The 72,089-nt window shown below is 37.0% G+C and overlaps 5 protein-coding genes across 6 annotated transcripts in view; all 5 read right to left on the reverse strand.

Moving 5' to 3' along the window:
- Positions 1-15,257: 15,257 nt before the first annotated feature.
- Positions 15,258-29,102, reverse strand: LOC113356268 (histone-lysine N-methyltransferase ASHH2-like). Of its 2 annotated transcripts, XM_026599358.1 has the most exons (19): positions 29,048-29,091; positions 28,874-28,946; positions 26,100-28,758; positions 25,778-25,994; positions 25,278-25,444; positions 25,103-25,182; positions 24,602-24,733; positions 24,406-24,522; positions 23,044-23,136; positions 22,640-22,717; positions 21,407-21,463; positions 20,548-21,319; positions 20,413-20,468; positions 20,102-20,181; positions 19,921-20,003; positions 19,748-19,827; positions 18,049-18,128; positions 17,094-17,139; positions 15,258-16,800 (listed from the first exon to the last, which is right to left on the reverse strand). In XM_026599358.1, the coding sequence occupies exons 3-19, from the start codon at positions 28,663-28,665 to the stop codon at positions 15,565-15,567; spliced, it is 5,940 nt and encodes a 1,979-aa protein (XP_026455143.1). In that variant the 5' UTR covers positions 28,666-28,758; positions 28,874-28,946; positions 29,048-29,091; the 3' UTR covers positions 15,258-15,564. The 2 variants fall into 2 exon arrangements, with proteins under 2 accessions (XP_026455143.1, XP_026455144.1); XM_026599359.1 differs by having other exon boundaries at positions 26,100-28,946; positions 29,048-29,102.
- Positions 29,103-53,259: 24,157 nt separating this feature from the next.
- LOC113359482 lies at positions 53,260-53,838 on the reverse strand. Its single transcript, XM_026603104.1, has one exon. It carries the CDS (start codon positions 53,836-53,838, stop codon positions 53,260-53,262), a length of 579 nt encoding a protein of 192 aa, XP_026458889.1.
- Positions 53,839-54,252: 414 nt separating this feature from the next.
- Positions 54,253-56,869, reverse strand: LOC113359483. Its single transcript, XM_026603105.1, has 3 exons — positions 56,329-56,869; positions 55,672-56,034; positions 54,253-55,328 (listed from the first exon to the last, which is right to left on the reverse strand). The coding sequence occupies exons 1-3, from the start codon at positions 56,867-56,869 to the stop codon at positions 54,253-54,255; spliced, it is 1,980 nt and encodes a 659-aa protein (XP_026458890.1).
- A 1,146-nt stretch (positions 56,870-58,015) lies between these two features.
- LOC113359484 lies at positions 58,016-58,975 on the reverse strand. Its single transcript, XM_026603106.1, has one exon. The coding sequence runs from the start codon at positions 58,973-58,975 to the stop codon at positions 58,016-58,018; it is 960 nt and encodes a 319-aa protein (XP_026458891.1).
- Positions 58,976-71,522: 12,547 nt separating this feature from the next.
- Positions 71,523-72,089, reverse strand: part of LOC113359486 (B3 domain-containing protein Os05g0481400-like) — a 1,166-nt gene continuing 599 nt past the window's right edge. Inside the window, exons 4-6 of the mRNA XM_026603107.1 lie at positions 72,023-72,087; positions 71,780-71,924; positions 71,523-71,660 (exon numbers count right to left, since the gene is read on the reverse strand). Coding sequence (XP_026458892.1) covers positions 71,523-71,660; positions 71,780-71,924; positions 72,023-72,087 — 348 coding nt within the window. The remainder of the gene's footprint in view (positions 71,661-71,779; positions 71,925-72,022; positions 72,088-72,089) is intronic.

The following is a 72,089-nucleotide window of genomic DNA, read 5'->3' on the forward strand; positions in this document are numbered from 1 at the left end:
TGCAGAGACGGGTTTTCTTTTATAGCACCAAACTAAGCCTTCCAAATCTCAGTTGTGTTGTCACGTCCAAATCTGCCTAGCCCACACTCACGCCTACAACCCAGGCCTCAAACTAAGCCCAACAACTTGTTAAACTTGTCAGTCTTGTGGAACTGACAAGCCATTCAGCCTTTCTACCTTCACCAGGAACCGGCAAAATTCACTCTCCTTCCCTGCATATCTGCCATACAAGTATTCAACCATTCATACAATCACTCAGCATCACCGCCATCTTCTGCAATCCGATCCAACTTCCATTCTCTTATCAGCAGCATCTCAATGTCACCACCACAATCACCTCCTGTTCAATATCCTCTTCTCTATCTTGGCTTCTTGCTGTCCACCTGAACCTTTGCCATTTCAGTCCATTCTCTGTCACTGCAAAACCACTTCAGCTGCAAACATCCACTGCAATACTCTCAACCATCTAGTTCCAGTTCAAGCCAGCTGCATCTTCTTGTTGTCAATACTTCATTCCACCTGACACAGCAGACTCCACTTCTTTGTACCAAACTGCAAACTGCAAACATCAGTTCAATCTCACAAATCAAACTTATGAAAATCATATGCAGCTGCAGCTTCCTCCATCTCTGAGTTGAACCAGATTCTTCAATTCTTGCTTCTCATTCTCAGCTCACTGCCGCAAGCTCATTGCAGGCTAACTGCAACTTCAGCAGCTGCCCTTGGTCATTCTCTTCACATATTTACCCATTATTCAGCTGCACAGCCACAACCCATCTCAGTAGCATCTCCAGCTATACTAACACCTGTACTTCATAGTTCAGTCAGCTGCAACTGCCATCATATTCCAGCTTCTTTCCTGCAAACTCACACAACCCGGTTCTCCTTGTCTTTCACAGCCATGTCAATTCCTTGCCTGCATTGCATTGCAGCACATTCCCATGCCACCTCAATCTCAAGCCAGTCTCTGCATTGCACCAGTTTCACTACCACCAATTATAGCAGTAACCAGATGCAACTCCAGTAAGAGCAAATATCTCCCCGTTTCAGTCCATCCATACTATTCGCCTGCAACAGCTTCATGACCACAATCATTTGCAAGTCAGGTTCAATACCAGACTCAACTGCAACTTCTTCTTGCCTTCAAAATCTCTATTTGTTTCTCGAATTCGATCAGACCCCTCCTGTGTCTTCTGATTCTTCACAGATTCCTTAATTCGAACCCAACATTTAGCTTTTGATCTTTCACCAGCTCCAACCAACAAAGACTCAATTGAACATCACCATTATAACAACTCAATTCTTCACCACCAGAGACCACCTTGTGTTCTTGAATCAGCTGTAACAACATCTGTTATTCTCTATTTCAGCAAACCCTTTTCTTAACCATTTCCAGCAAACCCATCTCCATCAGAACTTCAATAGAGACCACCATTTTCAATTCACAAACCCCTGGCAGCAACACGAATTGTGAGTAATTCGAGTGAACCCAATTATCAAAACCCATCCAACAACAGATCCATTTAGCAGCACCATCAATTCCACCATCTTCTGTTACTAATTCAGCAACATCAGATCCCCTTTCTTATCATTAATTCTTCAGATTAAGACTCAAACACCTCCATAGTTTCGATCAATTACTACCACCAGCTTCTTCCCTGTTTAATTACAGACCCATTAGCTCACAGAAACCCTAGCTAATTTAATCATCAATTCCTCCTTTGTTGTTCAGACCACCAGATTCAACCATCAAAACCCTTAATTCCGGCCATGAACCGACAGCAGCAACCAACACGATCCACCTCAGATCTTCTCTGTCTCTCGATTTCCTCTCAATCTGTCATCACTCGATACAGATGAGAATGGTTTCAGACAACCATTTCCGCCTCTCTTTCTTCACCTCTAACTCTCAGGTGGTTTGTAATGAAGAAAGAAGACTATTCTCAGTTTCAAGATCGAGTAGATGATAAGATTTATCATGACATCCGGAATTGGACAAGAGCCACCCTAGGTGATAGCATTCTCCATTAAACTGTCGGTTCTCCGGGACTGACAGTTCAGATCCCGCCATAATTCATTTGCTCCTAACTTTCTCGTACAACGTCCGAGTAACCTCATTCTTTCGCCGGTGGCTTTATATTTCCATTATGTACAATATGATGGGAAGAAATCCATGGTTTTAACGAGTATCGTTTCTTTTTGCTTCAATGACTCCAAAGTACCTGATTAGCTCAAAAGTAATCATAAGATATGTAATTTACAAGAAAACTCGCAAAGAAAGCATAACCAATAGATAAATATCACGGTGTTTTAGACACCTATCATTAATCTAGCATCACATGCTACCTTTTGTGGGTCCCACGATCCACACATTCGAGACATTAAACATGTCACAAACTGGGGGATACTTACTGGGGTATTGGACTGGCGGTTTACAGCGTGCAGCGCACAACGCGCCATCACAAGAACGTGTCATGAAGACATGGACGGTTAGTAATGATGGGAGAAGTGGGCAAGACTGATCGTGTGACACTAACACACGCAACTCCACTACTCCATCACTCACTTTCTCCACTTCCCATGAGAGACGTGGGTTAGGCTCAATGACTTGTATAAATAGGTTCTCCTCCCTATTTCCAAGACAGAACAAGACAACAAAAACCAAGTGTTGATACAACTGTATCCAAACACCAGAACTGATAGCTTACATTCTGCAAACCAGTTCAGCTTTCTGATACAAGTCATACACAACCAACACCTCCACAATCTCAACACCTTCTTCGCTTCCCTCCCTAAGATCAACCTCATCTCCTTCACTTTGTGACCGAAGCAAGTCTGGAACGACCATTTCTTGGTTTAGGCCGGAGTTGTACAGATAGATTTCTCGAATCACAAGCACTCCCGTGTTGTGCATTTGTTTAGGGTTTAGATTCATTTCTCATCCACACACCCCAAATTACCAAAACCAGCAGAAATAGTTTTCACCCATAAACACCTAGAATCCCACTTCTAACCTTTCTCAGATTTTAGGTAACTACATTTTGGCAACCACAGTGGGAGGTTGTCCACTCAGACACGGTTCCAAATCAATTCCAGATCACAGTTATCAATCTTAATCACGGTCACTATCAAGATGGGAAGCTTTATTAATTCTAATGGGAAACAATCTATGGAAACCGGATCTGAGCAAGACAGGGAGAAACGAGGCCCTCGTCCTCGGCTTCTTGGTCAACCCCTTAATCAAGAGGAAGACAAGATCCAGGAGGCGCCTCCCCAACTGCAAGATGGTACAACGTCCACGACAGATACTCTTGAGATGGTAAACGTTGGAACTGTGGAATATCCTAGACCTTTACCTATCAGTGCATCCCTATCATCAGAAGAACGTTTACTATTGGTAGTTGTACTTAAAGAATACCAGGATATTTTCACTTGGACTTATAAAGAGATGCCAGGGCTATACGAAAATTGGGTAATGCATCATCTTTATATAATTCCTGGATCCAAGCCAGTAAAGCAGTAGCCTAGACACTTCAGACATGAAGTAGAAGAACAGGTAAAAATTGAAGTACAAAAACAGTTCACGGCCGGGTTTATCAGACCTATTCAACATCCTACCTGGTTGGAGAATGTTGTACCAGTTAAGAAGAAAAATGGGCAAATCAGGTGTTGTGTAGATTTCCGAGATTTATAAAGTGTTGCCCGAAAGATGATTTTCCATTACCAAATATTGACATGCTGGTATATCCCACCAGCGGCCATGCCATGTTCTCTTTTATGGACAGCTACAACGGATATAATCAAATAAAAATGTTCCAGGGTGATGCCGAAAAAACTGTATTCCGCACTCCCATCGGGAATTTTTATTACGCCGTCATGCCCTTTTGGACTTAAAAACGCAGGAGCCACTTACCAAAGAGCAATGACAGTGATCTTTCACGATATGATGCATAAACAAATAGAAGACTATGTCGACGATGTGGTTGTCAAATCAAAGACCAGGGCGTCCCACTTTGAAATTCTCCGACAGGTTTTTGAAAGATGTAGGAGGTACAATCTTGGGATGAACCCCTTAAAATGCGCTTTCGATGTCTCCTCCGGAAAGTTTTTAGAGTTTCAGGTGACATAGGAAGGGATTAAAGTGGATCCCAGTAAAGCTCAAGCGATAGCCACTATGACCCCGCCACAAACGGTGAGAGAACTTAAAAGTTTCATGGGGAAAGTTTCGTACATTCGGCGATTCGTTCTAGGATTGGCCCACTTCGTATCTTCCTTTGTTCCTCTGCTTAAAAAAGATGCTCAATTTAAATGGACTTCCTCCCAACACCTTCGAACAGATTCAGCGATTGTTACTCTCACCTAACGTCATGAAAGCTCCACTGCAGGGACGGCCATTACTTCTATACACGGCTTCGAGTGATACAAAAATTGGTGCATTGCTCGCTCAGGAGGATGATTAGGGGACCGAGCACCCAGTTTATTACATCAGTTGTACGTTGAAATAAGCGGAGTTGAGATACCCAAAGGTAGAAAAGGCGTGTCTATCCCTTGTATTCGCTATCCAAAAGGTCAGACACTATTTGTTGGCAAAAAAAGTCACACTTATTGCCAAAATAGATCCCATAAGATTTTTATTGGCGAAACCTGTCCTCTTTGGAAGAACGGTTTGGTGGTTATTACAGATGCCTGAATTCGACATAGATTGCATTAATCCAAAAGCAATAAAAGGGAAAGCCGTAGCTGATCTCCTAGCATCTTTTCCAGGACATGATACTACCTCGTTACATGAAGACGTACCCGGAGAATTCACAGAGATCTCTTTAGTAAAAGATGACGAGTGGCTTCTCTACTTTGATGGGTTAACCACCCCTAGCACTAGCACAGGAGGAGCTGGTATCGTTTTGGTATCCCCTACTAGGGAGATGTTTTCTCACTCATTCAAGATTGACTTTATATTTACCAATTACTCGGCCGAATATGAAGCGTTTATGATAGGGTTATAATTAGCTGGAGCTTCACGTCTCGAAGTCATAGGTGATTCTAAGTTACAGATAAACTAGATGAATGGGTTGTACTAGTAAAAGGAGATTACGTTGGCGCCATATAGAGCCGAAACACAAAAACTCCTAGAACATCCTTTCGAGATAAACTGGTCTTGTCGGCCCATCATATGGACACACAGTTGATTCCTAGCACATCTCTGCAAGATATGCGAGTCAAAGACAAGTGAGCCAAAGTCTCTCAGAGGAATTAATCGGGGGTACAAATCCTTTTCTCTTGCTCCAGGACGAGTCCCATCTGACCGCAGAGATATTCGGATCTGTTAAGAAAATATTCGTAGATATTTTGATCCGTCTACAAAATTTCAGAGAGATTCAAATCTCTCTGCAAAATCTGGGAGAGATTCAAATATCTCTTCAAAATCTCGGAGAGATTCAAATCTCTCTGCAAAATCTCGGAAAGATTCAAATCTTTCGGGAAATCTCATACAAGGTTGAATATTCCCTATAGTAGGCACGAGCCTCGTGTAGGAATCGAGTCTCCTTTTCAGACTCTCCACATGAATTCTGAGGCATCCCATGCCTTTTCACGTGACTCATCCTAGTCATTCTTACAAATCGGAGAATATATATCTATCTTGGACAACTCGTCTAAAGAGAATATTTCTCTCCCTCAACACATCATCACAAAGGCTGAATCATCTTCAAACAAATGGGGGGATAACAATCAGGTTTTTTTTTGGTGGTCTACAGCACGTGTGAGAAATACCCGGCCTATTTCTCACCGCAGAAGAGAGTAAAGGTGGTGGAATAATGAGATAAACTCAACCTAGTTTATCTCTATTCCTGAAGAGACGCGAGAATTGCTTCGTACGACACGGAAAGAAATCCTTGTCTTCACCGACCTGAGATTAGAGAATCCAGCTATAAATATGTCATCTATTTCTCCAAGCTACGATCATCTTTCTCATAACTTCTCAGAGCAATTCTTCTTCAAACCCTAGAATTCTCTGATCTCCCTCTCTTCATCTGCTTCCCTCCCTAAGACCAGCCCTAAATCTCTTCCCTGTGACTGAAGCAGCCTTTGAACGGCCATTGTGCTTGGTTTAGGCAGAGATTGTTCGTGCTCAACCTCCCGTAACTCACTTTCAGAAACCCCAGAATCCCACTTATAACCTCTCTCAGATTTTAGGTAACTACAGTACACTCGCACCATTTTCTTCGGGCTTACTCGGTGGTGGCCCAGATGCCCGAACAGTGAATATTTATTACTAATTCGTGGAACTCAGCTGAGAATAATCCACGAAACAGAGTAATGAAATAGACTGATTATCTATTACTAATTCATGGAATTCAGTCGGGAATAAGCCATGAAACGAAGTAATGAGATAAAATAGATTATTTTTTTAGGAATTCGATTGATGAATGTTGTGCTAGAATTTAATCCATGAATTGCTCTATACTAGCATGCAATGTCTAGGAGCGAGTTTATTCAAGAATGAAGTATGAGATGATGAAAGCATCATATTCATTCTGAATATTGATTGTGCATAGTCGGGGAACAATGTGGAATCCCGAAGACGTTAGTGCTCTATACTAGCATGCAATATGTCTAGGAGCCGTCCAATTGTTAAGATATTCTATACATATTCTCTCTACATAGTCACGGAATAATGTGGCATCCCGAAGACGTTAACGCTCTATACTAGCATGCAATATGTCTAGGATCCATCCAATCATTTCGATTCTATATAGAGGTGTTGATGAAATATGCGAAGTGTCGAAAAGATCATCCGGGGAGCCTTTACGAATAACATATTCATACAAGGCTCTGAGAGGGTGTACTCTCAGGCAGAGATTGTGAAAGCTTTCACGAATCCTAATATATGAGTTTCACATCCATTCCTGAAGCAGTGTCAGAAACATGCAAGATCATGATTTTACGATTTTAGCCTTTGTTGAAAATCCACTATCAACAAAGAGTTTCGGACCTTCTCAGGTAAATCCATTCGCATACTAGGTAGCAAACAAGAGTTCCGGACCTGAATCATCACAATACAATTCGCAAACTAGGTATGCATACCATGTTGTACCCAAACTTGGGTAATTGTTCTAAATTCTCATTTCAATGATTGAAACATCTTTGGAAGACGATAATGGTAATCTCACACATACCATTAGATTCAAGTACTTTTCAAGCGATCAAATGATCAATACGAAACTTCCCGAGCTAACATCAAATGACTGTCTCACACAAATCATATAAGATATTCAAGGTAATTTTCACATGATCATCTTTTGACTTAATATTTAGTTTCCAACAAATAAATTGTTTCCAACTAAACTCGTCAAGAATATGTTGAACATAGCTAAAGCAAAAGGCTTCTAACACATATTTCGAGAAATAGATAAGCAAGATAAACTCGGCTAGAAATATCAAATGTGTATAATGTAAAAGTTTATATAACTATACGACTTAGTCTCATTAAAAGATAAAATAGAATAGACTTCTGAGTGATAGATAAGTTTTAGTCTCCACATACCCTTTGTTGATGAAGTTCCTCCAAGCTCCTCAGTAGATCTTCTTCTTCAATTGGTGAACGCCGTGAAGTCTAAAGATCAACTACACATTCTATCCTAATACGAGACATAACTATAAGTAGATTAGAAATCAAATATATAGTTTTGATCAGCTAAACTTGACAAACAAGCTTGAGATAGCAACGCTTGCGAGTTCGACCGAGCAGTGTTCTAACAAATAGCCTAGCAGAGAACCTACTCATTCCCTACCTCCAATACAATAAATGGCATCGTTTGACTCCGCGAAATAATTGGAAATCACCAAAGCATGGTACGCGGAAAGTTGAGTTCTAGCTCACTCCTCGTCCGAGTCCTTTTGGGCGAAGATATATAAAAAATTTAGACAAGATTATAGGAACCCGAAAATAAGAAGTATTCAACATATCGAGGATAGGCACGAAGTCATCCTAGGTGCGGTAGTTTCCTTTATGAAAATCAAACACCAGATTTTGAATGTTACCCACATTAGCTTGTACCCTCAACAAGTTGTAAGTATTTTTATGGTTTATTCTATCCAATTTAATTTTGCCAATTTGTAACTAACAAAGTAAGTTTGTGTTTTGTTTTTGTAGCACGAAGCCGCGAAAGCGCGCTACTTAGAGGAAAAGCGGGAAGCATTCACATTTGATGAAAACTATCACTTTATGGTATCCAAAGTTTCGGAGTACCACCAGCACTAAATGGTCGGTGAATCGGACTCGGATTCCTCGGAAGAATATTGATAGTTTTAGGAGTATTTGTGTAGGTTTTATGGGTAGATCTTTATGTAAACCCTCACGAAACTATAACTCGTCCACTAAGGTCGCATAGAGGTTCAAAGGTTTGATGCACGTGCTTAGTGCATCCGTGATTCCTACGGAAAAGAGTAAATTTAAAATAAATTAGTTTCCGACATAATATTTGAAAGTCTTTCCATGCCGTTATTGGTTCAAGTGTGGCATTTATATATAAAACTATGTCGTCGAACAGTGAAAAACGTAATGGTTTTCTGTATAAAAATAAATCATGTCCCGGCATAGATTGATTTTCCGGCATGCTCGATATATTTATTACAATGACGACATTAATGAAAATGTGAGGGATTTCTGTATAAAATGAATCAGGTCCCGACATAGATGTCGAATAACAATCAACTTCGGTACTTTTGTCGGCGTTACAAATAAATTTGATATCAATGTCGTCTATAGTATAGTGACATCCTTGCCGCCGGTGCAACAACAATGCCGGCATATTAATTTTGAAAAAGATTTGTTGGGTCCTCATCTATCTATATTAAGAGAGGTACCCATTCTACTTGTTATCTGAAAAAGAAAAATTGTAATCACCACCCCTCTATTCTCCAATGGAAAATCCATCAACGACTACCGAGTTCGTTGTTGCTATGGAAGAAGAAAAACTTAAAATGAACAAACTATCCACTCCAATAAGAAATTCATCCTCATCCACCACAAACTCAATTGCCCTTATGCAAGAAAAACTTGTAAGGAAGAAAGAAACCACCAAGTCAGTTGTCGCAATGGAAGAAGGGATACTTAAAAGGAATAGAAAAGAAGAAGAAGAGACAACAAAATATCACAAAGAAACTAAAGAAATATATGAACGTGTAAGACAAGAGAAAATAGAAGCAGGTGTTGAGGAGGAAACCGAATGGATTAAAAATTTCTACATGGTGTCGGATCTCCCGGAAAAACACCGCCCTTTAAGCCTTTTTGGAATCCTTTTATTAATGGTCCTTACATGCCCAGGTTTATCGATGGTAAGTGCAAGAAACACAAAATGAATTACGGATGTGAGTTTCTGGAGAATCGAACCACTGCCCTTAGAAAATTATGTCACAAATACAACGAGGTTCTCGTAAAATACAGAGGGAACATGTTTGCACGCAGGCAACATATACCAAATTGTAAGGAGATCCTTTTAGGCATTTCAAACCTGCTTTGTTCATTGTATCTCGTTCCAAGAAATGATATTTGTTACAATTAGCTTAGGAGCTTTCATGTTATGCATTTAATATTTTAGAGTTGTTTTAGTTTCCCGATTAACATGCAAGTTAAGACTATCGTTATGGTAAAATTCCGGAGTCGGTGTTGTTTGAGATTTCAGTTTGGGTTAGTTGCATTATGTTTGTATTTGATATATTTCTGGCGTGGTTAGTTACCCCGCGACAATACCGATACCACTGTCGGCATTCACATTTGACCAAAAAGACAACGCCGGCATTATGTACATAATTTCAACTGAATCATTAGACTATTGCTGTAGAATATAAATATAAAACAATGCCGGAATTATGACGGTTTGCCAGGAATTGATTGCCGCTGGCGTAGAATATGAATATAAAACAACGTGGGAATTATGACGTTTACCAAGAATTGATTGCCGAAGTTTGTTCCAATAGCTGATTTAGTTATGGGTTTTATTTCTAGTGTAGCTTTGAAAATGTTGCACCACAGGCCCATAACTTTTCAGTTCTCTTTTCTTAAGAACCATAATATTGGGCATACCAAAATCTTCCAAGGCATACTAAATGAAGACAAAAAAGGTTGTGAAATAGCAAAATCAGATAACCCCTTAACCCAAAATTTTTTTAATGGAAAATCTGCCCTTTACGTATTAGTGTTAATAATCTTGATTAGTGATTAAATATTTTGTTTAGTGATTAAAATAATTTTCAGAATTATAAGAGTTGTTTAGATGAAAAATTTGAGTAAAAAAAAATCAAAGTTTTGGTTTGGTTAAGAAGGAGAGAAAGAGAAGGAGAAAGTGAGAAAATTCTAATTCTTGATTCAATGGAGGATGAGGAGGGTCATATATCATCTAAAAAACCTAGGAACATACACATCAACTACACCAATGATTCCCAAATGGCTGATTTCTTAGATTATGAGAATGATTTTACACCCACTCAAACTCAAGCTCAAACTCAAACACAAACTCAAGATGATGATTTTTATGAGCCAAATCCTGATGATGAAGACATTGATGAGGAACCCAATGCTTCTAATACACATGTACACTTATATCCTATACTTAATCTCACTTCTATGGCTCTCAATTATCAAAAGTTAGGTTTTCTGAATCATGGTTCGGCGAAACAGGTTGAGGTTCGGCTCACATTTATGAGCCGAATCTACCAATTGATGAACGGTTCGGCTTACTGAATCTGTTTACTGCATGCGCCGAACCTATAATTTCCAATTCCAACCCTTTTGCTAGACACTAGTTCGGCTTATATGAAAGTTTCATAGTAAGCCGAACAACATCCTGAATTGCCCGGAATAGAATCATTACTAATTCGGCTTACATATCCAAAATCGTATGTGCCGAACATAATTTTCTAATTTCTGGGTTGAAATATTGTTACTGGTTCGGCACATATGGAGAATATCGTATCAGCCGAAACCTCTTATGTTCAAGGTTCGGCACATAATATGATTATCGGCTGAGCCGAACATGAATTTGTTAATTTTTGGGTTAAAATATTGTTCGTGGTTCGGCACATATTGAGGATATCGTATAAGCCGAAACCTGTAAATGTTTATAGTTCGGCACATAAGGTGATTGTCGAATGCGCCGAACCTGAAGGACAAATGATTCGGCGCGTAACTAACATTAGAGGATAAGCCGAACTCTATAAATTCGGCGCATAACTGTTAAGCTATTCATTAAAACATGAAATTGAAGGTGTCCATAACTCAATCCCAGCACCATTAAAAACAAAGTTCAGGAACTAAAAGCAAAGGTGTTTGCAACACCATAAAAGTGTACTTAAAACTTAAGAAAAAGTGTACCATAAAAGTGTACATAAAAGGGCATTTAACCACGACCCCTCTTCTTATTTGCACGACCACCTCTTCTTCTACCTTGGTCTTCATCTTCCGACGCATCATTACCGGGTTGGACGGTAGCACCACCTTGGCTTGTACCTTCACCAACTTGTCGAGACCTCTTAGTGGTAGGCCTTTGTTCGGGTTCCTCGGGTCCTTGTCCTTTGTTGATGATTGCATCCCACTTGTTGATGATTGCATCCCACTTGTTGATGAGGTATTTTTGTTCTTCTACGGTCATTGGTGTTTTGCAACCAAGTTTGCCCTTCATTTTTTTCAACATCTCCCTACCCGCGGCAACCTATTTTTTCATTTGTCAACAACTTATAACCATGAGGTTGAAGACATTTTTACCATAACTAATATATGAAAATAGTATAAATTGAAGTCATTCTTACCATAATCTTGAAATCCTTGACTACACCTTCGGAAGTAGACTTGTTGGTGATCTTGATTGGCCTCGCCTTCCCCTTATCAGCTATCTTTTGCCTTTTTTTATTGATAATGAAGGGATGAGAAATTTGGTTATACCAATCCATATAGCCCGGATCCTCTTCACATGGATCATCAAGTAAAGGTGTTAACTTGGACGCATCTAATGTGTGATTGTCTAAATTATTCCAAAACTCAACGGTGGGATCAGGATCATAATTTGGTTCCCAAGATGAAGTGGTGCTTTTAGTTCCCTTACCACTCTTTGGTAACAACCTGAATTTCTCGTCAAACAAAGGAACCTTTTGGACGCATCCTAATTGACGGAGTACTCGCCTAGGATCGTATATAACATAACCACCGAGATACCACAATGGCCCATGATACATACCTACCGGCATATCCTCATCTTCAACAACTTCATCTTCTTCATCTTCCTTCTCATATGGTTGAAAAGTGACATCATCAACACCAAGACAGTCTAACGTCTCTCTCAAACTTGCCACCAACTTCTTTTTGTTCCTTTTCTTGGAGTCCTCGTATGCGTACCGGGCTGCAGTTGGCTCAGTATCAACATAATCGACATCTTTCTCAAATACTTTGGCCAAGTTCAAAATTGGGAAATGGTCATATATCCACACCTACATCCAAAGAACCACATTAAAAAATCAAAGGAATTGAATTGATAGAAACAAGTTTTACTTGGAAACATCAAAGTAAGACTAAAGTTTGCAAACTCAGAGAACTGTTCGGCTTATATGGATCAAGTACTATAAGCCGAACCAAGTAAGTAAAAACTTCGGTTTAAAAGATTTTATGGTTATAAGCCGAACCATACTCTGAACTCCCAAAAGTTACCTGGAGCAAAGTGAAGTTCCCTCCGATGTTTGTACTTGTCAACCTAGACGCGGTGGCAAGTTGGTCCAGCAGGTAAGCGAGCGTAGCCGTTCCCCAAGCAAACTTGTTACAAGTTTCAAGATTCTTTACCAATTTGAGATAATTAGCATTTACCTTGTTTCCGTTAGTGTCGGGAAAGATGTCTCTACCAAGAGTATAAAGCAAGTAGGCAGTTCCGGTTTGCTTCACTTTGACGGGATCCATTATCAACAAACCTTGTGTGACTCTTTCCTTTGTGTTCTCAAACTCCCTTTTCAAGTTAGTCAACTTGATCTTCTTATTCTTCTTATTTCTGCCACCTGGTATGCAAACGGTATCGACATCTTTAACTGATCGACAAAACTCCAACTCAGTTTTCATTGAACCCCAACCAAGGCATTCCAGGTACAAATTGTATAGCTCATCCCAACTCATGTCATAAAAACCAGCATCCACACTTACACCCCTTGCTTTAAGGCCTGTAATCTTACTAGCCTCATCAGGAGTGATTGCCATCTCTCCAAAAGGTAATTGAAATGTGTAAGTTTCTGGACAAAAGCGCTCGGTAAATGCAGAGGCCAACACACTATCATATTCCTTATGTCCATAATTGATGATAGTCCATAAAGCACTGCGTTGTACGTAAACAATCACCTCAGGAACCTCTTCATCAAGACTCCATTCCGCTGCCCTCTGGTGTCTCAATACTCGGACTGCACGGTTGTGATCAGGAGTCTCGTAAATTTTCTTCGCCCAAGAATCGGCATAACCAATCAACACATTTCCTCCATCTTCCGGAAGACCATGAGGCAAACCATCTGATCGAGGTGTAATTACATCATGTTCATCAGGAATGTGTAAACAAGTGATCCGTCGATCATCATCGTTCTTCTCTTTCTCAGGTTCTGCCACCTTCTTGTCTTTCTTGGGTTTTCCTTAGGGTTGTGTTTCTTTATGAACTTCTTGATTATCATCAACTTCTTCATCTTCAGCTATTCCTTCTTCTTGTCTTTCAATTCTTACTTGTTCAGCTTCTTCTTCTAAAACTCCTCCTCTACCTCCCGCTCCCAATTTTTTCTTACCTCCTCCTCTAGGATCGGGAGTTTTAGAAGTAGAAGGTGTTACCTCCATCTTCTTCCTCTTTGTAGCTGCATTGGTCCTGACACAAGTATGAAAGTTATAAGACTAATTCGAACAACAAAGAGATTTGGAAAGCCAAAAACTTGTAAGAAAATAAGATGGCTCGGCTTACCCTAAATAACACATATGAGCCGAATCATGTCTTGAAATTTTTATTAGCTTACACAGAGAGTGGATCGGCTCATACCACAAACCAATTATAAGCCGATCCTAAATATTCGTCTCACAACCGATACCGTCGAATAAGCCGAATCTATGATTATGAACTCAAACATGTATTCGGCGCAACATGATATCATATAAATAAGCCGATCCTACACACTAGTAAAATTTATGAAATTTTAACAATGATATTCGGCGCAACCCTAATACTATCGAATAAGCCGAATCTAGACTTATGAATCGAAACCTTTATCCGGCGCAAAACTAATACAACCATACAAGCTGATCCTAAGCACATGCGAAAATTCTGAAATTCAAACAACAATTATTCGGCACAAAACTAACACCATCGAATAAGCCGATCCTAAATATAAGTCTCTGTGTCACTAAGTTCGGCTCAAAACGGATTTCAGATATACGCCGAGCCGTTCATATGCACTTTCAGAGTTCAGTTTCAAGAACAGCTCGGCGCACATCTAAGATTTGTTTTGCGCCGAACCATACCCTGTAACCGCCGTAGAAACATGATTTTGACGAATTAAATCAATCAAACCAATCAAAAACATCAAATACGAGATGGGTTTGTAAAACTAACCTTCTTATTCTCATTTCTGGAGTTGGTTCTTCTTCAATCTCTTCTTCCGGTTGATTTTGTGGTTGATTTTGAGTTTCTTCTTCACTCTCTAAATCTTCTTCTTCTTCAATGGGTTGTTCAATCGCTCGATTAGAACGAGATACTGGCTTACGGCGAACCATTATATAGATGAGTTTAATCGTCGACTAAATTTTCACAAATCGACGATTAAATTTCGGCGATGATACGATGAAAAAAAAAAGAAGGTGGGTTCGGCTGTGGAGGATGAGGAGGAAGAAGAAGGGGTTGAAACTGATTTTAGGTTTATGATTATAGATTTTTGTATTAGGGTTAGGGATAGATTAGTAGTAATTTAAAGGATTTAAGGGCATATAGGTAATTGAAACACCCCATAAGGTACCCCTTATAAGGTCACCCAAGTTAGAACTAGTTCTTTGTATGCCTTGAAAGTTTTTGGTATGCCCAATATCATGGTTCTTTCTTAATTGCTATGGTTTTTTTAATTAGTTTATTCAATGTTTTAGTATATAAACTTGCTGAAATTTTTATTAGCTGTTGAAAATATAATTAGTTTTTAATAAAATTAATTTGGACACCTGAATCCCATATTTTGTAAACAAGAAACATGCACCGGTCAAGAACTAGTTCTATTCAACAATATAACGATTTTGTATTCAACAATATAACGATTTATTTCCACAAAGCTCAGTATCTTTACTTCTCCTAAAAGAAAAGGAGAAGGAAAAGTACAACATGGGATGAAACACCTTTTGAAGGGGTGAATTACTGGACTGATTAGCCAAGGGTACATTCAATAGAATCATACTCTTAGTTTCAGCCAGTAGTTTTTGAACTTTAGAAAAATAATAAAAAGAAGAAAAAATGGGGGAAAAAATAAAAAGAATTGACAACACATATTAAAGATTAGAAAGGGAGAGCCTCAACCCTGTAATCATTCATACCCGTATTGTGGACGTTCTTGAAACACTGTAGAAGCGTTATTTTTATTTTCACTCTCACCCCTATCACCGTGCAAATTTTCTACATTGCCTAAATCTAAATTCTGTACTCCATTTCTTGGACTGTTATTGCTGCTTTCTTTCCAACCCATCCCGTTATTCCTCCTGGAACAACTCCATGGTGGACCATTTCTGTGATTACTGTTCCATTTTCGTTGCCTAAAATATCTCTGTCCCAAATTCCCACTGCCTGCAGACGAATACCTCATTGGCTCATCAACCATCCGTTTACAGTTGTTACCCCTTCCCCAGGTAGCTGATCCCTCTGGAGGCCTTGCCCTTCCAGACGTGCTTGTCATATTTATATCTTCTTGATGCCAATTGCCTTCACGCAGCACTTCTTCCTTGCATCCTCCTTCATTATGTTTCATAGTTGATGATGGTGAAGTAAGAGAATTGCTTTCTTCACGAGGAAATCGAGGTAATGGCGGAAATGGATGGAAGGGTATGGACGGTGCAGTTACCCAACTATCCAAAACCCCTGCCTCGGTTGTACCCAACTGCTCCACAAATGATAGAGGGATCCCGTATGACACGGTCAAGTGTGACATATACCGACTCTGTATGCACCCAGTAACCAGTTCACAATAACCACAATCTGTGTTAGTTTCTCGGAGGAAACTACTCGGAGAGGCTGTTGAAGATACAAGCGTAGGGCTGCTGCTAAAGGGAGCTGGAAAACCAGGAGGTGCGTCATCATAGATTTCCTGCACCAAGTCACCTTGAGAAAGATTAGATTGATAGCAGCCATTAGGAATATTTCTCTCTCCAGCAAGCTCCATATCAGTGTGGTGCGCATTTAATTCCATCTTTTGTTTCCCTTTCAGGTTCTCATCCACCTCTGTTCGTTCTGGAACTTTGGCATTCACCTCTGGTTGATCCCACCGGCTTTTACGCTTGCGTATATTTGCTCCATTATTTCTGCAGCCATCTGTTGCAGGATCAGAACTCCCAATATGCAAGTGGGAGTTTATGTCTTCCATGGGTTTTACACCATCATTATCATGCCATCGTTTACGGGATACCGATGTTCGATTGAAGCTTGAACCATTGTGTAATTCTAAATTGCCATTTTCCTTGTTTGGGTAACCATATCTTCTGTTTGGGCGAGGAGTACATGTTGGACGAGGAATCCATGCATCTCTGAAGTTCCTCGCAATTTGATGGACCTGTATGGATGCACAACAAACTGGGTAAAGCTCGTACTATCATACTGAAACATCAAGAGTTGGGTTCTTGGCGCTAAAAATAACTATCAAACGAGTAACCTATGAAATTCAACAGCAACTGCCAGATACCACAGGTAAGTACGTATAAAGCACAGGGCAGAACAGAAACACCAGTTCAATAAAATCTCAAAATCAAGTTAAGACATTAAGTACACAAACAAAAGACTCAAGAAAAGTGAAACAATTCTCAATTACCAACAAAGGTAAACAAACTATAGAGAATAAATAAGTACCTGTACGTCGCTGTGTCTTGTCAACTCCAATATAGACTCCCTAAAGCTGCACATTGAAGAAAATATAAATCAATCTTCTTAAAGTTTCATGGAGCTTCTCTAACTTCCAAATGTAACTTGCATAACTCTGGGATAACACCAAGTAATCAACCTGGCTACAGTAGGAGGCAATGTAATATAGGACATCAAATGCCAAATTAACAAAAAAAGAACACGTCGAAGGAACAGACATATTTACTATGTATGTCAATCAGATGAAAACATGTTCCAGAAATTATGCAAGGCTGCTGTTCATTAGTGATAGAAACGCCTTGAATCTCAAACACGGAGATTTACAAGTCAACATTTTCAAATTTCAAAACATCTGAATTTAATCTTACTAATGGGCCTAATGGCAAGTGATAACAGTGGACACCTCTCTAACTGCTGACAGTACCATACTGAAAACCATTCCTGAGATGAGGTTCACTACTTAAAATCAGCATGTTACACCTTCAGTAAAAAGCAAAACCATACATATTAAATACACTACAAGATATAATGGAAAACCAAGTGAGCACACTGATCTGTAGATCCGTTGCGCCAGAAGCAATGACTGGTCTTACAATATCTATTTGCAAAGTCGGGTCATTTTTCCACGATAAAAGCACAGAGAGAGAAAACAAGTAGATAATACTCGCTAATCATGATTTTGTTCACTCTACCAGTAAACTAAGAATGTACTAAACAACCCTTAAGAAAAACATTAGCAATTCATTTTAAAGTAACGAGGACTTTGTAATCTCAGTTGCTGAGTAGACAAACGTAATAAGTATGTGAATATCATCCTGTTACGCAACAGTAACGCCTCCATCCTCATATTTCATATCTGCTGCCGATAATGATAAACCTTCAAGAATAGAAAAGAGTATTGCCACCAGAAACAAAACAAGAGCAAACGAAACAGTATTCTAACCTTTCAATTTCAGCACGAGGAGGAACTCTATTAATCTGTTCTATGGTAAGGATCTTCTTCACAGCTAGATACTCTAAGGCCTGCACATTAGACAGGTAAGCTAAGAAATCACAGGCACATATAAGTTGTAACTCAAGGACATCAGTAATACAAACAAGGTCCCCACAAGAATTCATCATAAATGTACATCTTAGACACAGTTAGAATATTTAAAACGACCACATGCAGTAGAGAAGCAAAATAATTTATATTAACATTTTAGTAGGATTCTATCTATGGCATCTCAAAAAAGAACATAGGGACCCCATTTTCTAAGATACGGACGCTACATCTTCAAGACGAACATGCCAACATTTAATCTACTCACATCCCATGATCCCTGCAAGTCTCACATAGGACTGATGATATGCACCTAGCAACTAGGAATGATCTTTGGTATGACTCATTTCAGAAGTCAGCATCTCATTCCACCCACACATCTTACCATCCTATCCTGACCCTTTTAGAAACATATATACCCAATTATATAATCAAACACATGGGTGAATCTTTCACTCTGGACTTCAGCTACTATCAGTTTATGTGAAATGCATATATCATGCACTAATGGAGGGTATATGTCTTTTCCTCGAAAATAGAACACCTTAGACTTCGGTTATCATTCACAATTCTGTAACTGAACTGCAGTGATCGGAGTCAAAAATCCTATCCTGGCTAGTGCGCCAAGGGAGCAAGCCGGTGTAAAAGTTATATCCGATAGTCTTACACAATCTGGTAGATTCACAAGCCCCATCGTGTTGCTTTAAAACTTTTAATGCCTGATAAACATTTTTCTTGGATCCAGACCTAGAAGGTTAGGGTTAGGGTTTAGTTGGGCCACGAGATTAGATTTAGGGAGGCAAACGTCTTCATCTCTTTATTTTGATTAATCAAGGAACCCTATATAAAGGTGGTATCTGGACTTATGGCAATGCAGACTTTGAAAAACTGACATCTTTAGTTTAGTCATATGTGGCATAAAAGGGTATTCACCACATTTACTATGCAATAAAAGCAGCTCGCCTGCTACCAAAAGAAAATTTTAAAGTCTCCGCTTTTTGTTATTTGTCTCTCCCATCTTCCTCGCCATATTCAGCATTTTCTTTCCTCACATATGCATGTTTGTATTAATATCAGTAATATTATGAATGTGTAAGTCATATGGGTGTGCAAAATACACGAGAATTGGCCTGCTGGCTCAGAGGGAAAAATAAAAAAATGAAATGTACTTAAATGTCATGCTCTTTTTTTTCTGGGCTTATGAACGGTGCACGGCAACAGGGACACTGTTGGTAATGATGTGGTGCCGTACTCGCATGTATAACCAACAGGTTAGAGAACTTTATATTACGCCCTACTGAATAATTTGTTACTTAACACCTAGTGACTGAAATTCTGTATTAACACCTAGTGACTGAAATTTCCTAATCTGATATATTAGTACAAGACAAATCAATGTTCCTGTCAAAGAAATGAAGCTTTTGCAGGTTCATCTAATGATTTGAAACACATCACACCACAAGCATGAAGTTAATCCCCAGCCTGTATCATCACTAGCAAGCAATGGATGGGAGCTACTAAGCCCAAGGTGGGTAAGCGTATTTGCGTTTTTTAGAACCCTGTGAGCCACAATAACCAGAGAAGTTCACTGTAAACTAACCTTAAGAAGCTTCCGGATAATGGGAGTTTTATTGAAGTTTCTTCTGTTATGCTTCATCACGTTGTGCAGCATCTGCAGTCCTGCAGGGTGAAAAAGAATTATAATAATGATGCTGCATCACTTCATAGAACAAATCCCAAAAATAGCATCCTAGAAGGGGGAGGAAGCAGTACCGTTTTTGCTAATTATATCAGCCAAAACCATCCTTGACTTTGTTTTCAAGAGAGCATCAAGAATTATCGACAGATCTCTTGTGCTACAAAGGGGATAAAATAGCAACCGTTAACCCAGCCCAAAACCAATAACATAGTTGAAACTGAGACCCGCAATAATCAGGTAGCAACATCTAAATACCTTTGAACTGCCTCTCCATTAACATTGTCTCCAGAAGCTGCAGTGACAAGCAAAAGCTTCAAGTATCCTTTAGTTGCATCCTGTAAGTAATAAGGACAACCACGTAAAAAACACATCAGAGACATAGGTAGAAGCAGATTGATTTAAGGATATTTGCTTGGATATTTATTCTAGTTCCTTCTTGCGTTAAAGTCTTTTACATTTTGATTTTAAGGATATTTGCTTGGTATAATTATTACGTATATATGCTCAACAGGCGAGAAACACACTAGAATAAAGTTATATCCAACATAAAAAAATACACAGCTTACTTTTCGTTTGCTAATACCCCCATCAGAATCTAGCAACTCATTGAGTTTATCTTCAACTGCAACATCAGGTAGCTAGTGAGATCTGTGAAAAAGGTTGACATATAAAACATTTGGCAATAAAAGAAAACTGCTCACCTCCTTCTGGGCGATTACTAGAAGTAGCTTCTAACAACTTCTTGGGTTTATTGGCCACGAACCGAGCTTTGCTGCTGGTTACAGCAGAAGAATTGGACTTAACCTTTTTGACTGAAACTGATGGACGAGATGATTTCACGACCGGCTGTGGTTTTGAAATATTTGACTTCTCTTCAAGACGCTCAGAAATGTGCTTTTTGTTAGCTGGATCAGAATCTGATAGGGATTTGCTAATAAGCTTTGTGGTTACAGAGGTTTCCAACGGTTGAGTAATAGGCGCACTGCTTGTAGCATCCTGTGTTTTTAATGATGGAAAACCTAACGAGGACTTGAACATAGTGTCCTGTGTTTGTAATAATACCCCTGGACCATGAGGTGGAAATTCTCTGGCAGTACCTTCAGCAGTTATAGACACCAATGGTTCGAAAGAAGATACAGAAACGCTTCCCTTCTCCGGAGACTGTTCCGCCTGTTTAATAGAGGATGTACACACTGTATCAGAAGCATTCACGGTACACTCTCCGTGTTCTACTATAGCTCCATCAGCCAAGCTAGAATCAGAATTTTCATCCACAAAGTCCGCATAATAACTATCTTCAGTTACCATCGACGGTTCAGGATATTCTTCATCTGAATCACCTTGAACGACAACTTCTGTATTCGATGGATCACCGCCAATATAGCCTCGGCACACCGAAGAACCACATTTACATCTTTTGGCAGCAGCTCCAAACACCCGAACATAGTTGTAATCAAAGGTTACCTCCTCACCCTGGTACCAACAAAATTAGCAACTGTCCATTAGATGCTAATCCAGAAGCAAAATACTTGATGAATCAATGAGAAATAACTAGGATACCTTCTTGAGATCCCTTAGAGCGAAGAGTCCAACACAAACTTCTCCATTCACCATCCACTATTTCAACAAGATACTAAAAGAATTAGAACTCGGCCGCCATCGACAGAAACAAGAACAAAAGACTTGCACTAAAACTCGGGAACAATCCTATTTGAATAGCAACCTATTTTGGTCATACATGCAATTCTGACAAGTTAAGAAGTTCATATGTCTATATACACAGGCACCTCATAAGTCAATAAGTTCGTGAGATTGTAATGGCAACTAAGCAGAAATTTTACTATAATTTTCATAAACCCCAATTATTCTACGGCATCAAAGATAAAATAAACCAAAAATGATGGACAGACAGACAGACAGACAGACAGACAAAAAGATGGAAAGAAGGAACGTAAAACGAAGGAAACAAAAATTGATAAATAAACAACATACTTTAAGAAGAGAGAAGTCGTTTGAAAACTGCACCCATACAGGGTACAGCATTTTTTGCTTTTGATTACTTCTGAGTTGTATCCAAACATATCTAATCATCCGTAATAGCTCTACCCAGATATGTAACAGTGGACAGGAGGTGGATATCAATTTAACCTAATTTGCTATTCTTCTGCCACTCATTCACTCAAACTCGTTTTGTCTAATATTGCTATTTTTTTTTCGATTCAGTCTCTTTTTTGTTAGTTTGTACCACATCTAAAACACCAGCATGACCTAGTCCAATTAAAAGAAACACGAACTAATCCTTCAGAACTGAGCACTTCATATAAACTATATTAGATCATAATTAATGATGCACTGATCCAGATGTTCATGTGATCAGTTACAAGCTAGCAGAAAGGATCTTCAGATTATCAGGCAATAACTGATGTTACTGTTTTTTTATTTCTTTTCCTTTGCTTTCAATGTGTTTCCTTGTATGGAACGAGAAACAAGCAAATGGGCTTGGGTTGATAAAACCAGCTCAATTGAGAACTCCTTCCAATTTTTTCCTCCCAGTAAACAGATCCAAAACACAACTGATAAACAATATTGACAACTACAAGACCTAAAGCATTTCAACCATTCAAAATTTTGAACCACGCCTGTCAAACATGGAGCATCCTAAACAACACCCTCAAACTAAAACTAAAGTTAAAATCAAATTGGGGATATTTTTGAAAAAAAAAAAACAGAAGCAATCAGCCCATTCTACACCATTAGCTCATATTGCTACGACAAGTCAACTAGCAGATTCACCTTTTCCGTACGGCAATTAGGATCACAACTGTGGTTGATGAAACGGCCCAAATTTCCTTTTCCACATGCATCTATTACCTGAAAATGATGAGACCAACAAGTTCATGGATTAGACAGAATCAAACAGATGATGTATGAAATGTGGGTCAATGCAACAACAACAACCACGACCATATGGCCTATGAAATTATAGAAATGCGCATCGCAATGCTACCTTTGTGAGCATGGGTACACTGAATTATAGACTAGCAAAGAGATATGTGAACAATGCACAAGAAATAAACCCAGAAAAACTTGTCATAATAAGATAAAGAAGCTCATTTGATGTGCCACCAAATGAGTAACAAAACAGTCCAGCATACTTATAATGGAGCAGACATAATTTAAATGTGCAGAATGCTAACCTCACTGCCATTCAATGTCATGAAGTAGAAATGCTTTTGACCTCGAGAGGCATACTCTTTCTGTCGCACTTCGTAGCTATGCACATCAAGCACCTGTATGACAAACATGACCCTGGCAATCAACTTTACTGAAGTTCAAAATATAGATTTGTATGATGATCCCTGGATCTATGAACCAGATCAGCTTTCAGGTGTTGGATCTCCCCAGATATTATTTAACAAAGTTATTTGCCTATTTTAGAATAACATATAAACATCCGAAAGCCTAACCAAATAAGTGTTCATTTATTATATTCTTAATGGCTGTTATAGACGAATTAGATTGCTCCGACTGAATTCGAATGTTCCTTCCATCAGAAAATAGGTACATGGGTTTTCATTTTGCATATGTTGTTTGGATCTACTATGTGTAGTGTTTCCGCCAAAAGGCTCCAAAAATAAATACCGAACAAAAACAACAGACAAGGAGGTCTACCACTTAATAATGTACATCATACAGGGAGAAGTGGTGAGATGTCAGATGTGTTCCCTGTATCCGTTCAGATACCACAACAGAGGTGGGACCAGTGCTCCATGTACCATTGGGAGGACTCCATTACCAAGACTTATTCATCTCTCTATGGTGGAAGAGTTGAGTTAGTAAGGATACAATATACACCATACACAGTAGTCAGTACCATCCTTGCAGATATTAAATCGCTCTAATGCTTCCTATCTAATAGCCATGAAATTTCAAAGTTTTCTAATCCATCCAACTTAAGATGCATGTTACACCAACATTTTCCGGTGCTATATATTTTATATGATATGATATTTTCATAAGAGATTGCTTAAAAGAGATCATTGAATTGATCTCAGTTAAAAACTTTCGGCAACGAATTTTATGCAGACAAACTCCGTCTTACATAGGCCTAAAAGGCAAACACAAAGCCAGTAAAAACAGCAATGCCACTACAATAATCAGCAAGATGTAGAGGGACACTATTTTAAATGCAACCAATATATACCATACAGGTAACTGCCTTAGCAGACAAATGACTAGTTGGTGCATCTCCTCGTATATCTAATAAAGTATCAAAAATACATTTCTATTTCTTGAAGCAGTTTTAGTGAGTAATTTAGCATATACCATCCAGCTTGATAAACAGGTAATGGATGTGAAAATTAGCTCAGTTTAGAAGCAAAACACAGCCCAAATAGAGTGCAATTCCTCCTCTACAATGAATTCTGGGAGATTTCTTTCCGTTAATAGTTAAGCTCACCAAGGAGCAGTCTCTTAATCTGCTCTTAAGGATTATCAAGACTCTGTTACGTATGCCTCCTTTTGGAATGAGAAAAACAAAAGAGTGTATTGCAGTTTACCTCTCCAACATATTCAATTAGAAATGCCCCTTCAGGTACATTTTGCTGCAACTGCAGCCCAAATCCCTTTTTTCCACAACGAAACCACTGAAATTTTGCATATTTGCGTTTCTGGAACTGCAGACAAGCATATGTATATAAGATGCTGTATTTACTACAGATATACATGGGAATAAGTAGCAACTGCTGAACTTACTTGCTGATTTGAACAAAGATCGCCACAAGGGCAGGTCCCATGAACACATTCAATATTAAGCAGCCGATTCAGGCACTCATCTCCGCAACCAAGCTGGCCATCTTGAGGTGGCTTGCAGTGACACACCATTATCTGTTGGAAATTAATAGATCCAGTATTAGGTATAGCAGCTGAAAGACTGAAACTCAACAGCTTGTTAGAGTTCAACCAACACTTCTGGATAAAAGCATGGGCAAACTCGGTCATTTTAACAGGTACAGTACTCTTCCTTGACATTCTAAAGTCTAGATAGTCAGATGTGAGATCTCCAAATAGAGGCTAATACTACTATTTATAATGGGATGACAAAATAAAAAGTACATAAAGTTCTATAAAATTACGAAGCTATCCAAGACACATTTAGTTGTTATAGTGTAGACTAGATAAGCATTGGAGATAGATTGTAAATTACATTGACGAAAGAAATCCAAAAATAATACATAAGAAATCAGTAGTTCAAACCTCATCAATGACTTGGGTTTTACGTTTACGATGTAAGAAAGAGTTGGTCTTAATAAGCGTCCAGGAAGCTGGTTTGGAATCTAGAATAGCAGCAGAGAAGTCTGTCAAGATCAAAGACCATACAGATCCATAGTCACCCAATAGATTCCTCAAAATCTTAAGTAGACATGTATACCTGATATCTTCTTGGCTTCAACTCCCTTACGAGTTGATTGTGCATTACAAACATCTTCCTCACAAGATGCATCTGATATGTCCAACTCCGCATTTATTTCTGCATTTGTCTTCTCTTGAGGAATTGAACAGTCTGCAAATGCCTTGTCCATGTTCTCCTTGCACGTCCTTAATTTGAAAGGAAAGTTAAGAATCAGAACTATCAAACTGTACAGATTCTCGGGGATCACACCTATCTTACAGGCAGTGAAGATTGTAGGACCAACTACAAATGATTATTAAGCTTCTAATGTTATTTCCAATATCCTAAAATGCGTATAATTCTAAACTACAATAAATAAGCAAGCATCTGTTTTATTATTGTCTAGTTACATTTGTCTATCTTGGTCCTATTCCATAATAGTCTAACAAACTTAAACAAGATAAACATAATTTGTGTGCATACTACTTATCAAGAGATAACACATTTTAGAAAATGACACAGTGCCATGGCATGCCTACCATTGGCAGTTTGTTTCCTCTATGGAATCGGCAAGTACAGCTGGTATACAACGCCACTTATGACAATCGTCGCAAAGAACCCATGCATTTCTAGAAGGTAATAACTGCTGGTCAAAAGCATTTGACACCGATGACTCGGAAAAGTCTTCAGGTGCAATTTTGTAGTCAATTTTAGGTTTTTCTTGAGCATCAGATGGGGCCCCCATAATATTACTACCTGCAAAACCTTGTGTGAGGTTTGGTTACTGACTGCAAAGGTATGAAATAATACATATGAATTAACCATTTGAAAACAAAAGCTACAGGTTAAGCAGAAACTAACTGTTCAATTCAGGTAACCCTTGCAATTCTGAATGATTTCCCATCTTTGGAAAGATATCAGCACCTTCATCAGTTTCTAGTTGAATTTCTCCTTTAGACATAGCCAGGGCCAAAGTATCCTCCTTCTTGCTTTTCCCCTTGTTAACAGACTTCCGGGAATCTCCTTTCTGCTTTGGAGGAGTGCTTCCAACCGCTCGCCTTGCTGAATCAGGGGCACGTGATCTGCGCTTGCTAAGTCCAGAAATGGATTTAGGACATTTTGGAAGCTTCAAACCAGCAGGTTTACTAGTCGGAAACAACCCCCCAGATGTTTCAAAGCTCTGAAGAATAGTTTCCACTTTAAACCTTTCTCCAAGTTCATCAGGTCCTGAGACAATAGATGATCCCCCGGGACATGCCTCAATGCAAACAGAGTCATGAAGCATGCTTTCTCTTGTACCAGCAGTATCCTCCTGGACTAAGTTAATCACTTCTGAATCAGGTGATGTTCCGGGATCTGTGTACCTACAATCAACAGCCTCTACCAAGGTCTCCATCTTATTTTGTGAGGAAACCCAAGAACAATTACTCAATGTGCTTCTAACGGAAATATCATGTGCCCCAGTGCTCTCTACAGAAGCACCTCGAAAAGTGACAGAGTTTTCCAGGTCTGCACGACAGGTTGTAAACGTAGTGTCGTGAACATTTTCTGCAGTATACTTATCCCCATGGTGAAGAAAATCCTGAACCGACGAACCTTGAAAAGTGACTAAATTTTCCAGGTCAGCACCAGTGTCATGAACAATTTCTGCCATCTTGCATTCGACATCATTCACCAATTCTGAAATTTCTCCAGAAAATACTGGTTTGGAGGAAATCTCACCAGCAACAATTGGCACAGACTCCAAAGATTCAATAACATCAGGGGGGACAACATTCGGACTTGTTTGACCTCGATCTTCCTCCTCAATTTTAACCTTCAAACGAATACGACCAGTTGTAACACAGGATTTTGCTTTCCTTGGAGTGCGAGAATTCCCACCAGCACGAGAGTTCTTTCGCCTTTTACCTCCTTGTCCATTATTTCTTTTATTGGACCTTTGTTTCTCCACTTGATTGAACTGCGGCTCAGGTTCAGGCTCATGCTTAACAAGACCATCATGTTCCGTAAAAACATCCATAATATTTCCCAGTGTTCCCCAAATTGAGGAGCGTGCCTGTTTAGACGGACAACTTCTTTTCCCTCTGGAGATCTCCGAGGAAATAGCAATGGGTTTAGCTGGAACAATGCTATTGACGAGTGTTCTTAACCGTGCAGTTTTTCTTCTTGGAATCATGTCACTGGATTTACTTTGCTGTGTCCTTATTTGCGGAGATAAATGTACAATGTCTGTAAATGTGGATGTGGAAGCAAAATCTGCTTCAACAGTATCTTTTATTTCATTGAATGTCTGCACAGTAGAGTCAATTAAACTACAAGCCGAAGCATCAGCCAAACTATCTATTTCCTGATGATTTTGTGTCACCGAACAATTAAATGAGCTAATACTCACGACACTTAAGTGCTGAGATAACAGTAAAGATGCCGAATCTTCAATGGCACACTCAGAAGCCAAGTTGGGAGGCCCTTCAATTAAATTACAAGAGTTATTCTCCTGTGTATCTGGTAAGTGGGTCATCTCATTGCTCTCAGCAGGTAAAGCATTATGTCTTTCTTCCACATTCTCCTTGCAAACTTTATCCGCTTCATCTGAAGGTACAAAAATCTCGTCATCCTTGTACTCACTTTGCTGGGTGCGATTACTCTGTGGACTTTCACTTGTGTTAAAGTTGCCTTCTTCTGTATGTGATACTTGGGTTGTTAGCGCGATTGAGGACCCAGGCAAAATATAATGCTTCTCTTCCGACTCACCTGAAGGTACAAACATCTTAGGATCCTCCTGTTCACATCGCTGGGTGCATTTACTCGGTGAAGTGTTCGAGGGTGACTTCAGAAAGCACATTTCTTTGTCTTGTGCCGTGCTAATTATGCCACCCTCATGTTGAAACACTTTCCTTCGCATTAACAATTGCTGCGTGCCCACCAAACAACATAACTGACCCACCTGAGAACTTTCCTCGTGACAAAGCTCACTTACACAAGCTTCATCCTGTAATATTTTCACTGATAAAGAGAGATCATTGTTCCAGGACCGATTTTCTTGCCCATCCCTACTAACCGACACAACATCTTGAACAACGGAGGAGTTCACATTGGTAACTGCATTACTACATCCAGGAGAAAGGAACACAGCAGGTCGATCCTCTATATCTAGAAATGAATTAGATATGAGACAAGCTTCTTCAGAACACATTCCCTCTCCAAAACCCATGTCATCTCCATCTCCATCTCCAGTATCATCATAACCTAAATCTAATGATTCCGTAACCCGTTCAGAAAGATGTTCAACAATATCACTCTCACACCCCTTACTAACATTTCCAACTTCCTCTGGCGCTGTTGTTTCCACTCCAAACAAACAATTGGAAACCGATGACAACCCAGACAAAGGCTCATCATCCATATCACGAAGACCATTACGACCCATTTCAAATTTAAAGACAGACCTTCTAATCCTCTTAGGTTTTTTAACAATTAACCCAAATTTGCACCTCCATGGAACGAACTAATTATATTCACACTGTGTAACAGATAATTTTAACATTAGTATTAACTGAATTCCAATTATCAACCGACCCCTTTCAATTATAAGAGAGGGGGATGAGAGAGATAAAAACTGGAAATCATATCCATACCGTTTTGTGTTGACTATCTGTGGAAATTGGTTGATGATTACGAACCCTAAATCACCTCTCTTCTTCACCGTCTCTGCAAAAAAAGACAAATTTGGAATGAATAATCGAAACCCTAATTTGAAGAAAAGGATTAAAAACGAATATGATGATTGAAGGGATAATCCAAATACATACACATGCGAGAGAGAGGAAAAGGAGAGAAACAAGCGCAGAGAGAGAAAGAGCGAAGAAAATCGGTGTCTGACTTAGAGGGTCAAATAAGAGCAGGCCATAGCATAGCCTGGCCTGGCTAGACATTAGTTTCGGGCTTGGAGCCTGTCGGATCTGGCCTAATTTAGCCCGAGCAGGTATGGTGCCTGCCATAAAGACCCATATCCACTAGAGGGGCTGTTTGTTTGAAGACACAAGAGGAGTTTTCATGTAAACCAAGTAGGATCCACCTATTTTCATAAGAGCTTCTCCAATGGTGGTTGTGGATCTTTCATATGTGGCATCATTTTTAAGACATCCTCTAGGTATAAGATCCTAAATGTTAGGAGAAATAAATTTTGTCTCCAACCCATAATATGTTGTATCATCCTTTTACTTATTTGTAGGTATATAATTGGTTAAAATTGTTTTTTTTTCTTGTTTTTAATGATTTTTACTAACAAAAATGTGACTAGGATGGAAAGACATCCTCTAAGTGAATGTCTAAAACTAGAGGTTGACCTAGAGGATGTCTAACTTTTTTTGTGGTTACCTAGTATTTTGGTAACTATGGAACCGACTCAAAACTCCCAGGAACTACGGAATTTCCTTTAAAGAGTTCGAGTTATTTGTCCTAGTGCACAAGTATATAAGAGACTACCCCCTAGGGAGAGGCTCATTAGTTTGCTAAGAAGAAGAAAAATAAAAAATCAACAAAACTGAAAAGAGCAAAAAAACAAACAAACAAACAAACAAATCGAAAGATTCAATCTATTACCACTGATGTCGATGTCAAGACTCCCAGAAGATATTATTATTGATATCCTTACAAGGTTACCGGTGAAATCCATCATCAAATTGAAGTGTGTTTGCAAATTAGGGTTTAAACTTTCTGATGACATATAGTTTTGTAAGAAGCATCATGATCGTGTTCTCCAAAAAAAAAGCAATCCAATTAAGATTATTGATGGTATTGGAAATTTCCTTTATTCAAGAAAGGCTTATAATTTAGGGGTACTATCTGGGGCTGATAAACTCGATTATCCATTCTACAATGCTAAGTATCAAAAATATAATGTTGGGCTCGGTGTTTTGGGTTCTTGTAATGGCCTATTCTGCAAACATACTAGGCTCATATTTGTTTTTGGAATCCATCTACTAGAGAGCACAAGACTATATCAAATGTGGAATTGTTCGACGACAATTCATGGTGTAACTACATATTCGGCTATGACCTCAAGACACAGGATTACAAGTTTTGATATTTGAATGCTTCATAGATAAAACACAGATCAAGGTTTACTCGTTGGCATCAAATTCGTGGGATACTATCCCGAGGAACATGTCGTACACACTTTCTCGTGGAGCACGACCAACAACGTTATACTTCATCGAAGCTCTTCACTGGTTAATGGACGAATCTAAATTTTTTTGTTTTTTCTAATCTTGAAGATGAGTTAATTCGTGAAATTCCAGGATCAAAACAAGGAATAATCTTTTTGATGATAACAGCTATGAAAATTTTGTGGACGTGTTGGGAGGGTGTCTTTGCATCACATCTATCCAACTCGGGGATCGTGACGATGTATGGGTCATGAAGGATTATGGAGTGAGAGAATCTTGGACTAAAGAAATCATTGTTCCGCAACGAGCAATAAATTTTATCTACTTTAATCTAATAGAGTATCTGGGAAATGGAGACGAAGTTCTCCTAAGTGTTCGTTTGCCGTGTAAGTTTACCAATACTTTAGTTAGCTATAACCCAAAGCGTAAAAAGGCAACAACTCTGAAGTTTCATGACAGTGATCCGGAATGGTACCATGCCTATACTTATGAGGAGAGTTTATTCTCAGTGCTCCATGATCATAATTTAGTTAGTATTCTTCACAATTTGAATCGTGATCAAGTCGAATAAGAAAAAGCATTGTCAAGACATGACCACAAGAGAAGAAGGATTACAAGATGAAGAGTGCATGTATATAATCAATCGATTGCCTAGATGATGTCGGTTCCTAGTAACTAGCCTTTTCTGAGAATTTGAGGTTGTTGTTGCAAATAAACATAATTTAAGAACTCATTTCGATCTTTTTTAATTCAACATCAACTGATGTTGTTGTTAATTTTTGGTTGCACATGTAGGATCAGAATCTCGCAACGACAATATTTCAGCGAAATTATCAACAACACAATACAACAGCGTCACAGAACAATTTCAGGAATAATATAATAAATGACGTCAGCTAAGATCACGAGAAAGATGTGATAGTCCTGCGAAAATTAGAGAGCTTGCGAATTTTATATTTGTAAGGTTGCGAGAATGTCGCAGATCATACCCGAAAATAAAGGACAGATTAGCTGTCATCCACTATGTATTTCCTTATAAATAGTCGTTCAAGTTGTAAAGAAAGGGGAGAAATCTTTTTTGAGTAAGAAACAAGTGAATAGGAGAGACAAATTCTATAGCATATATCATTCTTGATTTCTTTATCTTTTCTTGTAAGAACATTCAAAGATTGATCAACAAAATTAAGAGTGTAAACCTAAAAATGAGTTGATTAATAATGAAATCATATGAGGGGTGTAGTGTAGGATTTCCTGCAACTACATAATGGCGCTAGAAACAGGGACCTTGAAGATCGAAAGTTGAAGATTGTTATTGAGAATATTCAAATCAAGAAAGTAATTAAATAAATCAGTGAACCAGTTAAAAGAAAGATGAATAGAATTAATGAAGATGACAAAAGATTGGAGTGTAATATGATAACAAAAACGATGGTTAATGAATTCCATGAAAACATCAAAGGAAGAATACATAAACGAAATTTTGAAGGAAGGAAAGTTATGGCGGTAGAAAAGACATCACCCTTAAAAGATTGGGAAAAGCAAAAAATTACATTCATGGCGGCAGAAATACCAAAATAAAATTTGAACCACACATCTCCATTGGTTATCACAGTGCCTATTACGCGAAAATGTGGAATCCGCAGCGGGAAACCGTAGATATTCCTCACATCTCCATTGTATCTATTACGCCCAGATATTCCTCAAATGGTGGAATCCGCAGCGGGAAACGATAGGGTATCATCTTTAGATGGGTATAAAGGGTATAACCAAATCCCTCTCGCTGAAGAAGATCAAGAACATACTGCTTTCTTTGCCCCTAGATGTTTATATTCTTACACGAAAATGCCATTTGGTTTGCGAAATGCGGGAGCGACATACCAAAGAATGATAGAGAAGGTGTTCGCAAAATGGATACACAAAACATTAGAAGTATACGTGGATGACATGTTAGTAAAGAGTAAAGAAGCTAAAGACCATGTACAAGACCTGAGGGAGATTTTTGAACAAATGCGGCAGTATAACATTAAATTGAATCCTGAGAAGTGTACTATTGGAGTTGCATCGAGAAAATTTTTAGGCTACATTGTATCAAAGGAAGGAATACAGGTTGATCCAGAAAAAGTGCAAGCAGTTCGTGACATGCCAACACCAGCAACAATAAAAGATGTACAGAAGTTGAATGGGCTTCTAGCTTCGCTGGGGAGATTCATTTCGCGATCATCAGACAAATGCAAATATTTTTTCGATATACTCAAGAAGGGTGCGAAATTTAAATGGACTGATGAATGTGAAAAAGCTTTTCAAGGGATCAAAGAACATCTTATGAATACAACTATTTTACAAAAAGCAGAATCAGGAGAAGAATTATTGATCTATCTTGCGACGACGTCGCATGCATTAAGTGTTGTGTTATTGCGAGTAGACGCAGGAGTGGAGAAACCCATTTATTGCATTAGAAAAACTTTTAATATTGCCGAGAAGAATTACTCAAAGATTGAAAAGTTAATCTTAGCATTAGTTTATGCATCATTTAAGCTCCGCATATACTTTCAAACACACAAGATAAAGGTATTAACAAAAGTACCAATTGAATCAGTGATGAAGAATTCTAAAATATCAGGAAGAGTGGAGAGATGGAATGCACAATTAGGCCACTTTGATATTAAATATGAAATTTTGTCTTCACCAAAATCACAAGTTGTTGCATATTTCTTGGCAGAATTTCCTTTAGAAGAAGATGAAGCAGTAGAAGAAATGATGGATGTAGAAAAAGAGCATGGAGATCCAAAAGATTTATTAACAGAACCAAATAGATGGGAGATATTGGTAGATGGATCATCAAATGGAGAAGGAAATGGATTTGGAATTATTTTAATTTCGCCAGAAGGAATAAAGATGACTTTTTCATTCAGATTTGAACTTGCATCCACTAATAATGAAACAGAATATGAAGTTGTGATACATGCCTTAAAATTCGCAATAGAAATGAAACTAGAAAATTCCAGGATCACTAGTGATTCACAGCTAGTTATTCGCCAAATAAAGGGAGAGTATACTACAAACGAACCATCCTTGAAAAAATACAAGAAGCTGGTTGAAGAATTGTCAGCGAAAATCCCAAAAATAAAATGGAGGCACATTTCAAGAAAGGATAACAGACTCGCATACGCTTTTGCTTTCATCTCAAGCATGATGACAGATCCAACTGCGAGATGCATAAAAATACAAACACTTCTGTCACCATCAATCAATAAAGAAGAAGAAGACGTGGATGTAATGATAATAGACAATTAAGAAGAAGAACAAATGAACAATATCACAGACTGGAGAATGGAACTTCATGCATATTTGGCGAAAAGGGAAACACCAATAAATAGATTGGAAACACACAAGTTAAAAATCCGTGCAACGAATTATGAATTAAGTGATGGGTTGCTATATCGAAAATCCTTAAATGGACCATCAATCAGATTTTTGACACGGGAGGAAGGAGAAAAGGTGCTAAAAATGTTACATAGTAGGGATGCTGGCAATCATAGTGGAGGAAGATCTTTGGCACATAGAGCAAAAATGCAAGGTTATTACTGGCCATACATGCATGAAGATGCAAAACAAATATCAAGACGTTGCGAAGATTGTCAGCGGCATGGAAAAAAAATACATGCACCTGGAGCACCATTATCATCTTCAACCAGTGTGTGGCCTTTTGGAAAGTGGGGCTTAGATATTGTGGGGTCATTTTTACAAGGATCTGGACAAAGAAGATACTTAATAGTCGCAACAGATTATCTCACAAAATGGACAGAAGTGAAGGAAGTACAGCATATTCGCGACAAAGATATCTTTACATTCATATTCGAAAATATCATTTGCAGATTCGGAATTCCTGCACAGTTGGTATCTGATAATGAGAAACAATTTGAAGGACAGAATATAGAAATGCTACTTAATGCATTCAAGATAAAATGTGGAAAGTCTACTCCTTTGTATCCACAAGCTAATGGGCAAGTAGAAGCAACAAACAAAACAATTGCAGATATATTAAAGAAGAAATTGGAAGGACATCACAGAGCATGGTGCGAACAAGTACATAATGCAGTATGGGCTTATAATACAAGTAGAAGAGAAGCTACTGGAATGTCACCTTTTTGTTTAACATACGGAGTTGAAGCGGTGTTACCAACAAAAGTTGTTATTCCGACAACAAAAAGAGAAGCTTAGTGCGGGCTTGATTTTAAATAAAGTTGATGAATTAGAAGAAAGAAGAGAAAAAGCTTTACAACATATGGAGAATTATCAACGAAGATTAGCCCGAGAATATAATAAACGTGTTAAAATACGCGAATTCCAACCAGGAGATTTAGTTCTGCGAGAAACACCAATATATCAGCGAGAAAATGGTGGAAAATTAGCGAAAAAATGGGATGGACCTTACATCATTAAGGAGATAGCTGGAACAGGAGCTTATAGATTAATGGATCCAGAAGGAAGAGATGTTGGTCATAGATTAGACAGACCATGGAACAGGTTGTACTTAAAAAGATATTATCCGTAAGAAGCTTTGAGAAGTTATGGATTCTGAAAGAATAACTGCAAGATTACTCATATCAAAATAAGATCATGATGTGCGAAATTTTCGCAGAGATAATCACAGAACAATGACATAAAAGAAAGGGGGAACCTTTATGGCGTACACCCTAGGTCGCGAATAAAATTTCGCAAGAGGAAAATGTAAGACCTAAAGTACGTCATATTAGGGGGTACCTGTTGCATGGCTCAAGGAAAGGCTACACCGCCACCGGAACCTGAGTCATGGAGATTTGGGGTCAATAAAGCCCATCCGGGAGAGGCACCTTGGATTCTCAGCTTAAGCATATGACTTGGGTCGGGCGACTAAGGTAATAAGGACTCTCCCAAGGAGTGCAGATCTGATCAAGGCGCCGAGGTACACGGTTGAGTCAAGAGTGCCAGGGACGTTTGAAGCTTACCTTGCCATTCTTGACAAGTCTTGGCTTATACTGCACTCGGCGCGAAGAAAACCCCACTTAGGGTGCAGTCTCGTAACCATAAGCCTTATAGGTAAAATGGATAAGAGGCTGCGAAAACAACTGGTTTTTATTAAGACTGGATGGGAGGAGCTAACCTTGTATGGTAGAAGTACGCCTCCTTGAAGGGGCAACCAGGGGAGATAAGGGCGGCACCCTCCATTAGGGAGCTGATAAGTGTCTTAAGACGCAAATGTCGTGAGGCTTTTTATTTGCAAGGATATTAAGGCTTGTCATATTTGTGCAACAATCCTGAAGAGGCAATAATACAAAAGAAAAGGATAAGACGAGATCGATGGGTTTCTGCGTGAAAGTGCGAAGACGTCATGCGATTTCGTCGCAAGACGACAAAGTCATGGGGCTTTATTTTCGCAAGAATATTTAGGCCTGTCATATTGTCGCAACATTACTGAAGAGGCCATAATTCAAAAGAAAAAGTTAAGGCAAGATCAATGAGTTTTTGCATGAAAGTGCAAGGACGTCCTGCGATTTTGTCGCAATGACAAGATGTGGCATAATAAGACCTTTAATTAGGAAGGCAAAATAAGACCACATGATAAAACAAAATATTTATAAGTATTCGTAACAGATTATTTTTTGCAAGAAAGATAATGAGAGGCAAGTATGGGAATCAATACACAAGAAGCATTATCTTTCTCATCAACAAAATATTAAAAGGAAAAGTTGATTCCAAAGTTGGTTGAAAAATGTAACTCGTAAAAGTGATAAAAATAAGATAGTTCAAGAAGACAAAGCTATATAAGAAGCTCAAGCTTCAGTATTAATTTCATTAGCAGGAGATAACTCTTCGCCAATATTCTCGCAAGCCTCTCCTTCATTTCGGTTTTGATCTTCGACTTGACTAGCATCTTGATTATCGTCAGCAATTACTTCTTCAGGAGAAATTTCTTTCTCATTTTGATTAACACCAACAGATGCTTCTTTAGAAGGAATCTCTTCTTCATCTTCCAAGAAATTATCCTCTGCACCGCTTTCGTAATCATAATCACTATCAGCAGGACGAGGAACTTCATCATCATCTACTTCTAAAGGATCAATTGATGTAGGAGGAAGAGATTTGGACAATAAAATGTCATTTACAAGGACTTCAGCCCGGAGATGAACTTGACGAAGAAGTGCTCTCTGATGATTCCTATCTTGAATATCCTTAAAATAAGCAAGATAATTAAGTCTTCTTTCTGCTCGGTCGCGAGAACCAGTAATGGCAGAGACGAGCAATGCATTTTCTTTGCGAATTTTGGCATATTTAACCTCCAAAATAGAAATGGAAGAATGAAGATTCTTCTCAAACTCTGCGAAAGATAGAATACAAAATTTCATTAAGATGAAGAATTCAGAAAGATATGACAAAGAAAAGATAATTAAGGCAGTCAAACTATTATGACTACCTTCCTTTTGCGAAATAAGGTGTTGAATCAAGGACAGACAATTATTCTCCCAACGGTCCATTGCGTCATCAAATTTGTCTCCAACTAAACCTTTAAGTCGAGACTGAAGATTTTTCTCTTTAGAAATAAGAAAGACATTTTTCTTCGCAAGAGAAGAATAAGATTCTTCTAATTTGGAATATTATTCTTTAAGCTGATTCGCCTTTACACTTAAAGCTATTCTACCTTGAATGAGTGTATCTCTTTCAGCGATAGATGACTATGTTACTTCTTTAAGTTCATTTCTCAAAGAGCGAAGAGATTGCTCTTGGTCATCACATACTTTTTGAAGAATACTAAGTTGTTGCGAAGATGTCGCCATCTTGTTTAAATAAGTTCGCTTCTCTTGAGATAAGGTTTTATTCTCATCTGATAAAGTTTCCATCCCTAAATTAGCTTTAGTTAAAGAATAAGAAAGACGAGATACTTCATTACTTAATAAATCTTGTCTTTGAACTAATTGGGTATTTTCATTGGTAAGATTATTTATATGATCAAGAGAATATGAATAGAGGTTATCTAATTGGTTATATTGATCCATCAAGATTTTTTTATCAACACGGGCTTCTTCAATAGCAGATTCAAATTGATATCTCTCCATTATTCGTTTTTGGTTTAAATCTTAACATGCGAAAGAGGGATTTCAAGGATAATTAAATATGGGAAGGATAAAACCCTTAAAAAGGAAAATTAAAGACACAGATAAGAAAATCATACCTCTCAATTCATCATTCTTCTTGCGAAGATTGTCACGATCCAGCAAAACATTCTGAAGCTTCTGATTTTCGAGACGAAGAGCATTACATTCTTTTTCCAAAGCTATCTGCGAAGCAGCTCTGTCAGAACCCAAATGCTTGCTCAAAATTTCGCAAACATTAGACTTGATAGGATCAATAGAAGACTTCTTGGCATCATCCAGAACTTCAGATAAAACTTTGAAGGCAATATCTATCCCTTCCACGGTTTCTTTCGAAAGAGGAAGAGACTTAGGTAGAGAATTGGTAGAGATAGAAGGTTGAGAAACATTCTCAATGGGAAGAGAAGAGGTTTCATTCACGGAAGGATCAACAAGGGGGGTTTCAATCATTGAAAGGTCAGCTGAAGAAATGAAGTCTGAGGCAGTTTTTTCGCGAATTGGAGATAAAGGTTTATCTTGCGAAGATGTCGCAGGAGATTTAGAAGAGATGAGTAAGTGGAAGGGAACAGAAGTTGGAACAGTTTTAAGGTGGCGAGATTTCTTGAGAGGTTTATTAACATCTTTATCACCCTGCGAATTACAATCCAGATAAGAAACAGAGGCAACAATATTGTTATTAGAAAAGGATAGTGTTTCTTACTACCTTCTCATTCACAGACTTTCTTTTGTGCGCAACAACCTTATGTTGCGATTTAGGAATGTTAGGGTTCTGAACTGTAAATCTAGTGTTGGAGGCGTTTTTGCTGAAATAACAAGAGTATGGGAATCACATAAACAACATCAAATAAGGCAATAAACAAGATCAATTTCAGCAAAACTCATAAAGAAGAAAAAAGAAAACTAACCTTGACGAATCCATGGAAAACAATAGCAGGAGATTGTTTCGAAGAAAATTACGAACTATGAAGATCTGCAGAAGAAATAGTATGAAGATGAAGAAGAACTTAAAAGGATTGAAGAAGAAAGAAGAAAAGTTGCAATAATGGAATTTGCAGAAGAACGATGAAGTTGCATAGAAAATAAAAAAGAAAGAAAAAGAGAGTGAGAAGGAATATATATAGAAGGAATTTCTCCTCGAGAAAGTAAACTCGATTAATATGGAAAGATATAAGCGGTTAAAAAGCAACAGTTACAAAAGACGTGTCGAGAAATAGATGGAAGAAAGAATACGTCTGATAAATACAGAATATGAAGAGGAGAACAGCTGCGGCATTTCTCACATCATTCTCTACTTCGCAGAAAAGATATGAGAAGAGGCAAGATGTAGGATCAGAATCTCGCAACGACAATATTTCAGCGAAATTATCAACAACACAATACAACAGCGTCGCAGAACAATTTCAGAAAGAATATAATAAATGACGTCAGCTAAGATCACGAGAAAGATGTGATAGTCCTGCGAAAATTAGAGAGCTTGCGAAATTAATATTTGTAAGGTTGCGAGAATGTCGCAGGTCATACCCGAAAATAAAGGACAGATTAGCTGTCATCCACTATGTATTTCCCTATAAATAGTCGTTTAAGTTGTAAAGAAAGGGGAGAGATTTTTTTTGAGTAAGAAACAAGTGAATAGGAGAGAGAAAGTCTAGAGCAGAGATCATTCTTGATTTCTTTATCTTTTCTTGTAAGAACATTCAAAGATTGATCAATAAAATTAAGAGTGTAAACCTAAAAATGAGTTGAATAATAATGAAATCATATGAAAGTGTAGTGTAGGATTTCCTGCAACTACAGCACATGTTCATTAAATTGTGTCCGACCAATAATTGGCAAGTGCTTGCTTCTTTATGTTGAACTTTTTGCTTGAATTTTTTTCTCAATTAAGGAAAACTGATTCTAGGTTCAGCTTGTTTGGGAGTATTCTAAAGAGGGGTTATAATCTTAATAGGATAGTTTTTAATCGTAGATAAAAAAAATAGAGGGGGAAGTAAAACTTTTAAGGAAATAAGGTAGTTTATTAATCCACATCCACATAAAGAGAAAATAAAATAAAAAACTTTTAAGGAAACGATAAGTTCATCTCAGAATTCAGAATTGGGATATGAGCATAGAGGTAACTTTATAAAAATTAACTTATTTTATTGTAGAATGTTGAACATACAACGGTCTAAACACTGCGCACTAACAGAGCTTTATAAGCAAATTTGTGGCCCTTCTGTTTTCGCTAAAAGATTTGTAGATATGATAGACAATGAGGAGATTTAAAGTAAACGGAAGACGGGCCGTATGAGAGTTGCCAGGTGGACACAAATATGCAGGATAAGAACAAAGAAAAATCTATAAGAGGTAGTTAAAAGCTAAAAAATGCAGCCACAAAGATTCCAATTAAAAATAAAAATTTTAGAAGTTAATGTGAACCCTCTGACCTGCAGCAGCAGGTCAAGCTAAAACCAAAGATTTAGCTTCAATATTGAGGGTTTCTGTTTGTTTTATAAGTATGATTTTTCTTGATCGTTGGAAGGTTTCTTTCGCATTATAAGACCCATGTGATGGCAGCAGAATAATATTCCAGACCTTTGTCCATGATATTCTACAAACCTTGCATTCTTTCTGGTACAACTCTTGCTTTAACGCTAAGGTGAAAATATCAGTTAGAACAACCGCTTTGGATTTACAATTAACACAAACTTCTTCCATGGTTCTCAAGGCTGGGGTATTAGGCAACAAAGCTGGTTGCTCCTTTACTTGTTCTCATTGTGATGTTATGTCTTGTACGTCAGATTCCATACCATGCCTAAGTATAAACTGTTGGAGAAAAATGAGCTTTTAATAAAATGTTTTTGGTCTTGGTGTGGTTTGATCTTATGACCTAAGAGTTTTATGGATGCTCACTTATTTCTTTGAGTGAATGAATCTCTTTAATCCCACATTAGGCATACTAGAGAAGGAGCTCCACTGTATAACCATATTCATATGGATATATAGACAAACGAGGGTGGAGCGGGTGAGACGAAAGATACATGGCCCAACCCATGAATATGCGTGTATACCATGCACCAAGTCCCGTTTCTACTCGAGATTATTTTTGCTAGTTTTTTCTTTGGAAAATCAATTTATTTAAGTGTTTTATTTATGGGAGAATTCCTTTTCGGTTTTAATTACATTATAAGAAAACAAAAACTTGTTTTATAAGAAAACCTAAACCTAACTTGATTTGCAAGCAATAGTCTCATCTTCTTGCCTTGTTTTCCGCGGCGTGTTCATTTCCAATCCCTGTTGCTAAGTTCAAGAGTGGGTAACTTGTGTTGTGCTAACTCAAGTTATATCGGGCAGTGATCTTCGTTGTGAGGGGTTTAGCATTACTCATCTTCGTTGTGAAGGGTTTAAGGACAACTAGTTGAACCTGTGATTCTACCCTCGTCGAGTTATTTCGGTAGAGTTGTTTTGATTTAGTTATTTACATATTATTTTGATACATCTAACGTGCTGGTAATTGTTGCAAGATCCCAACATAAACTTCAATGCTATATCTCGATAATTTGTAGCATCCATATATGTAAAGCTACAAACAATTGAAAAACAACAACAATCAATTATGTAATCAAATATTTCCCAATCATCGAGGTAGAGAAACAACAACCAATTGCAGCGGCTGATAAGAAATAAGTCAAGCAGAATAGAGAAAAGGCTCCTAAACATACAAAAGCTAAATCTGATAAATTTTCTCATCCTTCCACCAACATTACTTCTAGATGATTAAGAAAGCATTATTGGCATTGAATGAACATGTAATTGCTATGTAGATTAAAGATAAACACAAAGATATATTACCAGCAAATTACAATAAAATGTTAGGCGTTCAATTGAAGAATTGTGTTGCTGATGAGAAAAATGGTGTTAGAGCATTGCTTGGTCGAACTCGCATGCGTTGATATCTCAAGCATGTTTGTCAATGTTAGTGATCAAAACTATATGTCTTGATTTCTAGTTTACTTATGACTAAGTCTCAGTCTAGGATAGTTAGGTATAGTTGAGCTCCAGACTCCATGGAGATTATCTTACGAAGACGAAGAACTACTCAAAGAACCAGTAGAACTTCATCCGACCAAAAGGTATGTGGATACTTGAACTCATATGTCACTCAAAAGTCTATCTACTCTATCTCCTACTCTTGAGACAAAAGTCGTATAAGTATGATAGTTTTTATACATACATATTTGCTATTTCGAGCCGAGTTTACTCGCCTATCTTTTTCTCGAAATATGTGTTATGTCAGAGCATAGCTCGGTAAACCTTGCATGCGTTGATATCTCAAGCATGTTTGTCAATGTTAATGATCAAAACTATAAGTCTTGATTTCTAGCCTACATAGCTAAGTCTCAGACTAGGATAGAAAAGTGTAGTTGAGCTCAAGGACTTCATGGCGACTCATCATACAACGACGAAGATCTATACAAGGAACCGTGGAACTTCATCAACAAAAAGGTATGTGGAGACTTGAACTTATATATCACTCAAAAGTCTATCTCTTCTATCTCATACTTCTTATGAGACAAAAGTCGTATGCTATATAGACTAGATCATACACATTTGACATTTCGAGCTGAGCATTCATTGCTTATCTTTTATCTCGAAATCGTGTGTTGGTAAAGCATTTCGCTTTGATCAAGTTTATCTTCACATAGTGACGAAAGTCATGAAAAGTTTCAATCACTTTGTGAATTGCTCTGACGTGAATCGGTCTGTGAATAACGGCTACATAGCATCCTCTGAGAATGTCATAATGATTGAAATGAGAGTTTAGATTACATAACCATGTATTCCTTGAACCGAAGTTTTCGAACTTTGTTAATCAAGAGAAATCGAGAGGATTGTGGAATTGGCTTGCCAAGTCCGCGAACTGTCGGAAGTTCTCGACCGAGAATTTCTGCTGGGATTTTCCAAAACTCGTTTGTGTGCTCAGTCCGCGAACCCAGTCCACAAACTGGCGGAAGTTCTCTTTCCGAGAATTTCTGCTGATTTTGGAAAACGCAACCGATTAACTTAAGTCTGCGAACTTGTTTGTGAACTTAAGAGGTTATGATCTAAAGATGTGCTTTGAACATGAAACATTAAATTACTAAGAAATGCTTTATGCAAACCGTGGCTATAATGTTCATGAGCCGATTCAATCGAATCTTCTTTGTTTGAATTGTATCTTGTGTAGTTACATAAGATCTCATAGCAATTGAACAACTCTTTAACTAGTTCATTTGAGTCAATTGAACTAGTTATGGTGAAGAAGAACAAGGTTAATATGAAATGCTCATATGGTTAACCTTTTGGGTTACTATGTTGAACCAAGATACACGTACACGTTTGGGCATGGTTTTCACGAACCCAGTAAACGTCTACCGAAGTGTGTGTGACAAGCTAAGTTTTCGATCTAACGGTTGAGAAATATTAGCTTGAATCTAAATCAGGTTTTCCTCTAACGGTGAATAAGGATTGCTTTGTAACTAAGGCAAAACCCTGATTTGAAGGCTATATAAAGGAGACATTTAGCATTGTGCAAAACTAATCCCCACACGTCTATGTGCTACAAGTGCGCTCGCTAGAGTCGATCTCCATTAACCTTTGATTTTCTTCTCTAAAATCAAGTTAACGACTTAAAGACTTCATTGAAATTGTGAAGCCAGACCGATACTACTTTATCGTAGTTGTGTGATCTTATCTTGCATCTTCTATCGTACGAGTACAATCGATTGATTGACTTGAGATCGTGAGAGTTCTCCGATAGGCAAGATAAAGAAGTCAAAAACATCTTCGTCTCATTGTTTGTGATTCCTCGACAATCCGCTTGTGTAGTCAGGAAGGATTGTATAGAGGTGATTGATTAATCTAGGTTGTTCTTCAGGAATATAAGACCGGATTATCAGTTGGTTCCTGTTACCTTGATTTTATATCTAAATACGGAACAAAACTCTTATAGACTTTTCTGTGTGAGACAGATCTGTTTATTATCAAGTCTGTGATTTTGGGTTACAACAACTCTTGGTTGTGGGTGAGATCAGCTAAGGGAATCAAGTGCGCAGTGTCCTGCTGGGATCAGAGGCGTAGGATTAAAACTGTACCTTGGATCGGTGGGAGACTGATTAGAGTTCAACTATAGTCCATTCCGAAGTTAGTTTGCAGTAGGCTAGTGTCTGTAGCGGCTTAATACAGTGTATATTCAATCTGGACTAGGTCCCGGGGTTTTTATGCATTTGCGGTTTCCTCGTTAACAAAATTTCTGGCGTCTGTGTTATTTCTTTTCCGCATTATATTTTATATAATTGAAATAATACAGGTTGTGCATTCGTGATCATCAATTGGAAATTCAACCTTTGGTTGTTGATTGATATTGATTGATCCTTGGACATTGGTCTTTGGTACCGTCCAAGTATTCCTTGTATTTGATAAAGACTCGCTATTGTTTTTATCTTGAGTAAAAATCAAATCAAGAGAGATATTAATTCCTTGAGATACTTTTATCTAGATTGAGTCTGACTGTCTAGTTGATTCTCTAGCAAAGTATTTCGGAGTTAGTCTATACAGATTGCTAAGCGAAATATTGGGTGGTGTTGTTATACACCCATTTTTTCAATTGGTATCAGAGCAGGAAAACACGTTTAAGACCTAACAAGTCCGTGTTTGTAGCGATCTGACTCTATGGACAGAGGTGCTATCTCTATTAATGTACCACCAGTCTTCGATGGCTCCAATTACTTATGGTGGAAAATTGTTATGCGAGCTTTTCTTCAATCGCGTGATTTCCAATCATGGGTATATGTGGTGAATGGTTATGATGCGCCCGTTGTTGCAGCTGGAGACGGAACTGTTCCCAAGAATATTGGTGAATATAATGCTGCCGAGATTCTTGCTGCAAAGCAGAATTGTGAAGGGTTAAATTTTATCATACATGCCATTTCCCCAAGTCTTCAACACCATGTGTCTAATTGCACTAGGTCTAAAGATGCTTGGGATATCTTAAAAACCGTATTTGAAGGAAACTCCAGTGAAAAGGAAGCTAGGCTTCAAAACCTTAATTCCGATTGGGAGAACCTTCGTATGGCAGATGAAGAAACATTTGATGAGTTTAATCACAAAGTGTCTGAAATTGTTAATGCATCTCTTGCAATGGGTAAGACTATTCCTGAAAAGGACATTGTGATGAAAATTCTCAGATCGTTGCCATCTAGATACGATTCTAAGAAGCATGCCATCGTTGAGGGGAATAACCTCAATAATCTTTCCAGAAACACCTTGGGTTTGAAGCTAAATATCTTTGACCATGAGCATACATCCAAAGTCGGTAAGGATATTGCCTTTAAAGTACATAAGAGCACTAAATTACTTGCCAAAAGTAAAAGTGTTCATGTCTCTGAGGATGATCAGTCTGAGAATGATTTTTCAGATGAAGACCTTGACAAGTCGGTCTCCTTGATCACAAGACAGTTTAGGCATCTTCTGTTGAAGATAAGTAAACGGTTTTCAAGAGACAAACCTAGGTCATCATACAAACCTCACGGTCGCGTACCTCCTAAAAATAGGGATGCTGACGAGGCTGATGACGAGGACATGCCTCAGTGCTTTAAGTGTAAGGGTTTTGACCATTTTGCTAACGAATGCCCAAATCATAGAAAATACACTAGGAACAAAGGTCTAGCTGTAACACTTGATGAAATGTCTGAAATCTATGATTTCGATGAAGATAGGAAATCAAGTGTAGGGATCCTTGGTGAAAACATCGATTTTGATACTTGTAGCAATACATATATCAACCTCAATGGGTTCGGAGAAGAAGGAAAACCAATCAAGCTGGAAGATTCTCTAATTGGAAACCCTGTCAGTAATGTTTCAGGATCTACTGTATGTCTAGCTGCTTGCACATCTCAGATGCCTGAATACTATCCAAGTTTGACGTGCTCGTTTTGTTCGATGAAGGGACACAAACTATCAAGGTGTTACAAGTACAAGCACCAAATAAGGCATGCCAGCAAACTTCAACGAAGAGCAGATCGATTAGCAAGGAAGCTGAAACTTGCTCAGAAGACCGCCGAGGTATGTAGGATCTTATCTTCGTCTAGGAAGTTGGTTTCCAGGGATAGAGTAAGACCATTTGAAAAGAAATTATGGTCGAATCGTTTTGATAGACAGAAGTATGAAGATTCCTCCTTTGAGGAAAAATATGGACAAATCGTTGTTCATCGCAACACAACTTGATTGTGTTGTTGGGAAAATCTTGTCTCATGTGCCTGACGAAAAGAGACAAGATTTAATGTTGATTCAGGCTTCAGTAAAGTTTTTCCTTCTTTTCTTAGATTTGTTATTTTCTGTCTATCAAATAAAATAAAGGGTTATTATCGACAATTCTACTCTTTATAGGGTTTTAGAGTTGGGCGTATACGAACCTGTCAATAAGTTTTGAACCTTACATTCCTTTTTCCTTTTTGACATCCTATATAAGATTGCTTGTTGAGTTAGGTGATTCAATCACACAAATCCAGTTGTTTATAAATGTTCTCAAAGCACCATGTCAGATGGAAAGGATGTCAACATGATTGTTAAATCTTCAATCAAGGAAAAATAAAAATCTCTTGTTTCTAAGTCCCTGAAAAGAAAAAGAAGGAATACAAGAAATCCCAGGGCCGTACCTTTTAACTCTCAGAAGTTTTCCGATGTTCTTGATGAGTTGAAGGAAGTAAGAAAGGAGATTCGTGAAATAAAGGCTTTTGTGTCAAAGTCCTTAGAAATTCAGAGAGCCTTGGTACGACATAATCAGCCAAGACAGTTCGTTGATATAAAATCCTATCTTCGTAAACCTTATATTCCAATAGCTGTTGACAACAAGGAGTTTGGGAATGATGCTGAATTTCTCAAAGGCATTGTCGCCTAGGATGTCTTCTTTTTGGATTTTTTGGAAGAATAACTAGTGCTTTGAATAGCGATGATTGTGACTACACATATCTATTTTTGTTTTCATCTTCTTATGTTATTTTTTAGGTTTATTGGTTATTAAAATTCTAAAAATATTTGGAGGATGATGTTTATTGCAGTATTTTAATGGTTTGTGATATTGCAATATTTTTATGGGATATTATTGTTTACGTCCGTGAACTTGAAGGTCCCATATTGCAGTCAAAAGTAAAGTCGTTCATAAATCGGTATTTGTATTGATGAAATGACGAATGGACTTTTGACATATACAAAAGTTATGCGTATGCAATCATGTATTTGATGGAAAATAGGATAAAATATTTTGTTCAACAAGGATAAAGTCTATTATGTCGTTATGATGGAAAATAGAATAGATCCTTGTATGTTATCCACGGTTTTGATCTTCATTGATCCATTTTATTATGTTTTACCGTGAAGGCTCCATTGCGTGTCTTATGTTGAGCACCTTACAACTAAGTCGATTTACCTTGGCTTTGTTGGTTGTTCCATAAGATGGTATATGTCGAGCATTAAGAACTAAATTAATCAACTATTTTGGTTATTTAGTTTGTACTCCATAAGTTTTCTTTCTTACGTCGAGTACATGTATGGTTAAGGTTGTCATATTCTATGATGAACTTAGTCGGGGTTCCATTAGTTTTTTTATGTTGAGCCCAAAATAATTAAATTGATTACTTCGGTGATTAGTTTGGTTATTTGTATTCCAATTAGATTAATTATAGGTTCTCTTGTAATTAATCTAGTTGAGTTTTCATATATTCCACAAGTTCTTGTGTTGAGTATATGAAAGGCTACACTATCATGTTCTTTGGTTAATGTAGTCATATATTCCGTAAGGTTTTCCTTATGTTGAGTATTTGAACAGTTAAGTTAGTCATCTCTGCGTGATTGACTTAGTCGTAGCTCTGTGAGTTTACTTATGTTGAGCACTTTCAATTAAATTGATCACTTTTGTGGTTTGATTTAGTTGTGTATTCCAATTGAATTAATCATGGGTTTACTTGTGGTTAATTTGGTTGAGCTTTGGATACAGAAAATCATTCCTATAGTTTTTGGTGTCCAATATAAACTCCTTCTTTCTTTCGAAATTAAGGTCGCTCTTGTTGTTCTCTCGGGAATGACATCAAATGGGGGAGAGTTCTTTTGAACTTGTGATTAATGGTAATATCTTGCGGGGAGTGCGGTTGTGAAATTTTATAGTGGTTATCTTGTATCTTAAAACTCCTTAATGAATGTTGTTACCTTAGGCTATTAGATTGCATCTAAATTAAGTTGGTATGTATTTTTCTTTTGGTCATGAAATGTCTCTTGTGGAAATTTCATTATGATCCCATTCTTGTACCTTTGCCAATTTTATTGACAAAAAGGGGGAGAAATATTGTAGTTCACACTACAAATACATATGGTTTTCGGATCATTGTGTAAGGGGGAAAGGTTTCCATGATCGAGATGGAGTATTGACTAAGGGGGAGTGATACATATCACCGTAGTATTATTGTTAAAGTCGTGATACAATTAGACTTTTATGTTATATAATAATACTATGACACTGTATAATAATGATCGAGAATCTCGATTTCTCTCATTGTTATAGCTACGGATCTTCAACAACGATGGTGCTAAACTTACAACTTTTGAGATCATTGGAGTACTTGGAAGGACGAAGATTTCAAGCAACGTTGAAGATTAGACTATGTAATAGGAGCCACTAAAGTTTATCTTTTTTGTATTCCATATGTATTAATAGTTTTGTCACTAAAATTGACAAAGGGGGAGATTGTTAGAGCATAGCTCGGTCAACCTCGCATACGTTGCTATCTCAAGCATGTTTGTCAATGTTAGTGATCAAAACTATAAGTCTTGATTTCTAGCCTACATAGCTAAGTCTCGGACTAGGATAGAAAAGTGTAGTTGAGCTCAAGGACTTCATGGCGATTCATCATACAACGACGAAGATCTATACGAGGAACCGTGGAACTTCATCAACAAAAAGGTATGTGGAGACTTGAACTTATATATCACTCAAAAGTCTATCTCTTCTATCTCCTACTTCTTATGAGACAAAAGTCGTATGCTATATAGACTAGATCATACACATTTGACATTTCGAGCTGAGCATTCATTGCTTATATTTTATCTCGAAATCGTGTGTTGGTAAAGCATTTCACTTTGATCAAGTTTATCTTCACCTAGTGACGAAAGTCATGAAAAGTTTCAATCACTTTGAGAATTGCTCTGACGTGAATCGGTCTGTGAATAACGGCTACATAGCGTCCTCTGAGAATGTCTCAATGATTGAAATGAGAGTTTAAATTACATAACCATGTATTCCTTGAACCGAAGTTTTCGAACTTTTTTGATCAAGAGAAATCGGGAGGATTGTGGAATTGGCTTGCCAAGTCCGCGAACTGTCGGAAGTTCTCGACCGAGAGTTTCTGCTGGGATTTTCCAAAACTCGTTTGTGTGCTAAGTCCGCGAACTTGTTTGTGAACTTAAGAGGTTATGATCTAAAGATGTGCTCTGAACATGAAACATTAAATTACTAAGGAATGCTTTATGCAAACCGTGGCTATAATGTTCATGAGCCGATTCAATCGAATCGAATCATCTTTGTTTCAATTGTGTCTCTTGTGTAGTTACATAAGATCTCATAGCAATTTAACAACTCTTTAACTAGTTCATTTGAGTCAATTGAACTAGTTATGGTGAAGAAGAACAAGGTCAATATGAAATGATCATATGGTTAACCTTTTGGGTTACTATGTTAAACCAACATACACGTACATGTTTGGGCATGGTTTTCACGAACCCAGTAAACGTCTACCCAAGTGTGTGTGACAAGCTAAGTTTTCGATCTAATGGTTGAGAAATATTAGCTTGAATCTTAATCAGGTTTTCGTCTAACGGTGAATAAGGATTGCTTAAGGCAAAACCCTGATTTGAAGGCTCTATAAAGGAGACATCTAACATTGTGCAAAACTAATCCACACATGTCTGTGTGCTACTAGTGCGGCCGCTAGAGTCGATCTCCATTAACCTTTGATTTTCTTCTCTAAAATCAGGTTAACGACTTAAAGACTTCATTGGTATTGTGAATCCAGGACGATACTACTTTATTGTAGTTGTGTGATCTGATCTTGCATCTTCTATCGTACGAGTACAATCGATTGATTGACTTGAGATCATGAAAGTTCTCCGATAGGCAAGATAAAAAAATCACAAACATCTTCGTCTCACTGTTTGTAATTCCTCGACAATCCGCTTGTGTAGTCAGGAAGGATTGCAGAGAGGTGATTGATTAATCTAGGTTGTTCTTCGGGAATATAAGACCGGATTATCAATTGGTTCCTGTTACCTTGATTTTATATCTAAAGACGGAACAAAACCTTGGGTTTATCTGTGGGAGACAGATTTATCCTCTTATAGACTTTTCTGTGTGAGACAGATCTGTTTATTATCAAGTCTGTGATTTTGGGTTACAGCAACTCTTGGTTGTGGGTAAGATCAGCTAAGGGAATCGAGTGCGCAGTATCCTGTTGGGATCATAGGCGTAGGAGTACAACTGTACCTTGGATCGGTGGGAGACTGATTGGCGTTCAACTATAGTCCAGTCCGAAGTTAGTTTGCATTAGGCTAGTGTCTGTAGCGGCTTAATACAGTGTGTATTCAATCTGGACTAGGTCCCGGGGTTTTTCTGCATTTGCGGTTTCCTCGTTAAAAAAATTTCTGGTGTCTGTGTTATTTCTTTTCCGCATTATATTTTATATAATTGAAATAATACAGGTTGTGCGTTCGTGATCATCAATTGGAAATCCAACCTTTGGTTGTTGATTAATATTGATTGATCCTTGGACATTGGTCTTTGGTACCGTCCAAGTATTCCTTGTATTTGATAAAGATTCGCTATTGTTTTTAGCTTGAGTAAAACTCAAATCAAGAGAGAGATATTAACTCCTTGAGATACTTTTATCTAGATTGAGTCTGACTGTCTAGTTGATTCTCTAGCAAAGTATTTCGGAGTTAGTCCATACAAATTGCTAAGCGAAATATTGGGTGGTGTTGTTAGACCCCCGTTTTTTCATGCTCGTGAGCTTTTGCTTTAACCATTTTCATATTTACCCGTGATGAAATTCATGATAACTTTTCAATCTTGAAAATAGCTTTGATGACGATAGTCGATTCTTTTTGTCTAACGAGTATTATAACATATAGAAGAATGTTTCAATGATTGAAATATAGAGTTGAGATTACGTAACCAACTATGGATATAAGCATACATAGTGTGTTCGCACATTAGTGTATAAATACATGTGCTGGAAACCAAGTGCGTGCATATGTGTGCATGCGGTATTGGTGAAGGAGACAGTTTAGGTACGCGTACCCGTAGGCGTACTGGCGGAAGTTTTCATACCGAAAATTTCTGTTGTAGTTTGTGAAGTTTGCAAACTGAAAACCAGTCACCTAAGTATGCGTATCCGTACGCGTACCCACGAAAGTTTTCAAACCGAAAATTTCTGCTGAGTTTCCAAACTCAAGTCCGGTGGCTATGGTACACGTACCCGTACCTAAGCTGGTTATATTTCTCAAATCGGAAGTTCATGAACTTAAACAATAAATCAATAAGGAATGCAATCTTTGCAAACAGTGGCTATATTATTCATGAATTGATTCAAGTGAATCAAACCGATTTTGTTTCAATTGTGTCTATGTATAAAGATCTAAGAAATAAAACAACTCTTGAACTAGTTCTTATGAGTCATTTGAACTAGTTATGAAAAAGATGAATACGGTTAATATGAAAGTGCTCATATGGCTAACCATTGGTTAACTATTTGTGAACCAACCTAATATACACGTTTAGGTACGGTTACTCAAACCTAAATGAATACATTTCATTTGTATGTGAGACAAGCTAAGTGTCGATCTAACAGTTGAAAGATATTAGCTTGAATAAGTCAGGTTTTTCATGAATGCTTTGTTACCAAGGTAACTTAGATTGCAAACCCTGATTTCAAAACTATATAAGGGAGACGTCTAGAAACTGGAAAAACTAATCCCCACACCTCCTGTGTGATACTAGTTGGTTTTGCTAGAGTCGATTCTCCTTTAACCGTAGGTTTCTTCTCGAGACCCTGTCGGTTAACGACTCAAAGACTTTATTAGGATTGTGAAGCCAGACGAAACTACTTCTCTTGTAGTTGAGCGATCTAATCTTGCCATTTTCTATCGTATGAGTTCAATTGAATAATTGGCTTGAGATTACATCTCCGATAGGGCAAGATAAAAAGAAATCACAAACATCTTCGTCTCATCGTTTGTGATTCTGCAATATCTAGTTTCGCTACCATACGATTTAGATTATTGTGAGGTGATTGACAATACTAGGCTTTTCTTCGGGAATATAAGTCAGGTTTATCAATTGGTTCCTATTCACCTTGATTTCTATCAAAAGACGGAACAAACTTGTAGGTTTATCTGTGGGAGACAGATTTATCTATTATCGTAGACTTTTCTGTTTGATACAGAGTTGTTTATTAAAGTCTTCGACTTTGGGTCGTAGCAACTTTTGGTTGTGGGTGAGATCAGCTAAGGGAATCAAGTGCGTAGTATCCTGCTGGGATTAGAGACGTAAGGAGTGCAACTGTACCTTGAATCAGTGTGATATTGATTAGGGTTATCTTGTAGTAGGATAGTATCTGTAGCGGCTTAATACAGTGTGATGTTCAATCTGGACTAGGTCCCGGGGGTTTTCTGCATTTGCGGATTCCTCGTTAACAAAACTTCTGGTGTCTGTGTTATTTCTATTTCGCATTATATTTTGTTATATAATTGAAATATCACAGGTTGTGCGTTGTATCGATCAATTGTGAAATCCAACCTCTGGTTGTTGATTAGAAATTGATTGATCCTTGGATATTGGTCTTTGCTACCATCCAAGTTTATATCTCTCTTGTATTTGATAAGACTCGCAGATTTCTATTTGCTTGAGTATAGATCAAATCGAGAGATAGAGATATTAACTCATTAATATACTTTTTATTAAGATTGAGTCTGACTGTCTAGTTGGTTCTCTTAAAAGTATACTCGAGTTAGTCCATACAGATTTCTAATCGAAATATTGGGTGTGGTTGTTAGACCCCCGCTTTTTCAAATGGATTAAGATTAAAGCTCCGTTCAAGCTTTCTGATGCATCTAAGAAGGAAAAAAAAGTTGTTCTTAAAATAAAAGTGTGAAAATTTGTTCTGCAGTTGATGAGAACACCAAGAAGAGGAAAAAACCAAAAAAAACATCATCAAAACCTAGATATACATATGTTCATAGACCACCATTAATAAATAAATGTAGACGCCAAAAAAAAGAGAGGGAAACTGGTTCTGAATTTTCATCTGAAATCCTCCTGCTGCTTAGTTCAATTGTTTCATGGATTTTCAGTTGTTTAACTGTGTTTCTTTATATATTAAAATATCATAATTTCATTGATTTTATATTACTATCAAAGATCATATTATAAATTACCATGGAGGAGAAGAGGAAGAAAAAATAAAAAGGAGTATTATACCTTCTCTTAACTTGAACAGGAACCTAGATCAATTGTATAGACAATCTTTGAAGCACTTGGATTTCGTGATAAAAACCCTAAAAATTTCGGAGCAGGAAAAAATCAAAAAGATCTACTACTCTGTTTTTTTGTTGTTGTTGGAAGCGCTCAGAAACTTTTTTTTTATGCAAAAGACAGATTATATTTCATAACTCAAAGTTTAGTACATAACTTAAGTTGACAAACTTTTGGTCTTCCCTGATAGCAATATTGAATTTGTCTGGGAAGTTTTCAAGATAAGTAAAAGACTGTCTTTGAGTCCTAGACTCATTAGCTATTACATGAGATGCATTTTTTGCTGTTCTTTTAACAAAGTTAACCGATAGATAAGTAGAATAAGATAGCATAAGCCTTATTTCATCTACAAGACCTTGGTTCGTCCACTGAACTGAAGGATTGGCTGTCTTGATCGAGTTAATTACATTTGCACAATCACTTTCCAGGATGATGTTGTTACTGCCACAATCTCTGGCCCATAAGATAGCTTCTTTCATGGCCAGACATTCCGCCTGCTCCGGATCTATTCTTCCATTGATGTATTTGCCTCTGATGCCTCTGCATTGCCCTGTTGAATCACGTATAATCAGTCCAATACCAAAACATTGCGAAGTATGATCCAAAGAAGCATCCACATTTATTTTTAGTTGATTGGATTGAGGCGGAGACCAAGTTTGTTGAATCTGTTGTGCTTGATTCTGTGGAACTAAATGACATTGCTTCACCATGTTGTTAATATAATGCATTGTGTATATTAGATTCTGATTTTTATTTTGAAAAACTTTTGCGCATCTATTTCTCCAAAGTGACCAAGTTGTAATCATAAGTCTGAGAATCCAGACTTGTTTCTTTTGCTTATTGATATTTAAACTATCATCATTCTGAAACCAGCTTGATATCCAATCAACCACTTGTATCTGTTGTGTTTGTAGGATACCTACATTGATGTTCAAAGCCAACCAGACTGACCTAGAGTGATCACAATCAATAATAAGATGTTGTAAAGATTATGTGTGTTGCAAACATCTTGGACATAATGTATCAATTGAGGGAATATAGAAATTCAACTTTTGTTTTTTTGGGACAATTCCTCTAATAGATTTCCATATAAACAACTTCACTTTATGAGGAGCCTCTGACTTTCATAGTTTCTTCCAGTTAATGGGTTGTATACTTCTATTGTTTTGGTTCTCTTGTGTTATAGCTTTATACACTGTTTTAACTGAAACTTTTCCAGTTCTATTCGGCTCCCATACAAGTTTATCAGTCCCCTGTTTAACTAGTTGCATTTTCAGAATCAATTGGGCAATCTGATCAGGGAATAGTGACCAAACTAGTTGTTCATTCCATCTTCCAGGGTTATTCAACATTAAATCAGAAACATACACTATGCGAGCAGGCTCATGGAATGTATCACGAGGTATATGGGGACTATTTAAACCAGCTACCCATTTATCATACCAAACCAATATATTTTCACCACTTCTAACATCCCACTTGTGAAACTGCTTTACATATTGTAGACCTACTTCTATGCTCTTCAAAATCCAAGAAGAGTTAGACGGAGAGTCTTGAAGATGTATAAAACTACAGTATGGTGAATACTTTGCTTTCATGATATTAACCCAGTTTGTATGTTCTTCATTACATAATCTCCAAGCTAGTTTAGTAATTAATGCTAGGTTAAATTTCTCAATATTTCTAAACGCCAGTCCCCCTTCATCCTTTGAGACACATAGTGAATTCCATGCTAATAAATTTAATCCTCTATTTGATTTATGACCCCACCAGAATTTTCTCTGAACTGAATCCAACTGCTTAATTAAATTATTTGGAAGCTTAAAGTTGCTCATGTAATGAGAGGGGATTGAGTTCAGCACTGACTTAACCAAAGTTGATCTTGCAGCTTGGTTTAAAGTCTTTGAACACCATCCTTGTAATCTATTTTCATAAGCATCTTTAATTGAGCTAAAAGATTGGTTTTTGGATTTACCTAGAAGAATAGGTAATCCTAGGTACTTATCATAAGCACAGAGTTTTTTAACTCCCAATTGGTCTATAATAACAAGTTTATCACTCTGACAAAGTTCCCCTGCTATAAAAGCCGATGATTTAGAAAAGTTGATCATCTGACCTGATAAGTTACCAAAATTTTGAAGACACAATTTAACCTGCTCTATGCTTCCCTGATCTGCTTGAAAGAACAGCATAACATCATCTGCAAACAACAAGTGATTTATAGATATTGAATTTTTTTTCCACCTTAATTCCACACTGTTTATTCTTCGCTTCTGCATGCAATAAGGATCTTGAAAGATATTTCATTGATATAATGAATAGATAAGGGGATAATGGATCCCCTTGTCTAAGACCCCTAGCCGGTGAGTATGGCTTACACAAACCACCGTTCAGTCGTATAGACACTGTTGTTGTCGAGATACACTGAAAAATGATAGTTCTCCAATCTTGACAGAATCCTAATGACTTAAGCATATTATCTACAAAAGCCCACTATATTCTGTCGAAAGCTTTCAACATGTCTAATTTGAGAGCCACTAGACCTTGCTTTTTCCTTGACTTTTTCATCGAATGCACCAACTCATGTGCCATAACAATATTATCATTAGTGAGTCTTTGTGGAACATATGCTGCTTGTGTAGGAGAGATTATCCTATCCATGAGGGGCTTCATTCTTATAACTATTAGCTTAGAGATTATCTTGTAGATAATGTTGCAAAGACTAATTGGCCTATAGTCATTTGGTGTCGAAGGTTGTCTAGCTTTAGGAATCAGACAAGTGACTCTGTGGTTTAAAGAGGGTGGCATTATCTTCCTCTCAAAGAACTGTTGAACTAAGTTGACAACATCATTTCCTACAGTTGACCATTGTGTTAAAAAGAATCCCGCTTGAAACCCATTTTTCCCTGGAGAATTCCAACTAGGCATAGATTTAAGAACATCCAAGATTTCTTCTTCACATGGTGTAGCCAATAAAGTGTCGTTATCAGCTTGAGTGATAATCGGGGAGATAATGTCAAAAGAGGAATCATATAGTTTTGGATTTGTAGATTGAGCAATGAAAGATAAGTGTTTTATTAAAATTAACTCCCGCTTATTTTTCGTGTTATACCATTATCCGTGTTCATCCCTTATCGTCGTAATCCGATTCCTAGACTATCTTTTTTTGGATAATGTATGGAAGTATGATGTATTATTACCTGAGTCCTTCAACCATCTATCTCCCGATTTTTGGTGCCAAAAGTCAGCTTCCACTTTTTTCCAATAATTCAACCTCTGTATAGCGACGTTTATCTTGCAAGAGATATCATCAGAATATGGTTGTGATTGCAAAGTGGACAGTTGCTCCCTAAGATGCCTTATATGAAAATCAATTCGACCAAAATGATCTATGTTCCATTTTGAGAGTTTACGCCTTGCGAAACCAAGTTTTTGAGATATATTCCCAGCATTAGCCGAAGAGTTCCAAACCTCAGCAATGATGGCTGAACAATTTGGATCTTTCAACCAACATCTGTAGAATTTCCAAACATTTCTTGGCTTCACCAATTCTGGCTCACTACACAGAAGAATGGGGAAGTGATCTGAACCTAAAAAAGGTAAATGTTTAACTCTTGATTCAGGAAAATACCTAATCCAATTTGAGTTATGTAACTCTAGATCTAACCTAGCTCTCTTAGGTCCTTGACCATTTAAACGACTAGTCCAGATGTGGTGAGAACCAGTATATCCCAAATCCATTAGTCATGCACTATTTATTATACTGCAGATCCAATTATCTATCGAATTAGCACCAGTAGAAGCATCTGAGTTTGAAATGTGAAAGTTTAAATATCCCAAGACCACCCAAGCTTGAAAAACATTTTCTCCCAGTTCTTTAATAAATTCTCATTGTTGTTTTTTGAGATCATAATGTGTGGATCCATAAACACAAGAAAGTATCCATTCTTGTTTTGATGAATTCGAAGTGATAATAAGATGAATCATATTATCCTTGCTGCACATAATATCACAGGGAAACCCATCTTTCCATGATAATACTAAACCACCAGATAATCCAATAGAACTAACAAAATGGGTATTGGGATAATTAAAATTCTGAGTAAAAGATTTCGCTTTATCCAAACCCATTTTGGTCTCCATCAAGATGATGATATCTGGATCATGAATTCGGATTATGTCTTTCAAATTATCTCTAGTTGCTTTACCAACTAAGCCTTGGACATTCCATGAGAGTATTTTCATTGTTGTATAAGAGTTATAATTGATTGAAGAAGACCCCAGACTAAACAGTTTAATTTCTAATATTCCGAAATATAAACTAGGAAGTATAATGCAGGAAGCAGATTGAAAACCAAAGAAATTAAAGCTTGAGTTATTAGAGATAATTACCTGGCCCTCAGTGCTTGATTTGGTTGCCTTTCTTCTTTTGGAGTGGTTCTGCTCTGAAACTGTTCCATGTAATGGAGTGTAGGAGTTAGAAGATGGTGAATGAACATCCAAACTAACACGCTCACTTCCTGAGAAATCCATATTATGCTCAGTAGAATTATAGCTGGATAAATCATCTTCAATTTTATTAATCAAATCTTGTATGGGCTGCTTGAAAACATTATCTTTAAGGAGTGAATCTGGATCTATATGGCCAGCATTGAAATCATCAAATGAAACATCGAATTCACCTAAAGCCAAATAAGATTTAAGAATCTTCATATTCGACCCGAATCCACTTTCCTGACCCATATAATCATTAAAAATCTTCAAATGTTGCTCCACGTTTTCTTCAGACATGTTTTCTAATAAATTATCTCTTCTTAGATTTTGATACTCCATGTGATTCAAGTAGTTAGAACTAGGACCACCCTCTTCAAGTATAATTCTTTTTCCTTATCTTTTAGACTGCTTTTCATGTTCTATATTATTTTTTATTTGAACTTGTACAAAGCCTTGAGAATTACAACCAACCACAATAATCAGTGAAGTAGAATCCAAAGGAATGTTTTTAATGATATTGTCTTTATGTTGTTCATTCAACGAGACTGAATCCTTATTTACTTCTACATTAAATTGCAACAAGCTAAGTTTTGTATTTTTTGCATGCATGCAAGTAGAAGCAGGAAGCATGAATCTACCTTCATCATTTTGAGAAGTTTCTGGCTGATTGACTTCATTTTCATTTTGATTCCCTTGCTCAATGATTGCATGTTGATTTGCAGATTTAACTCTGGAATCAGGGTTGGTCCAGGATGGTGGATCCAGTATAGATGTGGAAGACAAGTATCCTCTTTGTTGCTGAAGCAGATATGCAACAATGATTTCACACTCTAGTTCTTTATGATCTATTGTATAGCAAAACCCACATAGATTAAATGGTTGTTTCTCGTAGAACAACCTAATCCAAACCTTCTCTCCGACAACGTTTTCAACCCAGAATTCCCTACGCAGTGGATTTCTAACATCTAAAAGAACCAGAGCTTTTTGAACTTTTCCTTTGGGGACAACACAATCTGGTGGGTCTAGCTCTTTCACTTTTCCCATAGCCTCAGCAATACTGTAAACAATTTTTGGATTTGCAAATCCAGGTTGCATGTTATACAGACGCATCCACATAAGATGTTTAGTTAAATCCACTGAGCTTCTTGGGATTTGAGGGTTCCATGGCTCTAAAGCCAGCAGATCACCTTCCAAAAACCACGGTCTGAACTTGAGAACAACTTCATATTCATTTTGGGTTTGAAACTTTATGAGATAGCAATCATTTTCCTCCTTTTTGATAAAGATATCTTTGCTTTTTGGCCAGAGCTTTTTGAATTCTTTATCCAAGTCGCTAACTGAATACACGCTCATAAACTTTGAATGCACTGGAGTGAAAAAATTTCTGGTTATAAAGCGGAAAATAGGGGCAAAATGGGAAATAAGCTCCCAACGATACAAAAATGGTTTTCTCTCTACTCTTTTGTCTCACAAAGTTACATTTAATGCAACTCACAAACCTAAACACGCGTTGTCATCATGTCACTTTCCTACCAGCTAAGCCAAGGTTCTGTTTGGAGAAACTTGCGAGATAAAAAAATGGCATCAGACTTTTTTCAGAAAAAAAAAACATTCTAATCTTTTTCGTTGCTCGATTTAAACAATATTCCAATCAATAACTTTTTATATAAAAACAGAGTTTTTTCGAGCGCTCTCATTAACTGAAGCTTCTGGTTGATTCTGGCCTCACCTTCTTATTTATATTTGGTAGTTTTTTTATATTTCGGGTAACACAATTTGAAGAAAATAATTTTTGTTCCACAATATATTTTCGGCCAATCACATGCAAGAAAAAATTTACCTAAAACAATTAAATCTTACAAATCTTATACCATTACCAGAAATGTATCAAAAAACTCAAATATAATATTTAAATCCTAATTAAATCTAATTTTGAATTCATAAATAATTTAAACTAAAATCACAACAAAATATGCATATTTCGTAACAATTTCATCATAAAATCAAACCAATCATAAAATAAAAAAATAAAAAAAATGTCCAATGTCCAATTACATCTTTTATAATTAAATTAATCCGAATTACAGTTCCATATTATTAATTAACATTCCAATGAAATTAAAAATACATTGATCAATTATAAAAATTAAAATTAATATGCATAAAGTTGCAGAAACTTACTTGGAAATCAAAACGTGCTTCTTTTTGAACAAGAAAAACAATTTTAATCCTGTCAAACAATCGAAAGCAAAATCCTTAATACGTAATCATAAAGTGTTACAACTTGACAGTAAGCAAAAAATTTGATATTAAACAAAACATTGTGAACGAAAAAACAAAAACTTTAAAAAAACCAATAGACAATAATAAAAGATTTTCAATATTATTTTACTTAACATTATTCATTCTTTTTTTTTGGCAATAAATGAGTTTCAATATCATTTTTCTAATACTGCTCATTTCATAAAATAAAAATAAATTGTACTAAATAAAATTCATTCCATCAAAACAAATTATATTCTTCATAATATTTAATATAATTCATTGCATAAAAAAAATTATATTTTTCATAAAATAAATTATAAGAAATCCTACTCATATGTTATTTTATTCCTTCCATAAAAAAAACAAAAGAGATTTCTTATATTCTTAGTAGTGTAAGATGTGCTAAATATCTTTTTTGAAAAGAGGTAAATTTGAGTATCCAAAGATAAGTGTATGTAGTCTTCGTTAAATATACGGATTACCAAATTTAGAAAAAAGATTATTGATATTTTTGGATATGTAAGAAAAAATAAAAATAAAAATATACTTATTACCAAATTAGAAAATAAATTATTGATAGTTTTGGATCCTCAAAAATACATACAGGTAATATCATTTCCAAAAGAAAATTGTGTCTAGTTATGGGTTTGGTAGCTCTATTCAAATCATCCGAGCAAAAGCCGAACCCTTTTTTTTTTTGATAGAAAAGTGAAGTTTTATTGATTATTCAGATTCATGCACTGCAAGCCTCTGAAACAAAGAAGTAATCCATGGTGAATAGTCCATGGATTCTAAGAAAGTTGCTTGTCTTTCCTAACCTTTTTAGAGATACCATATGCAATAGAATTGAGATCTTTCCTTACATAAGTAATTTTGCAAAATTGAAAAGAAGAAACTAGGTTTTTAATACTAGAAATAAGATTATCGTTTTCCCATCTGACTTGTACATTGTTAGATGTTATAGACTGCACCACTACTTCCGCATCAGCCATGAGATGGATTTTTGAAATTCTTTGCGCTTTAACCCAAATGAGAGTTTCCAAGATATCCATGCATTCACTTGTTTCCTTTAACTCCTTCATAGATTCCTGCATTAGAAATCAACACCATGCCAGTGCCAGAAGAGTTATTAATATGATCAAAAGAAGCATCAACATAAAGTTTAGATATGTTGTTAGGTAACTGCTCCATACTACTATAGTGAACCTGCTCAGTTGAGAGGTTAATATCTGTAAGAGCGAAATTATGCAGATGCAATCTAATTCTAGATACAATAGATAAAGGTTTAAGAGTTTTGTCCTGGAAAACATGCTCGCATCTTTCCTTCCAGATGATCCAACAACCAACCATTAAAGTCTTTTTCCAATTATCTTGAGCTTCTACACCATTAGTATGAAGAGTATTAAACCAGGAGATAACCCATTCTTTTATACTTCCACAATTTGCTGCCACTTGATCAAGATTGATATCTAAACATCTCCAAACGGCTCTATCATGTCTACATTGAAGTAACAGGTGAAATAAAGATTCTTCTTGGTGATTACATATGGTGCATCCTGGATCAATGGAATTGTTGTATCGAGCTGTTATGTCTTTAGTTTGAACTATTTCTTTTAGGCATTTCCAGATAAAAAGCTTAACTCTATGAGGAAGTTTGATTTTCCAAAGAGATTTCCATACTTCCTTGGGCACAGTATTAATGGTTTCATGATAATGAAAATTATTTTCCACTAATTTTTTATAAGCACTCTTGACTGTAAACATTCCATCTCTTGTTGGTTTCCATCTTGTAATATCTTCTTCATCTATATTGATCTGCATCAGAGATATTTTCTCAACCACTTCTTCTGAAAAGAGAGTATGAAGTAAACTGAAACTCCAGTTAGAGGTATTGGGAATAATTAGCTCAGATACGTACGTGAATTCCAAATGACTTGTCTGAGAAGGAATAAGCTTGTAATCCAGATTGATGATCCATGTATCAACCCAGATTCTAGTTTTCCTTCCACTTTTAACTTCCATGCAGATATTCTGTTTAAGATATTTAATACCAAGCTCAACACCTTTCCATATCCATGAAGAATTACCCTTGTCATGATCAATATGTATAAACTCTTCATTTTTGAAGTATTTAGCCTTGAGAACCTTAACACAAAGAAGATCAGAATGTATATGAATTCTCCAAGCCATTTTTGTAAGAAGTGCATGATTCAACACCTCCAAATCTCTGAATGCCAAACCACCCAACTCTTTTGGAATAGATAAACTGCCCCAAAAAATTGGATTATTTCCTTTATTAGACGTATATCCCCAAAAGAATTTTCTTTGAAGAGTGTCAAGATTTTTAATCAACTTCTTTCGAATTTTGAAAGTACTCATTTGATAAAGTGGAGCTGGATTAAGCACTGCTTTCACCATAGTACCTCTACCAGCTTGACAGATACTTTCATTTTTCCAAGTAGTCAGTCTTCTTTCAAAAGCTGAATTGATGTATTCAAAGGATTTAACTTTGGAAGTACCAATAAAAAGAGGAGAACCTAAGTACTTTTCCTTGATGTTCATATTCTTAACTCCAAGTATATGACTAAGAGTGTCACACACATAGGGATCCAAATTATTACTAAATAATATGGATGATTTGTCAAAATTAATGACTTGACCAGATTGTGAGCTAAAATCTTCAAGAATTTGAAGGAGATTGTTCACACTGGTTAAATTAGCATGAGTAAATATCAGTCAGTCATTTGTAAAGACCAAATGATTTATAGGAGGAGCACCTCTTGCTGCTTTGATACCTGGGATTTTCTTGGACAAATGAGCTTCAGATAGAGTTCTAGAATACTATTCCATAGCCAAGATAAATAAGTAAGGAGAAAGGGGATCTCCTTGTCTAATTCATTTTGAAGAAATCTATACAAGGAGATCCATTGAGAAGAACTGACAGAGAAGTAGTGCTTATACATTGATGTATCAGATCAGTCCATTCTTAACTAAAACCAAAACCCCTTGACACTTTAATGATGAAGCACCATTCCAACCTATCAAATGCTTTATACATATCAACCTTAAGAGCTAACCAACCTCCCTCACCTTCTTTCTTTTTCATGGAATGAATAAGTTCATGAGCAATTATAGTGTTGTCATTGATTAACCTTCCAGAAACATAGGCTGCTTGATATGGAGAAACAATCGTGTTCATTAAAGGCTTCATTCTTGAAACTAGAATCTTGGAAATAATCTTGTAAGAAGTATTGCAAAGACTAATTGGCCTGAATTCAGAAGGTGTTGTAGGTTTCTTGGTTTTGGGTATCAGAGAGATATAGGTCTTGTTTATAGATTGAAGAATGTGTTGAGAACTGAAGAAGCTTTTTACCATTTTAAAAGCATCTTCACCTACTAAATTCCACTGAGACTTATAGAATCCAGCTTGAAACCCTTCAGGACTAGGAGATGACCAATTCTCCATACTTTTGAGAGATTGTATAATTTCTTCATTTGATGGAATAGTTAACAACAGTTAGTTTTCTTCTTCTGTGATAATTGTAGGCAAGTGATTGTAGAATCTCTCTTCTATATTAGGATTAGAAGATGTACTAATATCTTGGAAATTATCAGTAAGAAGTTTTGCAACTTCATCTCTGGAATGAACCCAGTTGCCATTTCCTTGCCCTGTTCCTCTCAGTCAAAGAATGAAAATATTTTTTATTATTATCCATATATTTAAGAAAGGTGTCTCTAGATTTATGTTTGTTGAACTCATGTTGAATCTTATGTCATTTTTGAAGTTCTTCATAAATTTCAAATGCCTTAGAAGTATTATCTTGAGAATGAGGTTGTGCTTGTAAATTAGATAATTGTTGTTGAAGAGAGTCCACCTTAAGATTGATATCTCCAAATTGAAGTTTATTCCATATTGAGAGAGCTATTCTTGTAAATTGTAGTTTTTTTGACAATTTAAAAGTTGTTGACCCTTGAACATGCTTAATCCAAGCTTAGCTATTTCTACTGCACATCTCTTATCATTAAGCCAAGTTTGAAAGAATTTGAAAGGCTTCCACAACTTAGGTTGATTATAATCAGTAATCATCATAATATGACAGTGATCACTTCCCACTTCGTTTAGATGAAGAACTTTTGAAGAAGGGAAATAAGAAGTCCAACCTAAGTTACCCAAAGCTAGATCTGTTGTAGGAGATAGCCAAACTAACCACACCACTTGTTGGAAAAATCCAATAAGAACTAACCCACTAGAAACTAGATCTTTGAATCGACGTAGAATGAAATATAAACGATGCAAACACACATTAGAAGCAATAAGTAAAGCACACAAGACTTAACGTGGTTTGGAAATATGCCTACATCCACCAAAACTGAAAAAGTGGGGGTCTAACAACCATATCCAATATTTCGCTTAGCAATCTATACGGACAAACTCCAATATACCTTCAAGAGAATCAACTAGACAGTCAGACTCAATCTTAATAAAAGTACATCAAAGAGTTATATCTCAATTTATCGATTCAATACTTACTCAAGCAAACAGAAATATACGAGTCTAATTGAATACAAGAGAAATCACTTGAACGGTACCAAAGACCAATGTTCAAGGATCAATCAATTTCAATCAAAAACGAAAGTTTGGATTTCCCAATTGATCGATTCAACGCACAACCTGTGATATTTTAATTATATAACAAAATATAATGCGGAAAAGAAATAACACAAACACCAGAAGTTTTGTTAACGAGGAAACCGCAAATGCAGAAAAACCTCGGGACCTAGTCCAGATTGAACACACACTGTATTAAGCCGCTACAAACACTAGCCTACTACAAACTAACTTCGGTCTGGCCTGTAGTTGAACCCCAATCAATCTCACACTGATATAAGGTACAGTTGCGCTCCTTACATCTCTGATCCTAGCAGGATACTACGCACTTGATTCCCTTAGCTGATCTCACCCACAACTAAGAGTTGCTACGACCCTAAAGTCGAAATCTTTAATAAACAAATCTGTATCACACAGAAAAGTTTATGGTAATAGATAAATCTGTCTCCCACAGAAAAACCTACGAGTTTTTTGTTCTGTCTTTTAATAAATCAAGGTGAACAAGAACCAATTGATAACCCGGACTTATATTCCCGAAGAACAGCCTAGAATTATCAATCACCTCACAATAATCTTAATCGACTAGCGAAAGAAGATATTGTGGAATCACAAACGATGAAACGAAGGTGTTTGTGACTTCTTTTATATCTTGTCTATCGGAGAAATCAATCTCAAGCCAATCTTACGATTGTACTAAAATACGATAGAAATAGCAAGATCAGATCACACAACTACAAAGAAAATATTTGGGTCTGGCTTCACAATCCCAATGAAGTCTTCAAGTCGTTAACCTACAAGGTCTCGAGAAGAAACCTAAGGTTAAAGGAGAATCGACTCTAGCTAATACAACTAGTATCATACAGAAGGTGTGGGGATTAGGTTTCCCAGTTGCTAGAGTTCTCCTTCACATAGTCTTTCAAATCAGGGTTTGCAATCAATGTTAGCTTAGTAACAAAGCATTCAATATTCACCGTTAGATGAAAACCTGATTAGATTCAAGCTAATATCTTTCAACCGTTATATCGAATTTAGATTGCTACACAAATGAAATGCACGTTTATTTAGGTTTGTGTAACCGTACCCAAACATGTACACTTAGTTGGTTCAACAGTAGTTAACCAAATGGTTAGCCATATGAGCATTTCTATATCAACCATATTCTTCTTTACCACAACTAGTTCAAATGACTCAAATGAACTAGTTAGAAAGTTGTTCAATTGCTTAGATCATATAGAAGTATACAAGACACAATTGAAGCAAAAACGATTTGATTCACTCGAATCAATTCATGAACTTTATAGCCACGGTTTGCAATTATGCATTCCTTAGTTTATATAAGCTTAAGTTCACGAATAACCGTTTTTAGAAAATAACCAACTAATTACGCAGACTAGTATGCAAACTTAAGTACCCAGAATAATTTGTTTTCAGTTCACAAACTCCAGCAGAAATTCACGGGACGTGAACTTCCGACAGTGCGCGTACTGGTACGCGGACTTTAGTTCCAGTTTTCCTGAGCAGCAAAGTACGCATACTTTGGTTCAAGGAATAAGGACTTACACACGTATGTGTTACCACACAATGTTTGTATCTTTCCAAGGTTATATATTTTAAACTCTCATTTCAATCATTGAAACATTCTTATTAGAGGACGTTATATAGTTGTTATTCACAAACCATTTTTCGTCAAAGCAATTTTCAAGTAATTGAAACTTAATATGACTTTCGTCACTAATAAAGATGAACATGGCCAAAGCGAAAGCTTACTAACACATATTTCGAGAAATAGATAAGCGAGATAAACTCGACTCGAAATAGCAAATGTGTATAATCAAAGTCTATATAGCAATACGACTTTTTCTCAAGATAAGAGATAAAGTAGATTGACTTTTGAGTGATAGATAAGTTCAAGTCTCCACATACCTTTTAGTCGATGAAGTTCCACAAGTTCCTTGAGTAGTTCTTCGTCTTTGTATGATGATCGCCATGGAGTCTTGAGCTCAACTACACTTTCTATCCTAGTCCGAGACTTAGCTAATAGTAGACTAGAAATCAAGACTTATAGTTTTGATCACTAACATTGACAAACATGCTTGAGATAACAACGCATGCGAGTTCGACCGAGCAGTGCTCTAACAATCTCCCCCTTTGTCAATTTTAGTGACAAAACTATCCATACATATGGAATACAAAATAAATAAATAAAATTTTGTAGCTTCTCTTCCACATGCATGATCTCCTTGGTTCTTCAACATTACTCGAAATCTTCGTCACTTCCAAGTACTCCAATGATTCCAAAGGTTGTAAGTTTAGCATCATCGTTGTTGAAAATCCGTAGCTATAACAACGAGAAAACAAGAATTCTCAATCATTGTTACACAATGTCATAATATTATTACGCAACATCAAAGTTCAATTGTAACACAACTTCGACAACAATACTATGGTGATATGTATCACTCCCCCTTAGTCAATACTCCATCTCACATGGAAACCACTCCCCCTTACATAATGATCCGAAAAACCATATGTATTTGTAGTGTGAACTACACATTAATTCTCCCCCTCTTTGTCAATAAAATTGGCAAAGGTACGAAAACTAGTGGGATCCTAATGAAATTTCCATAGAGACATTTCATGACCAAAAGAAAGCACATATCAACTTTTTAGATGCAATCATATAGCTGAAGATAGATGCTTTCATCGAGGAGTTTATAAAGATACAAGATAACCCCTACAATATTCCACAGTCATACTCTCCACAAAGATTTGGCAAGCACAAGTTCAATTAAGAACTCTCCCCCATAAAATTTCATTCCCGAAAGAACAACAAGAGCGACCTTATTTTCACAAGAAAAAAAGGATTTCTTTGGACATATCAAATCACATATGAATATGAATTTGAATCCAAAAATACTCAATTAAATTAACCACAAGAAAACCCATGATTAATTTAATCGGAAACGCTCAACATAAGAGAACTTATGGAGCCACACAGTATATACATTGGATCAGGGAAGATCAATACTGCAGAATAGACGAAGATTAATTCTATTTTCCATCACTATTTGCACAATGACACACAATAGACATAATCCTCGTAAACAAAAGTTTTATCCTTTCTTCCATCATAAATTAAATAAAAGGATTTAACTTTTGTAATGTCAAAAGTTCATTCATTCTTTTATCAATACATGCATATCGACATATGAACGACTTAACTTTTGATAAGGTATGGGACAACCATAGTCCACGGACGCAAACACACATATCCCATAACAAATTGCAATATATAAAACCATAAAGATTAATACTGCAAAAATCATCTTCCAAACAATTTTAGAATTTAACCAAATAAACCTAAAAAATAAAGATGAAAACGTTGGACATAGCTATGTGTAATCACAATAATGGCTATTCCAAATTCTAGTTATTCTTTCTAAAAACACAAGAATAAAATTCTCATAAAAAGATTTACTAGATGTTAAGACCTTTGAAGAATTCTTTATCGTCCCCGAACTCCTTGTCGTCAAAAGCCATTGGGACATAAGGTTCATGAAGGTAGGAGTTAATATCAATAAACCTTCTTGACTGATGTCGAACTAAGGCCTTCTGAATATCATGAGTCTTAAGCACAAAAGTCTTTATCTGTTGAATCTCCTTTCGTGCCTCCTTCAACACTTCAAGAACATCAAAAAACTTCTGAGAATTTGAAGGAACAACCCTTGGCTTCCTCGCATTTCTTCTTTTCTTTTTCAAAGTTGGAGACAACGGAGATTTATCTTTTTCCTTCATGATTGGTGGTTTAACAATCATATTAACATCTTTCCATCAGAAGACATGATGCTTGGAGTATCCATAAGAATATGGGTTTGTGAGAGGAAATCACAATTTAAACTCAACAAGTAGTCTTAGGAAGAGTTTTAGAGAAGGAAAAAGAAATATGGGGTTACGCAACCTTTAACTGGTTCGTGCACGCACAACTCTGAACCCTAGAAAGAGTATAATTGTCGAGAATAACCCTCCTTCATTGATAGAGAGGGAATTCCAATTTTGCATAAAAAAACAAAACTAAGAAAAGAAGAAAACAAACTTTTCTTAAAGCCTGGGAGGTGCACAACCTTGTCTCTTTTGATCAGGCACGTGAGACAAGATACACAAATCAACACAATCAAGTTGTGTTGAGGTGAATAATAATTTGTACACCATGTTCCTTTTGAGAGGAATCCATAAACCTCTGTCTATCAAAACGATTGGGCCATACTTTCTTCTCTAATGGTCTTGTTTTATCCTTGGAAACTAACTTCTTAGACGAAGATAAAATCTTACATAACTCAGCGGTCTTTTGAGCAAGTTTGAGCTTGTTTGCTAATCGATTTGCTCTTCGCTGAAGTTTGTTGACATGTCTCAATTTGTGTTTGTACTTGTAACACTTTGATAGTTCATGACGTTTGAGTGAATAATATGAGCACGTCAAACTTGGATATAATTCAGGCATCTGAGATGTGCAAGATGCTAGACACATAGTGGTACCTTTGTTCCCAGTGTATTTCTTTCAATTTGGACACTCTTTTGCAAAATGACCAAAACCTTTACACTTAAAGCATTGAGGCATATCCTCGTCATCAGTTTCATCATTATCCCTATTTTTAGGAGGAACACGATTATGAGGTTTATCTGATGACTTGGATTTATCTCTGGAGAACCGTTTACTTCTCTTCAAGAGAAGATCCCTAAATTGTCTTGTGATCAATGAGACTGACTTGTCAAGATATTCATCTGATGAATCAGCCTTAGAAAGATCATTTTCAGAGATGTAAACACTTTTACTTTTATCAAGTAATTTAGAGTTCTGTAGTGCTTTGAAAGCAACATCCTTAAAAGACTTGGACGTGTGCTCATGATCAAAGATCTTCAGCTTCCCAACCAGAGTATTTCTGGACAGCGTTGCGAGATTATTTCCTTCAACGATGGCATGCTTCTTAGAATCGTATCTAGATGGTAGTGATCTGAGAATTTTCATCACAATATCCTTTTCAGGAATGGTCTTACCCAATGCAAAAAATGCATTAACAATTTCATACACTTTGTGATTAAATTCATCAAATGATTCTTCATTTGCCATACGAAGGTTTTCCCAATCAGAATTTAGGTTTTGAAGCCTAGCTTCTTTCTCACTGGTATTTCCTTCAAATACGGTTTCTAAGATATCCCAGGCTTCTTTAGACTTAGTGCACGTAGTCACATGGTGCTGAAGATCTGGGGTAGTGAAATGTATGATAGCATTTAAGTCGTCAGAATTTTGCTTTGTAACAAGGATTTCTTCTGGACTATATCTACCAATATCCTTAGGTATAGATACATCGCCTTCTGTATTAACTGGTGGATCATAGCCATTAACAACACGTACCCATACTTGAAAATCACGAGCTTGAAGAAAAGCACGCATAGCAATTTTCCACCATAAGTAGTTTGAGCCATCGAAGACTGGTGGTACGTTTATGGAGATAGAATTCTTTTCCATAGAGTTAGATCGCTACAAACACATACTTGTAAGGTATTTAAACGTGTTTGCCTGCTCTGATACCAATTGAAAAAGTGGGGGTCTAACAACCACAACCAATATTTCGCTTAGCAATCTGTATGGACAAACTCCAATATACTTTCAAGAGAATCAACTAGACAGTCCGACTCAATCTTAATAAAAGTACATCAAAGAGTTATATCTCAATTTATCGATTCAATACTTACTCAAGCAAATAAAAATCTTCGAGTCTAATTGAATACAAGAGAAATCACTTGAACGATACCAAATACCAATGTTCAAGGATCAATCAATTTCAATCAACAACCAAAGGTTGGATTTCCCAATTGATCGATTCAACGCACAACCTGTGATATTTCAATTACATAACAAAATATAACGCGGAAAAGAAATAACACGGACACCAGAAGTTTTGTTAACGAGGAAACCGCAAATGCAGAAAAACCCCGGGACCTAGTCCAGATTGAACACACACTGTATTAAACCGCTACAGACACTAGCCTACTACAAACTAACTTCAGTCTGGACTGTAGTTGAACCCCAATAAATCTCACACTGATCCAAGGTACAGTTGCGCTTCTTACGTCTCTGATCCCAGCAGGATACTACGCACTTGATTTCCTTAGCTGATCTCACCCACAACTAAGAGTTGCTACGACCCAAAGTCGAAGACTTTAATAAACAAATCTGTATCATACAGAAAAGTCTACGATAATAGATAAATCTGTCTCTCACAGAAAAACCTACAAGTTTTTTGTTCCGTCTTTTGATAAATCAAGCTGAATAGGAACCAATTGATAAACATGACTTATATTCCCGAAGAACAACCTAGAATTAATAATCACCTCACAATAATCTTAATCAATTAGCGAAAGAAAATATTGCGGAATCACAAACGATGAGACGAAGGTGTTTGTGACTTCTTTTATATCTTGCCTATCGGAGTAATCAATCTCAAGCCAATCTTACAATTGTACTCAAATACGATAGAAACAACAAGATCAGATCACGCAACTACAAAGAAAATAGTTGGGTCTGGCTTCACAATCCCAATGAAGTCTTCAAGTCGTTAACCTACAGGGTCTCGAGAAGAAACCTAAGGTTAAAGGAGAATAAACTCTAGCTAATACAACTAGTATCACACAGAAGGTGTGGGGACTAGGTTTCCCAGTTGCTAGAGTTTTCCTTTATATAGTCTTTCAAATCAGGGTTTGCAATCAATGTTAGCTTAGTAACAAAGCATTTGATATTCACCGTTAGATGAAAACCTGATTGGATTCAAGCTAATATCTTTCAACTGTTAGATCGAACTTAGCTTGTTACACACAAATGAAATGCACGTTTATTTAGGTTTGTGTATCCGTACCCAAACATATACACTTAGTTGGTTCAACAGTAGTTAACCAAATTGTTATCCATATGAGCATTTCCATATCAACCATATTCTTCTTACCACAACTAGTTCAAATGACTCAAATGAACTAGTTAGAGAGTTCTTCCATATCAACCGCGAACTCCCCAAGGTATCTCGTGTCATAGATTGAGCCTTCCTCATCTTCCAACACCATTGTCAGTTTTTCCTTGGGGATGTGATCGTTACAGAATTCCTGTGGCATCTTCTTAACAATAAAAACATGGGAAGAAACAATTATCAAATCATTAGCATTTCCATTGAATGTGGACAAAACAAAAATAGAAAAGCTGGAGAATCAAAGTCTCATTTATCTTGCTAGCTTACCAGCACAAAGTTGCCGGATACATGTGAACTGCGCAGTGATTTGACACAAGATGGGTGTCCAGACGACAAACGACTTTCAAATCTCTTTGCACGCTTTAGAGGATAAGATCGTTGCATTTTAGTAGCAATTCTTCTTGCTATATAGCTGTTAAAATGGTTATCTATTTAGCATAAGCAACTTAAACATTGAGGGTGGAAACTCAAAATACGGATTAAATAGACCTCATCTAGTTAGAAATTTACCTTGTTGATGAACTTGATCTCAACCTTTTACGCCTGGGACTGGGACTGGGACTGTCGGGAACAAACT

Source organism: Papaver somniferum, chromosome 3, assembly GCF_003573695.1.
Source record: "Papaver somniferum cultivar HN1 chromosome 3, ASM357369v1, whole genome shotgun sequence".
Lineage (NCBI taxonomy): Eukaryota > Viridiplantae > Streptophyta > Magnoliopsida > Ranunculales > Papaveraceae > Papaver > Papaver somniferum.

Bases quoted from the DNA above. Each gene is read 5' to 3' on its own strand.
- LOC113359482 (XM_026603104.1), bottom strand. From the start codon at position 53,838: ATGGTGAAGCAATGTCATTTAGTTCCACAGAATCAAGCACAACAGATT.
- LOC113359484 (XM_026603106.1), bottom strand. From the start codon at position 58,975: ATGAGCGTGTATTCAGTTAGCGACTTGGATAAAGAATTCAAAAAGCTC.
- LOC113356268 (XM_026599359.1), bottom strand. From the start codon at position 28,665: ATGGGTCGTAATGGTCTTCGTGATATGGATGATGAGCCTTTGTCTGGG. The intron at 25,183-25,277 runs GTATACATGTCT...CTGCTATTCTAG, and splicing joins TGAAGCCAAGAAGATATCAG to ATTCCAAACCAGCTTCCTGG. The intron at 21,320-21,406 runs GTATCCTAGTTA...TGTTGGTACCAG, and splicing joins CTCTAAGGGATCTCAAGAAG to GGTGAGGAGGTAACCTTTGA.
- LOC113359483 (XM_026603105.1), bottom strand. From the start codon at position 56,869: ATGGATTTGGGATATACTGGTTCTCACCACATCTGGACTAGTCGTTTA. The intron at 56,035-56,328 runs GTAATAATACAT...GGAATTCTCCAG, and splicing joins TAGATGGTTGAAGGACTCAG to GGAAAAATGGGTTTCAAGCG. The intron at 55,329-55,671 runs GTCTAGTGGCTC...TGTTGTTTGCAG, and splicing joins AAAGTCAAGGAAAAAGCAAG to ATGATGTTATGCTGTTCTTT.